At 38.8% G+C, this 72,089-nt stretch overlaps 3 protein-coding genes and 2 pseudogenes across 3 annotated transcripts; all 5 read left to right on the top strand.

The window, feature by feature from the left end:
- Window positions 1-42,270: 42,270 nt before the first annotated feature.
- On the top strand, window positions 42,271-44,000 carry LOC145002713 (7-deoxyloganetin glucosyltransferase-like). Its single transcript, XM_078961927.1, has 2 exons — window positions 42,271-42,828; window positions 42,969-44,000. Exons 1-2 carry the CDS (start codon window positions 42,327-42,329, stop codon window positions 43,904-43,906), a joined length of 1,440 nt encoding a protein of 479 aa, XP_078818053.1. The 5' UTR covers window positions 42,271-42,326; the 3' UTR covers window positions 43,907-44,000.
- Window positions 44,001-46,434: 2,434 nt separating this feature from the next.
- On the top strand, window positions 46,435-46,815 carry LOC145003054 (DEAD-box ATP-dependent RNA helicase 35A pseudogene; annotated as a pseudogene).
- A 2,416-nt stretch (window positions 46,816-49,231) lies between these two features.
- LOC145002714 (7-deoxyloganetin glucosyltransferase-like) lies at window positions 49,232-50,978 on the top strand. The gene is made up of 2 exons (XM_078961928.1): window positions 49,232-49,806; window positions 49,947-50,978. Exons 1-2 carry the CDS (start codon window positions 49,305-49,307, stop codon window positions 50,882-50,884), a joined length of 1,440 nt encoding a protein of 479 aa, XP_078818054.1. The 5' UTR covers window positions 49,232-49,304; the 3' UTR covers window positions 50,885-50,978.
- Window positions 50,979-53,412: 2,434 nt separating this feature from the next.
- Window positions 53,413-53,793, top strand: LOC145003053 (DEAD-box ATP-dependent RNA helicase 35A pseudogene; annotated as a pseudogene).
- Window positions 53,794-56,193: 2,400 nt separating this feature from the next.
- On the top strand, window positions 56,194-58,034 carry LOC145003396 (7-deoxyloganetin glucosyltransferase-like). The gene is made up of 2 exons (XM_078962524.1): window positions 56,194-56,775; window positions 56,916-58,034. The coding sequence occupies exons 1-2, from the start codon at window positions 56,274-56,276 to the stop codon at window positions 57,851-57,853; spliced, it is 1,440 nt and encodes a 479-aa protein (XP_078818650.1). The 5' UTR covers window positions 56,194-56,273; the 3' UTR covers window positions 57,854-58,034.
- The last annotated feature ends 14,055 nt before the right edge of the window (window positions 58,035-72,089 follow it).

Raw genomic sequence — 72,089 nt, 5'->3', positions numbered from 1 at the left:
ATAAGGATTAACCTTAAGAGTTTGAATCATTCTTGAATTCTATCTACAACCTATAAATATATTTCTTGGGGTCAAACACTACATGTTGATGATCTCTCCAAAACCATCCATACTCTTATCCTCTCTACATATCTACAAAAAGGATAAACCTACTATAGGGTTATAGGATTTTCGAAAAAAAGCCTTGAACCAGGTTAATCCTTGTTAGCTTTTGGAGTTTGTAGGTTTGAATAAATTAGAGAGATTCTCCTTTCAGTCCTTCATCCATTGCATGTATTGTCAATCATATGATCTTAAGATCAAGAGGTTGGTAGTTCTTTCTTTTGTTGTTTTTTTTAAAGTATGTTGCTATAAGTAGTAAAACGTAGAATCTAGGATGCATATGCGCTTAGGTAAATCAATTGATTGTTTCTGCTACCTTTTGATAGCATCCTTGATGTTATTAATAGCCAACACTTAGAAAGTTGGAGCTTATTATATGTGTAACAACCGGAAAATCCAACCAATTTAAATTTTTCAAAAACAACCCGATTTCATTAAATTGTTTACAAAAAGGTTTTCAATACAAATCATTTAGAGTATTCCCATAATCACATTGCTACAAAATCATGAGGAGTGGTACGATCACGCCTTCGCCTTGCCACAGTCTCCTGAAGAACCTGAAAAAACATTAAACCACAACTGTAAGCCCAAAAGCTTAGTGAGATACCCCCAAAATACCAACCACGAATACCATGCACATATCACTCTATCTCATAACGAATCACAGAACAACCATGCATATCGGGTCTACTGTGGGACTGGTCCGCCATGCAGGGCCTTCAGTCCACATGGTCCAGCCTCTGTGTCCAATCATGTCCCTCGAGTTTGCAGTGTGGTTGGTCCGCCCGCACTGGGCCTTCAACTCACCTGGTCCACTCTTTGAGTCTACAGTATGATTGGTCCGCCCGCATCGGGACTTCAGTTGGCCTGGTCCACTCTCCGAGCCTCGGCACGTCTGGTCCGCCCTCGTGGGGACTACAGCCTATCCGGTCCGCTCGCTGGTCCTTCGGAATAACCGGTCCGCCTTGGGTATCTTGGCCTACAGCACAAAGCGGGACCCGCCTCAACCCAACTCCAGTCCAAACAACCATGTGCACATAAACATACAATCACATAACAATTCATATTCAGGCAAACCGATCTAGCAAATCACATAACACAACATACTCTAACAGGATACCGACCTAACCGGTCACTAGCATAGCATCATCCTCTCTACTAGGATACAAACATATCAAAACAATAACATAGCAATAGATACCCGGATCTCAATCCGATAAAAGGGTCGGCCTTGGTGCCTTAGACCCTGTTGATATAGTGAGGATAACTCACCTCGAAACTGCCGGCTGAAAGGATAAGATTCCGCTGCTCCGAACTCCGACACGAACTCCTTCACTGAACACCAAAACACTTAACTCAATATATACCCTTATTTACCAAAATAGCCCTGGAAGACAACTGGTCAATCCTTGGATAAGGTCAAACTCAACCCCTGACTGACTCTACTCGCCGAGTCAACCCGATGACTCGCCGAGTCCCCAAGCTCAGAACTTTCCTCAATCCGCTACCTGACTCGCCGAGTCACCTCGAGACTCGCCGACTCCAACCACTCTGAGTCCACCCGCACCCAACTCACCGAGTCATCCCTTGACTCACCGATTCTCGACTCATCCAGAAAATATTGGGACTCTTCGACAAGACTCGCCGAGTCTAAGGCTATCTTCAACCTACTCGCCGAGTTGTTCATCCAACTCGTCGAGTTGCAGCTCATCTTCAAGCAACTCGTCGAGTCCACCCTTCTGACTCGCCAAGTACCACCGGTCTGAATTCATACAGAAGCATTTCAGGCCATGTAATTGATCCAAAACATAGATCTAGCCTCCTACAACCCATCCATCACGTAAAGTGGCAAACTTTACGTGAATCCATGAAGATCTAGGCATTATACACATTAGGGCTAAAGTTTGGGACAAGATAGCTTCTCTACATACTCAATCACAAGGAATTTTAGGCATTCCAACCCTCCTCCATTCCAGATCTAAGGTAGCAACCTCAGATCTAACCTCTAAACTCCAAAACACCAAAAGATGTGATCTCAACACCCCCAAAAATGAAGAATCTAGACAATAGCAGCTCAAGAACGAGATATTACCTTCAAAGAATGCCCCAACAGCAATGAAACTCGAATCCAAGCAAAACCCTTTAATCCAAGACTTTTCTCCTTCAAGATTTCTTCAACTAGCACTTCTCCAAGCTCCAATTTGCCCAACAATGGTGTTCCTCCACGAAATTAGGGTTTCTGGGGCTCAAGGGGAATCAAAGAGGCTGGGGAGGAAACATAATGTTCTTTATATAGAGCTCAACCCCGAGAATTAGGGTTTTCTCCACCCAGCACCTACTCGCCGGGTCCATCTTTGGACTCGCCGAGTAGGCCATTTGACACGCGACCAAAGTCGCGACCCTACTCGCCGAGTCCATCCATGGACTCGCCGAGTTGCCCTCCAAAACTTACACTTTTAGTCCTTCAACTCTACTCTTGTTATTCCGGGATGTTACAATTCTCCCCCACTTCAATTAGGCTTCGTCCTCGAAGCCTATGGCAACTCAACTTCAAAATACTTTCCACGACGCGCCACCTGACCTTAACTAGACCAGGTCCCTCAAGGCATACTCAACGAACCTTAAACTCACTTTCTCTTTCCATACGGTGTCCTGACCACCGTCTTAAACCGGGCATCGGCTGTACCCTCCGATAACCGCACTCAACAACCGAGAATTACTCATAATCCCTTACTGCTCCCAATCACAACCATAACTCGACCCATATGGGCTATAATTAACTTTGCACCACCCGATTCCCGATCCGAGTCCAACTCTACCCATTCCAGGCTTACAGAAAGACACACTCTTCAGAGCAACTCCCATGAGTTCTCTTCTTGCAATCGCATGCACATGCTGAACTAGCCCTAGCACCCTCTGATGGGTTTAATACAAACAATCCTATGTGTGCATGCAACCCTAATATTGGATCTATGTTTTCACTATTAGTTATACAACTTTATGAACACAAAAAGAAACCTGGCATGCTACTATAACTTTCGAAATTCATACTTAAAGCTAGAATACATACCTTTTGTTGTTATATAGCAATAACAACTAGTTCCTTGAATTTCCTTAGCTCTTGAAAGCAAGTACCACAAGTGTAGTACCTCTAATGGAGTCACAAACACCATATGCAACTTGGATGAAGAGGAGAAGAAAAGGAGGTACCAAAAACGGCTGGAAACCCTAATGGAAGTGTTGTACACGTTTTTGGGGCCTAAGGGGTCCTTTATATACTAGTGTGGGCTTCTAGGGTTTCAGTCAAAACCCTAATGGACAGCTTAAACTCTAAGCAGCCCATGGAACCTTCTGGACAAGGCTATGGACGAAAATATGATGGGCTTCCATCATAATTCGTTCACCCCTTATTCCTATAGCATTCCTTAGCCCAATAACTCAATTATCCAATAATTGCAGTCCAGTCCCCTATATTTAATTAATCTCTTTTAGCCACAAAATTAATTCTTAATTAATTCTTGACTAATATTAATTAAACAATATGATTTCTCCTTTAAATATATTATTCTCATAATATATTAATAAATCATATTTAAACCTTAATCTCCTTAAATCATCCTACATATTGCTATGGTGAAGGCAACCCAAAAGGACCATGCTCATAATCGGGTCAAGTACATACCAAAATAGTTATGGACTTAGACACTAATCCAACAGTCTCCCACTTGGATAAGTCTAATAACTATTTTCCGTATGACTTCAAAACCTGATCAGCAATCGTAGCTTTCAAAAGCCGCTGTCAACTCTGATCTTATCAGATAACGTGTCCTCTAGATAAGGGATTATATATTCCTCCATTCTCAAGATATCGTATAGACAAAAGACATGAATTTCAATCATTCTCTCTATACTATTTCCCGACTTCCGATTCATGACGACTGATAACAGACTACAATTGAACACATCAACTTAGTCCCGGCTTGGCCAAGCGCTTAGGTGTCATCACTAAATCATCGAGAGGCCCACATATATCGCTTTTATCCCACTTTGGGTAAAAGGAATGGATAAACTTCGACTCAAATGCTCGCTTGTATTTACTGATCGAATCACACACAACAATAAGTTTTATAACACCAAGTTACTGGTGCGTTTACTTATTATCAATGTGTAACCGATTAACAAATAACAACTCACACGTCTCGGTTTCAAGAATATACAATATTATCGTCTCACTAATCACTCGTGATAAAACCGTGAAGTGATCCAAGTGAGCGTGGGTTTAATCCAATACTTTAATCTTATCAAAGCACTCACGAACTCTGTAGCAAACTTGTGCCATGTCTAAACACTTCAGACAATCTACAGACAGATTCATGACAGTCTTTATTCATACCTACTCCCAACGTATGACCAACTGTGGATGTTTGAATAACCCAGTTATTCTGGAAGTCAAAACATGCAAATCGAAACATGACAACAATACTTAATCCTATATGGCCTCAAACTTGTGAGAGTAAATAAAACCCTTCTATCTATCCACCATATTGATTACTCATTATTTATCATTTAATGTTTCGGATAATCAACTCATTACTTGAATTATACCAACAATTGTCCCATGCTCTAAACATGCACACTTTGTTTCCTATGGTCCATGCTTTGCGAAATAGATCACCTGAAAACTTTTCCAATGATGCTCATTTCACAATTCCTTAATCCTAATTATTAGTGTAAGAACACAAGGTTCTTGCCACTACTAGAATATGCTAGATTCTAACATTTTATGCAACGATCACTTTGCAAAATCATAGCACAAAAGTCACCAAGACGTAGCTAATGAAATTACAAAGTACTTTCTTAGAAATTGTTACAAGACAATTCCATAGATGTGAAGTCTCACATTCAAAGTACATTCCTTTGAACATCCTTCTTGCATAAAAGTTTCTAATCTAGGCATAGACTCTCAATATCCAACTCCCAATATGGAAACATTTCCACATTTGCCATATGACAACTCATTCTTAATAGAATTTTATCTATTCATAATAATGTTGATATGGTCCATCCAATACCATACTTCCAACTACTTACAAGCGATCAATCCTCAGCGAACTTTGGATCGTCCTTTGATAGTTGTTAAATTCTTTCAGTCAAAACCAATTCTATTCCTTTTTCCCTCTTAATGCGCTAGACATTTGGAAAATTTTAGAATGGTAAAATACTATAGCATTTACAATCGATCCTATACCCGAAGCGTATGGGACACGATGCATAATGTCTTACATAAAGATATGATACTTTACCAATCTTTTGCCATAATATTTTATGTGTCATGTTCTTACAATTCGAACTATGAAGAGGGATGCCGTAATCATAATCGAATTTTAAGAACACACAATGTATCCTTTGACTGAAAATATTAAAATTTCTTAATCTAAGCTTTAGATTTTGAAACGGAGTATAATATTCTCTCCCTTAATTATAGCAAAACAACTTTTCAACCCATGCAACTTTGCAAATGGAATCTTTTTTTTTCTATAATTAATATTGCTAACTTGCAATACTCGCCATAACAATCATACAAGCATAACACTTATGCTCCCACTATCAAGATGATTATCATATAAGCATAACATTTATGCTCCCACTAGCTTTGACATGTATTCAGAAAACAAATGAACTTCCAGAAAACAATGCCTATTGAATCTCTGAAATTCATATTTCTAATACCAGATGCTTCGATAAGCCTTTATCTAAGCTTCTTAACCTTATACACCTTTGCCTTAGATAGCTCATATGTGTGCTTAAACAATTCATAACTTATGTTACTAAGTTCCAAATGTTGAAACTAATTGCCAAATCTCACAATTCGAACTATGGAAAGGGATGCCGTAACCATAATCGAATTTGAGAATACAATTTTCACAATTGCTATCTTATTAAAATCTCTCTTAGTGGAAGCATTTCCTCACAGTCATTTTCATGAAGGAGGGAATCTTATGACACTTAGATTTTATGGTGTATGAGTTCCTATCCATGTGAATTTGCCAAAAACAAGGTTTGCGACAAATCCAAACTCATATGGACTGAACTTTCTTAATCTTGCCCTATGGTAACACGAGTGCCCACCATGCCTTCCAAGTGGTTTAGTAACTTGTCCTTACATATCAATTTACTTTCCATCGACTAAGGCTTTAGTGTGTATTCAAATGAGAACTCATAGAACTCATATACACAATTAACTCAATTGGAATGGCACAGAAACAAAACAATATCAGCACGATAGGTTGTAAATCTCAAGTCGTGTGCTAGTGATGATCGATAAGGTTTATTCTTGATTTGTTCTTGAAACTTTTCAAGACCATTAAGACTCCCACTGACTTCTTGACATATAAGATTCTCTTGTCAAGAAACATTTCTTGACAAACAAATATTCAAGAGTTAGTGAAGCATTTATCAAGACAAAACACTTCACACAATTGGTCCTAGTTGGTCTTTGTCTTATCCAAGACAGCACAACTTACCAATTTCAAATGTGCAAGAATAAGAAAACTTTTCCAAATTCCACATTTGATGAGTGTTATAAACCTACTTAAGACTTTTCACTCAATGTCACAATCTTGACTTTAAGACTTGATATTGGAACGAAGTATGATTGACTTCTTGATTTAACCATTTCTACAATACTTGATTCCTCTTCTTAGACATGCAATTGCACTAAGACTCACTTAGAGGATCTATTGAGACATGGTTCTTAATCTTTAAGACTTATCATAAAACACAATAAAAGGTACTCTCCCTTCTTCTTAGAATAGAGAAACTTTTATCTTTCTGCCTACTTGATTCTTCTTTATTCGTTCTACTATTCATTGAAACTTTTTCAATCAACTTAGAATTATACTTAATCTTATAAGTATAATCATATTTACTAAGCTTTAGTAAATCATGACGAATATCTTTGTCACTCTTGTGGTGGACTTGATCAACACACAACCTTGTGTACTTGATCTCCTTGTCCTTCAATTGACACTTTGCCAAAGAATTAGTCTAAGTTTCCCAAATGTTAAGGTTTTTCATTCATCATACAATACACATTGCATGATTCCAAGTTTCTGTCAAATTGAAACTTGGGTGATGAGAAACTCTCCTTACTTGGTAAATTCTTGACACTTCCACAAATAATACAATTAAGAATCAAATCCATTATTGCTAATAATAGAAACATTCAAACATTAATTTTTTTTTATACATGCCATTGCAAGGATAAATAAATAAGATAAAATCAAAATTCATTTTATTGCGGAAAAAATTTGTCCTTACAATGTAATTCAATTGAAAAACTATGTTATTACATATTTCTTAACAATCTATTCTAACTCCAAGTAGTAGCTCAAGAATCCATTCTTCAAGTAATGCGATCGAAATCCATTTCTTCATGATTAGATTCAGCTCACTTCTTTTCTCAAGCTTCCTCTCTTTTCTTCGATCCTACAAAACATCAAAATGTAATCTTATCACATCATGTATTAAGAATCTAGAATAGGAACTCAAAAGAGTTAGTTAATGGATTTTACCTGAAGCAGAGCCATACGTCTTGACTCTCCCATCTCTTAAATCTCTCAGGTAATTAGGGCAGCTTCGTCTCCAATGCCCCTTCTCTTGGCAATAAAAGAAAATAGACTCCTTTGGCACAACACATCGGACAATCACAGACTTAGTTCTTTCTGGACTTCCAATGTTGCCAGTGTCCATTGAAGTTTAGGAGTTTGATTCACTAGACAAATTTGCTTGACCAGCACGCCAAATCATTGCTGATTCAGCAGCTATAAGCAAATAGGTGAGATCAATTAGGGTCACGTCGTGGTCCATCATATAGTACTCTCTAACGAACTCACTATATGATTCAGGAAGTGACTGAAGAACCCAGTCAACAGCCAACTCACTTGAAATCTCGACACCCAACATGTTTAACCTATCAATGTATGACTTCATCTCTAAGACGTGCGCACACACAGGTTTCCCATCTTCGTGTTTACTTGCCAAAAGGGCTTGAGTGAGCTTGAACTTTTCAAGCCTTTGAACTTGTGGGTCAGGGAGAATAATTGGAGGAGGTGGAGGAAGTGAAGCATGACTCTCATTTCCTTGATCGTATCTCGGAACGTCATCTTCATTTGGAAAGCATGTTCCAAAGGATTTGGGAAGACCATTGTAAGATTCAGACATCTATAAAACAGGAGAAAATTCAAGTTAAGTTGATTAGAATTCTTGATGCAACACCCAAATGAAACATCAAGCTAGGATCCAACACAATACTCTACAACCTAGAAGAGGGATGCCGTAATCTAGTTGCAGAATATCTGAAGGTAGGTAAATGACGATTTACCAATTTCCACCATGAAAAACGAAAAAGAAGTTTAAGTTTTAAATGAATTGAAACTCCTAGATCTTTTGAGATTCATTGATCTTTTCAATGGCATGTTTAATCTCGATTATGCCCTACTATTTGTGACTGGGATGCCGAGGATCACAAACAAGGTGTAAATAACCATACGAATCACGTGGTGCACCCAATGTTACTATCACCTAATCAATGTGCCGGTTAGCCACACACGCTCCATTGATCTATGACAAACATCGATTCACCCTTCGCTACCAATGTCATCCCCAAATTAGTGTGCCGGTTAACCACACACGCTCCACTAACGTTTGACAAGGGTACGAAGTGTAATTCCATGGGTTAGCATACAATTTCACATTTTGCCTAAAGTAACTATGATTTGGGAAATTGAAAAAGCATTTAGTTACTTTGTACTTCATTATACTTATAATGGAAGGTTTCTGTCCTATCCTACCCGTTCGGCTAACTACCCTCCACTAGTCAAGAGTGCGGTGGGTAAGAGTGGATACCCATTCAATCGCCATTTTATAGGCAATTTCCTTAAACACCCCTTATAGACTAGCTTTGTGAATGAGGCCTACTAACGGTAAGACTGACTTTTTAGTTATACATATATAATATTAAACTTTTAATGTTATATATAGTATAAGGGTGTATTTTACACTTTTAAAATACCAGGTGGTTTAAATTATACTTTTAATTAACCAAAATCATTATGGATTTATTAAATCTCTTTTAATTATACACTTAATTAATTTAATAAAACCATAAGGGTTTAATTTGAACTTTTCAAAATCAGGGTTTTGGATTTTAGACTTTCAAAATTAACTTTTAATCAACAATTTAAATTCCAAAACTTGAGGGCAAGTTTTGAAACTCTTCAAAACAATTAGGTTTTAATCTCACTTAAAATTTTTTGAATTTAAGACATTTAAATTAAAATTTTAAATATTAAAACTCTTGATTTAATAATTACCATAAATTAAACAATTAATTTAAATTATTAAATCACAAGGGATTATCTAGATCATGAGGATAATTACCAATTATACATCTAAGATATCCTAATCCCTTGAATCCCTCTCTAAATCTCGAAAATAAGGGATGGGATAATTCAAGATCTTTAATTACCATATTTAACAATTAAAAGATAATTACAAGATATGGGATTATCCAAATCCCTAAAATTTAGGATCTAACCTTAGGGAAGGAGGTAATTTCGAAATCCAAGGGTAGGATAACCCTAGATTTCAAAATCTTGGAGGCTAAGGAAAGGATTTGAGAAACCCTAGCAAAAATCGCCATCTAGGGTTTTGCAACCCTAATTGTGAAAATTACCTAGCCTTTAGGGTTCATTAGCCATAAACCCTAATATGTCAAGTTCATAAAATTGAATAAAAGCTAATTGAAAACAAAAACCAATGGCTCTGATACCACTGATGGGTTTAATACAAACAATCCTATGTGTGCATGCAACCCTAATATTGGATCTATGTTTTCACTATTAGTTATACAACTTTATGAACACAAAAAGAAACCTGGCATGCTACTATAATTTTCGAAATTCATATATGAAGCTAGAATACATACCTTTTGTTGTTATATAGCAATAACAACTAGTTCCTTGAATTTCCTTAGCTCTTGAAAGCAAGTACCACAAGTGTAGTACATCTAATGGAGTCACAAACACCATATGCAACTTGGATGAAGAGGAGAAGAAAAGGAGGTACCAAAAACGGTTGGAAACCCTAATGGAAGTGTTGTACACGTTTTTGGGGCCTAAGGGGTCCTTTATATACTAGTGTGGGCTTCTAGGGTTTCAGTCAAAACCCTAATGGACAGCTTAAACTCTAAGCAGCCCATGGAACCTTCTGGACAAGGCTATGGACGAAAATATGATGGGCTTCCATCATAATTCGTACACCCCTTATTCCTATAGCATTCCTTAGCCCAATAACTCAATTATCCAATAATTGCAGTCCAGTCCCCTATATTTAATTAATCTCTTTTAGCCACAAAATTAATTCTTAATTAATTCTTGACTAATATTAATTAAACAATATGATTTCTCCTTTAAATATATTATTCTCATAATATATTAATAAATCATATTTAAACCTTAATCTCCTTAAATCATCCTACATATTGCTATGGTGAAGGCAACCCAAAAGGACCATGCTCATAATCGGGTCAAGTACATACCAAAATAGTTATGGACTTAGACACTAATCCAACACCCTCGGGTCAGGAAGTCCATCACTCTGACGATCCTCAAAACATCCCTCAGGATGAACCGCTGATATACAAATCCTTTCCTGAAATCAAACTAGGAACCGAAAACTCAATATCTGCATCCCTTACGAGCCTCTTGAATTTACAGCCTCGGAAATCCCCTTTGTAACCCCGGTAGGCATCCCCTCATGACGTCATCCCAAACCGCCGCCGCACACGCTGGTTAATGACCACCGTCGGACCACTCCGATCATAACTCTACACTGCCGCTTTCATTTTCGTGAATTTGCACTCCCTTTCGGAATTTCATTCGTCCTTCTTTCCTTACCAAGGGAAACCACTCGACCGCCTTGTCACCACGACAAGTACTATGGTGCTCACCCCACACTACACCACCTCTTTAAAGCGCACCCGATATCCACTCAACACAACTACTCTGACTCTCATCGCAGGGACTTTCAAGCCCATGCACTATCTTTACTGATCAAGATCACTACCCGGGGCCAGACCTTCCAATGCAATCACACTGCAACATATGCAATACATAACCTTGAACCGATCCAACAATACTCGCAGAGTCTTCAGCATGACTGGACCGCCTCACCAGGCCTTCAGCCAATCTGGACCACTCTCAGAACCTTCAACCAATCTGGACCGCTCTCAGTGCCTTCAGTCTGGCTGGACCGTCCTCCGAGCCTTCGGCCTGACTGGTACGCCTACCGGCCTTCAGTCTATCCGGATCGCTCAACTAGCATTCATCATTCCGAGCTATCTCTTTGGGAAGTCCTCCCGTGCATACCGTTCTAGCCCTCTAGGGGTTCCGAACTCTATCTCCATCATACCTACTCGATTTCGGCCTGCTCCCAGGCCTTCCACAATCAAATACTCTAGGTCTTTATTCCGCCCCGCACGCATGTTACTCACCCATACGAGCCTGCTCTCGACTGATAGAAATACCGCTAAATTCCCCAAGCAGCTAAACAACCTCTCAAGCCTAACGACCATCCGGAGAATTTCCAATTCTCCCCCTCTTAAGACACTGACAATTAACCACCGGTCGCCATCACCTATCTCCCAAAACAACCTTGCAGAAAACCAACACTTACACGCAAATTGTTTCTCACCAGCGCTAACAACTTTCATAAAAATCATATTTCCACACTGAACAACCCACTCGAAAGGAACCCAATCTTCAAATACCCATTCCTCAGACTGTAGAGGCTACCCGACATTCAAACCAACCCTGCATCCGCCACTAATCCTCACAAAGATAATCCACGATAGCTCGAAGCACTAATCCATAACCATATCTATCCTTCAGGGAACAAAGGATACCAGCACGAAATCCCGAACACAACTCACTAAACCCTCAAGGAACAACGGATACCACACGAAAACCCGAAACACAATTCCATAACCATCCAACGAGACTAGCAGATAAACGATACACTACAATAATCATAAATAATCAAGACAACAGGGAAGAAACATACCCGCAGCAGCAAGCTGAAAAGCACGACCCTAAGCCCTTAGGGGCTCCGCTCCACCCTGACTTCCACCTGTGATCCTCAACGTGGCCGGTGCTGGAGCCTGCACCGGTCCTTCAGCAAGCTGTGGACAGTTGACCCTCAAGTGTCCAACCTGATGACAATGATAACATATCCTCAAATCCCGAACCGGCACTGACTGCCGACAATCCCTCGCATAGTGTCCCTGCTTTCCGCACTTGCGGCATATTCCACCGGACCGACAAGCTCCGGCGTGACCCCTCCCACACTTTCCATAAACCTGGCTGCCCTTACCTCCCATCCTGGAATCAACAGTCTTAGACCGTTTCGTCGATGGCTCCGACTGAACCGGAGCTCGCCTCAGCTCACGCAACTGCAACTCAATCTCTAACTCACGTCGTCTGGCGGCCTCCTGTAACTCCAACAATGTTCCGCACCTCTGCGCGGACACAAACTGTCTGATGTCTCTCTTTAGCATACTCAGATATCGGGACATCTGAGCCTGCTCCGAAGCGAACTCAAGGCAAAACATCCCCCTCTCAGTAAACATCCTGGTGATTTCCGTCACCGACTCCGAATCCTGCTTCAGCTCGAGGAACTCCTGAGCCAACCTCTCCCTCTCGACCTGCAGAACATAACGAGTACTGAACATCTCTCTGAACTGATCCCATGAAATCGCAGCCCTCTGTGCATCCGAGTAAGACCCCGTGGTCAATCTCCACCAATCCTTTGCCCCGAGCCTTAACAGGTTCAGAGCGCACCTCACCCTCTGATCAGCAGGGCATGAACACGTGAAGAAACATCCCTCCACATCTGATAACCATCTCAGTGCAACGATCGGATCCTGAACTCCATCAAAGGTGGGAGGCTTCGTATTATCGAAGTCCTGATACTAAAAACCTCTACTAGCTCCTCCTCCTGCCGCTGCTACAGCCGCTGTAGCTGCTGCGGCAGCCATCTCCGTGAGAGCCGCACAGCGCTCATCAAAATACTCCACCAAGGTGGTCTTAATCGACCCAAACAACTCTAGAAGCTCATCCCGAAACAATGCAGCAACCTCATCATGCTGGATCTCACGAATCCTCGCATCCAACTCGCGCGTACTCATCTGACTGACAACCTCGGGCTATACGGACACACCCGGAACTCCCTCTCCTGCTCCTGATCCTGACCCGGATCCACTCCCAGCATGCCCTAAAATCTCCATACTTAAAATAAACCACCAAAAATCTCAGACACTCCCCACTATCCTGGGAACCAACTCTCAGACCAACCCTAGAGGTCATGGTTTCCCTGATACACGTATGGGTCCTGTGCTTTCAGTAGTACGGGCCCATACTACCTTCCACACCTACCCATATTTGTATGAAGTACTTCCACAACACCCTAGCAAAACATACATAACAACGCTCTATCCTCACAACTAGAGGAACACTAGAAATCTCACACAAGAAAACCCTAGGCTAGCAGGCATCATAAATCAGGCAACACATCAAGAAATCCTGAAGATCCCTAGCCTAACTCTAGCATGTTGTTCTATCAAAGCTCAATAAAACAAATATCATGTATGGTACTTGGGGGGTTACTTACTGGCTCCGGCTGATCGTACCTCCGCGTCCTCCTTTACTTATTTTGAAAACCATTTTAAATTCTCTTTTGAAAACCCTCCTCGATTTGAGACTGGAGTTACACAAGTGTTCCTCCAATTCGCTCAAACCAAGGCTCTGATACCAACTTGTAACAACCGAAAAATCCAACCAATTTAAAATTTTCAAAAACAACCCGATTTCATTAAATTGTTTAAAAAAAGGTTTTCAATACAAATCATTTAGAGTATTCCCAGAATCACATTGCTACAAAATCATGAGGAGCGGTACGATCACGCCTTCGCCTGCCACAGTCTCCTGAAGAACCTGAAAAAACATTAAACCACAACTGTAAGCCCGAAAGCTTAGTGAGATACCCCCAAAATACCAACCACGAATACCATGCACATATCACTCTATCTCATAACGAATCACAGAACAGCCATGCATATCGGGTCTACTGTGGGACTGGTCCGCCTTGCAGGGCCTTCAGTCCACCTGGTCCAGCCTCCGTGTCCAATCATGTCCCTCGAGTCTGCAGTGTGGTTGGTCCGCCCGCACTGGGCCTTCAACTCACCTGGTCCACTCTCTGAGTCTACAATATGACTGGTCCGCCCACATCGGGCCTTCAGTCGGCCTGGTCCACTCTCCGAGCCTCGGCACGTCTGGTCTGCCCTCGTGGGGCCCACAGCCTATCCGGTCCGCTCGCTGGGCCTTCGGAATAACCGGTCCGCCCTGGGTATCTTGGCCTACAGCACAAAGCAGGACCCGCCTCAACCCAACTCCAGTCCAAACAACCATGTGCACATAAACATACAATCACATAACAATTCATATTCAGGCAAACCGATCTAGTAAATCACATAACACAACATACTCTAACAGGATACCGACCTAACCGGTCACTAGCATAGCATCATCCTCTCTACCAAGATACAAACATATCAAAACAATAACATAGTAATAGATACCCGGATCTCAATCCAATAAAAGGGCCGGCCTTAGTGCCTTAGACCCTGTTGATATAGTGAGGATAACTCACCTCAAAACTGCCGGCTGAAAGGATAAGATTCCGCTGCTCCGAACTCCGACACGAACTCCTTCACTGAACACCAAAACACTTAACTCAATATATACCCTTATTTACCAAAATACCCCTGGAAGACAACTGGTCAACCCTTGGATAAGGTCAAACTCAACCCCTGACTGACTCTACTCGCCGAGTCCCCAAGCTCAGAACTTTCCTCAATCCGCTACCTGACTCGCCGAGTCACCCAGAGACTCGCCGAGTCCAACCACTCTGAGTCCACCCGCACCCAACTCACCAAGTCATCCTTTGACTCACCGATTCTCAACTCATCCAGAAAATATTGGGACTCTTCGACAAGACTCGTCGAGTCCAAGAACAGACTCGCCGAGTCTAAGGCTATCTTCAACTTACTCGCCGAGTTGTTCATCCAACTCGTCGAGTTGCAGCTCATCTTCAAGCAACTCGTCGAGTCCACCCTTGTGACTCGCCGAGTACCACCGGTCTGAATCCATACAGAAGCATTTCAGGCCATGCAATTGATCCAAAACATAGATCTAGCCTCCTACAACCCATCCATCACGTAAAGTGGCAAACTTTACGTGAATCCATGAAGATCTAGGCATTATACACATTAGGGCTAAAGTTTGGGACAAGATAGCTTCTCTACATACTCAATCACAGGGACTTTTAGGCATTCCAACCCTCCTCCATTCCAGATATAAGGTAGCAACCTCAGATCTAACCTCTAAACTCCAAAACACCAAAAGATGTGATTTCAACACCGCCAAAAATGAAGAATCTAGACAATAACAGCTCAAGAACGAGATATTACCTTCAAAGAATGCCCCAACAGCAATGAAACTCGAATCCAAGCAAAACCCTTTGATCCAAGACTTTTCTCCTTCAAGATTTCTTCAACTAGCACTTCTCCAAGCTCCAGTTTGCCCAACAATGGTGTTCTTCCACGAAATTAGGGTTTCTGGGGCTCAAGGGGAATCAAAGAGGCTGGGGAGGAAACATAATGTTCTTTATATAGAGCTCAACCCCGAGAATTAGGGTTTTCTCCACCCAGCACCTACTCGCCGAGTCCATCTTTGGACTCGCCGAGTAGGCCATTTGACACGCGACCAAAGTCGCGACCCTACTCGCCGAGTCCATCCATGGGCTCGCCGAGTTGCCCTCCAAAACTTACACTTTTAGTCCTTCAACTCTACTCTTGCTATTCCGGGATGTTACAATATGTTAACTAGCTTTGTTGATTTTTAGCTTACTATCATTTCAACTGATAACTATAACAAGCAGTTGAGAGAAAACTCTTTTTCAGTTATTGTTTGGGAAACTTACTGATTATACATTTTTTTTTAAAAGTTCTTTCATGGATTCATAGCGTGTACATGTGTTAACAAAAAGGAAGTATTGCCATTAATGCCCTGTTGTCATACATATTTCCATCTCAATATTGTTGGGATTGGGTGCTTTTAATGATTATGAGTTAGAATAAAATAATGTTAATTATAGATTTTTTAAATGGTGAGCTTGAGGAAGAGTTTTTTTTTTTTTTTTTTTTGCATCAACCCAAGGGGTTTGTAGTTTTTAGCAAGGAGATCTACTATGTGTAAATTGAATTAATTATTTTTTGGCCTCAAGTATTGTCCTAGATAATGGTATATGAGATTGTATTCATTTAGGACTAGTCACGAATTCAATCGGTGTATGGACGATAACTGTGTTTACTATAAGATCATAACTAAATTGGTATATACTTGAATCGAAAGCAAAGTCCTTTTGAGTTTCCCTTATAACTAGTAATTGTGTAGAATGACATTTGGAGTGAGAGGTTGATTTAATGATTTGTTAATATATTATATGATTAATATATTAATTAGAATGGTATAAATTAATTAAGAATTAATCAAAAGTTAATTGGATTTAGTTTTGGGATTAATTTGATTAATTAAAAGTGTGATGAATTAAGATGTAATTGTTCAATAGTTGAACAAGATGGATTCCAAAACCTTATGTAGGATATCGATGGTTTTTATTGGATCCAAAGTGTATCTAGAATATTCCCAATAGACAATTAAGGGATTGGATAATTACCAAATTTGAAATATTAACATTATATTCAAATTAAGGTTTCTAGGGTTCATTATATCAACTACAAATAGGACCCCTGGCCTATGGTTTTCGTCCACTCCTTCCCAAGAGAGTAGCCGATTTTCCCCCTCCTCCTCTGTTCTCATGTTTTCTAATTGCTACAGTTTGGGTACAAACCATTAGAGGCACTATGATTTTGGTGCTTGCTTTCCAAGGCTTTCAAGTAAGAATTTTTTTTGTTATTCGCTAAAATAATGAAAAGGTATGTAAATGCTAATCTTATGTATAATTTGATTACTATAGGGTTCCTTTAGGGTTCTTAATATTCAGTAGTTATTGTTATAAATTAGAGAAAACATAGATCTGTTATATGTTGAATATGAACTTAAGAGTTAAGCTTTTTCGGTACACATGTTTTGTTGTAACCTATAACACCCATCATATATATGGATGACATGTCGACCGAAATGAAAGAGATGTATGATATTCAAATATTAAGACCAGTTGAAAGCTAATTTTGCAATAAAGGAATAAGAAGTTGCCATGTATGAAAATTGTTTTTGACAGGAAGACTTGGTTCGTGCATTTTTTTCATATATATATATATATATATATATATATATATATATATATATATATATATATATGTATATATATATATATATATATATATATATATGTATACACACACACACACACACACACACATATATATATATATATATATATATATATATATATATATATATATATATATATATATAGCATCATGTTTTGAAACTTTCCTATTTTAAATTGGTGATCAATGGAGTAAGTGCTATCAAGTTACGGATACCTAAGAGGTTGGGTTTCAGACCTATTTGGATTTGGATGATGTCCCTTGGATTTCTCAGGTATTCAATTTGAGTTTATTGATCAAAGGGTATTTCAGTGAATTTCCAGCTCGGGTTTTTATGGGAAGTGGATTTTAGTTCGGGATATTTGATGGCAGCCAGGAACCGATAATAATGTTTAGTGTCTCAATACCTTTCTATGGATATATGAATGGTTGGAATCAGAGTTGTATTGAGAGAGTTAGGGTTGTTGGAAGAATTAGGGTTTTGGAAAAAACACTAGTACGTGGGGTGTACCAATGTGGTACGCAGGGCGTACCGAAGAGAAAGGAACTACATGAGGCATAGCTAGGAACACATAGCATATATGTGAGGATTGGATCGGATAGCGCGACCTCGTACATAGGGCATACGAGAAGGTACGTTGGACTTACGAGGGTCAGACTAAAAACCATAAAATTTGGACTTGATACCTATTTAAACATCCTTAAGTCATTAGGACTAAACCCTAATCAGTCTCTAGAGACTCATTTCGTCCCTTTACCTCAGTTTTCATTTGAGAGTGCGGTCTGGAGCATAGAACTATGTTGATGGCCATTTTGGAGCTTATTCAAGAGAAGAAGTTAGTAAGCAGGCTAGGGGTGGTATTGGGCTCCAAGATCCTACATCTAGTTCACCTTGAGGAACTTTTGGTGGTATAAAGTCTTAATCTTGTTATCATATGCATTAGATTGAGTTCGGGTTTGCTATATTGTCCCCTTTTGTGTTCATGAATCATTTATTTGGAGTTTGAGCAAATCCAGAGCTTACGAAGTGTAGATCTGAGGTCCCTTGGTTTATTAGTACCATATAAATGTAGTCTTGACGGGTGTTTTGACATCATGCATGAGTTACGACCCTCGGAAAGGTCTTAATGGGTTGTAAAGGGTTGTTGGGAGCATATGGAGCATGCAAAGGCATAAAGTTGCAGAATTTATGCCTTAGGACGTCTTAATGGACTCATATCTAAATTTGGATGTTGAAATCCCATGTACTAAGCACTTAATGGTCAAATGTGCACAATATGCTTGTATTCCATGCGTAAATTCGCATACGCAACACGTACTGCTTGAAGGGATAGTTCGATGAGCGTACTAGAGGGGTACGCATAGCGTAAGCACTCTAGTTGGGTTTTGGCCTTCGTTTGGGCTTGTAAGCCCTTTAAGCCTTATTCAGTTTTAGGCCTGTTCATACTTTAAGTTAGGGGTCCGATTCATATGTTTTGGGCCATGCTTGTTTTTGTTGGGCCTTATTGGGCCAAGAGGCCCATTAATAGACTTATTGGTGAACCCGTGCCAACACCCGACCACCTGCAACCCATACCCATATTATAACCCCTTTTAGTCGTAACCCATGCCCAACATCTGTACATAACCTAATATTGGTCAACCCGTACCAACACCCAACCACCTACAACCCATACCCATATTATAACCCCTTCTGGTCGTAACCCATGCCCAACACCCGTACATGACCTAATATTGGTTAACACGTCCCAACACCCGACCAACAGCAACCCATACCCATATTATAACCCATATTAGTCCAAATCCATGCCTAACAGCCACACATGATCTAACATTGGTCAACCCGTGCCAACACCCGACCACTTGCAATCCATACCCAAATTATAACCCCTTTTGGTCCTAATCCATGCCTAACACCCGTATATGACCTAATATTGGTAAACCCGTGCCAACACCCGACCACCTACAACCCATACCCATATTATAACAACTTTTGGTCCTAACCCATGCCCAACACCCGTACATGACCTAATATTGGTCAACCCGTGCCAACACCCGACAACCTGCAACCAATACCCATATTATAACCCCTTTTGGTTCTAACCCATGCCCAACACCCGTACATGACCTAATATTGGTCAACACGTGCCAACACCCGACCACCTGTAACCCATACCTATATTATAACCCCTTTTAGTCCTAACCAATGCCCAACACCGGTACATGACCTAATATAGGTCAACCCGTGCCAACACCTGCGCACCTACAACCCATACCCATATTATAACACCTTTTGGTCCTAACCCATGCCCAACAACCGTACATGACCTAATATTGGTCAACCCGTGTCAACACCCGACCACGTACAACCCATACCCATATTATAACCCATTGTGGTGCAAACCCATGCCCAAAACCAGTACATGACCAAATAATGGTCAACCCGTGCCAACACCCAACCACTTGCAACCCGTACCCATATAATAACCCCTTTTGGTCCTAACCCATGCCCGACACCCGTACATGACCTAATATTGGTCAGCATGTGCCAACACTCGACCACCTGCACACCATACTCATATTACAACCCCTTTTGGTCCTAACCAATTCCTAACACCCGTACATGACCTAATATTCGTCAACCCGTGCCAACACACAACCACCTGTAACCCATACTTATATTATAACTCCTTTTGATCCTAACCTATGCCCAAAACCCATACATGACCTAATATTGGTCAACCCGTGCCAACACCTGAGCACCTGCAACCCATATTATAACTCCTTGTGGTCCTAATCCATGCCCAACACCCATACATGACCTAATATTGGTTAACGCGTGGCAACACCCAACCACCTGCAACCCATACCCATAATATAACCCCTTTTGGTCCTAACACATGCCCAACACCCGTACATGACCTAATATTCGTCAACCGGTGCCAACACCCGACCACCTGCATCCCATACCCATATTATAACCCCTTTTGGTCGTACCCCATGCCCAACACCCGTACATCACCTAATATTTGTCAACGCGTCCCAACACCCGACCACCAGCAACCCATACCCATATTATAACCCCTTTTGGTCCTAATCGATGCCCAACAATATTTGAATACTAAGGGTATTTGTGTTAAAACACATATTCAAGTATTATAACCTTTTATAGCTAGGTAACATTGGACTTTTGATTGTTGAAATGAAAAAGAAGTAAATAATGTATATATCATAATCCATAATGTAATATATTTATATTAACATTTCACCAAATTACTAGTATATATTCATGTACTAATATACATACTAAAAGTGGATAAAGATTTTAACAGTAAACTTATTTACTTTAGATTTTAGACACAATAATTTTCTTTTGTTTCCACTGTATTCCCTATGATTATAGTAAGTATTTTTACCTTGATTTTAGCCATAATACTTTTTTGTTGTTGCCACTTTTAGTCCCTATCTTTATTCCTTTACAATTTTATCCTATGCAAAGCATGGGTTCTCCACTAGTTGATATTAAACCAAATTACCAAGTCCAAAATAAAATACATGTTTGTTTATGCTTTTACAATTGTATTTTATATGTATTTAATACTAAGAAAGAACAAACATTTGCTACATATAACTATAATCATAATACAATATAAACACTAAGATTAAAAGTTCAAAATACATTATTCAAACATCATTTAAATCATTCCAAACTTTAACTCTTTTAGTCCCTTATTAATAACACAACATATTTACTATTCAAGTAACAACATCAAATAATTACTTATCAAGTAAATTACTATATATTTGTATATTAAACCAAAAGAATCTACAAAGCATTAATTGTCATAATACGAAAGCACATATCAACAAACTACTCATAAATTATACCAAACTCCCTAGAAAACCTAACGAAACAAGCATCCCATAAACAAATTTCACACATAAACACCCATTTGTATCCATTCACAAAAGCGTCTGACACACTAACTACAGACTTATGCAATGCACAAGATCTATGGAAGCCATGGAAGTGTACATGTTTCCTCCCCTCCCTATTTAAGTGGAGATTAACCTTAGACAAAGTTGCTCTAAGATGCCACTTACCATTTGCTTTGCAGTAACCATTGTTCAACATGTCCAAAGCTTCCTGCTTCCTATGTCTCCCTTCAGCCATCAGCATCATTCCCAGAACAAATGTTGAACCCAAATGTCCCAATGCAAATGCTTCTTCAAGCATCGTTTTCCATTCATGTTTAGCTTCTAAGAAAAATAACTTCATCTGAAAAAAACATTAAACACATAACTTCTAGTTAAAGTTATGCAAAACAAGTAACAAATTAATTACCACTATGCATATATATAACAACGTGCCAATCCATTCCTGAATAGAATATTTTTGGGTTTCTCATCTCTATACATTTATTGACAACTTCATGTTTTTGGTAGACGAAACACGAAATCGTAATCCATATAACTCCATATTTTTATATACTTCATCCGTTTTTCTTGCCTCGTTGAAGAATCTGCAACTGCAAACGAAACACAATATTCACTCCATAATGTAAAGACAACTCAAATTCACTTGTGAAATAGAATGATCAAAGGCAAAACTTACACACTTTTCATCATGAAAGCCTCGACTACTAAATTTTTTGCCAACTCGACTATTATTTTCTCCATCACTTCAAATTGCATGTCTGTTAGCAAATTCGTTTGATTTCTTGATTGAATCTTAGAAGAAGTATTGGCCTCCATAATAATAAACATGCACTAAGATAACGATTCTGCGAAAATGATTTTAGGGTTTTTTGATTGTCAGAGTTTTGAGATTGGGGTTGTTTGCATGTGACTAAAATAAGTGTGAAGAACTGAAACAACGTGTTTCGTCAGAAAACATTATGGCACCTAGAAGATGCTCCATTATAAAATGACCAATTGTCCTTATACATACAATGAGTCATATTTAATTAGTAAGGGTAGTTTTTTAAAAAGTCATATTTAAAAGAAAAATCAATTTCTATTTTAATCAAGGTTGTAAAAATCGCTCGTCGGTCGCTCGGCGGTCGACTGGCGATAAACCATTAATCAGACTCAGAGGGGATTAATCGGGGAACCTAAATTATTAATAAAATGTTTTAAAAAATTAATATTTCCTAAAAAATTAAGAATTTGAAAATTTTAAGTTTTAATACACAACCGCCACAAATGATATATGTTGACCAATGACCCATATGTCATCCATATGTCAACCATGGACACCATAAGCAACCACCATGGTTACCAATGATGCGTATTTCATCCATGGGTGATATCAGCACATCATAAGTAACTACCATGTTGACCAATGACCCATATGTCCTCCATTTACACCACAATCGACTAACAGGTCGACCAATGACCCGTATTTCATCCATGGACACCATAAGAAACTACTATGTTGACTAATGGCCCATATGTCATCCATGGACACCATAATCAACTACCATGTTGACCAATGACCCGTATTACATCCATGGATACCATAAGCAACTACCATGTTAACCAATGGACCATATGTCATCCACATTTCATCCATGGACACCATAATCAACTACCATGTTGACCAATGACCCGTATTTCATCCATATATGATACCATCACACCATAAGCAACTACCATGTTGACCAATGACCCATATGTCCTCCATGGACACCATAATTGACTACCATGCTGACCAATGACCAATATTTCAACCATGGACACCATAAGCAACTACCATGTTGACCAATGGCCCATATGTCATCCATGGACACCATAATCAACTACCATGTTGACCAATGATCCGTATTTCATCCATGGACAACATAAGCAACTACCATGTCGACCAATGGCCCATATGTCATCCATATATCATCCATGGACACCATAATCAACTAACATGTTGACCAATGACCCGTATTTCATCCATATGTGATACCATCACGCCATAAACAACTACCATGTTGACCAATGACCCATATGTCCTCCATGGACACCATAATCGACTACCATGTTGACGAATGATGTGTATTTCATCCATGGACACCATAAGCAACTACCATGTTGACCAATGGCCCATATCTCATCCACATGTCATCCATGGACACCATAATCAACTGCCATATTGGCCAATGATCTGTATTTTATCCATGGACACCATATGCAACTACCATTTTGACCAATGGACCATATGTCATCCATCTATCATCCGTGGACACCATAATCAATTACCATGTTTGACCAATGACATGTATTTCATCCATGGGTGATACCATCGCACCATAAGCAACTATCATGGTGACCAATGACCCATATGTCCTCCATAAACACCATAATCGACTACTATGTTGACCAATGGCCCGTATTTCATCCATGGACACCATAAGAAACTACCATGTTGACCAATGATCCGTATTTGATCGATGGTACACCATAAGCAACTACCATGTTAACCAATGGCCCATATGTCATCCATGGACACCATAATCAACTACCACGTTAATCAATGACTCGTATTTCATCCATGGACACCATAAGAAACTACCATGTTGACCAATGGCCTATATGTCATCCGTATGTCAACCATGGACACCATAATCAACTACGATGTTGACCAATGACCCGTATTTCATCCATGGTACACCATAAGCAACTACTATGTGGACCAATGGCCCATATATCATCCATGGCCCTCGCTACGACGTTTTTAGGGACGGAAATAGGTCGTTGCAAATTCTGTCGCTATTCGTCTTTTGCAACGAAATTTTAGATTTTCGCAACGGATTCCTTCCGTAGCAAAAATGAGTTTTTCTTGTAGTGTATCCACAGAAATCCTTTGGATATCTCTTCTATAGACTGAGTGATAGTTTTTTCTTCATTGCATAGAGACGGGTTTTTTGCGAAAGAGAACTCACATGTTAAGAGGATAGTGGGAGGCAAATTGACCCTGAAGAGCTTCAAGAGTTAAGTGATGAAGGAACCTAAAACACTAGAACTCAACCCTAGGAGGAAACTCCTATGGAACCAGTTGACGAGTCCATACCTCTGAGACGTTCTACTAGAGTTACTGTTCCACTTATGTTGTATGGTTTTCATATAACAACAGAAGGTGATACATTTTCAGTGATAGTACATTGATAAATTTAGATGAACCTAACAACTACAAGGAAGCCATGGCACGACCCCAGTCTGCCAAATGGAAAGAGGTAATGGACAACAAGATTCAGTCCATGTATGACAATCAAGGTTGGAACTTGGTTGACAATGTACCAGGTCGTAAGACGGTCGAGTGCAAGTGGTTCTTCAAGAAGAAGACCGACATTGATGGGAAAGTACACACGTATAAGGTACGATTGGTTGTGAAGGGCTTTACTCAAACTCCTGGAGTTGACTATGACTGTACCTTCTCACCAGTGGCCAAAATGAGGTCTATAAGGGTTATGCTAGCCATAGATGCATTTCATGATTATGAAAGTTGGCAAATGGATATCAAAATCGCTTTCCGAATTGGGAAGTAAGCTGAAGATGTTTACATGAGTCAGCTAGAGGCGAAGTACCCTAATAGAGTGTGTAAGCTTGAGAAATCTATTTATGGATTGAAACAAGCATATCACAGATGGAATCTTTCTCTCGATGAGAAAGTCAAAGCGTTTTGTATTTTAAGAAGTTAGGATGAGTCATGTGTGTATGTCAAGACTAGTGGGAGTATAGTTAGCTTTCTGTTATTGTATATGGATGAGATACTACTCATAGGAAACGACGTCCCAACCTTACAGGAGGTTAAGTCCTAGCTTGGGAAGTGTTTCACTATGAAGGACCTCAGGGAAGCTGCTTACATTCTAGGGATAAGGATATTAGAGATGTCAACGGGGGCAAATGGGGCGGGGAGTGCATCTCCCGCCCCCGCCCCCGAAATTTTCCCATTCCCCCACCCCCGCCCTCGCCTCCGGAATGTTCAACCTTCCTACCCCCGCCCCCACCCCCGAATCCCCTTTAATACCCCCGCCCCCGCCCCCGTTCCCCCACTCCCGATTGATTTTGGACTACTTTTTTTTATGCTAAAAGAAATTGTTATTTATGATAAAGGAGACTATTTTTTAGGTAACAAATAATTACTTATAACATAATTTTATATGTTAAAAATAAAAAAAAGTTATGGCATTTTAAAATATTATACTAACTTAAAAACATGTTTTTTTGATGAATTTTGGAAGCTCAAAATCATGTTATTGTTTCTTATATTTATATAATTAATATATGTAAATATATGTATAATTTATTAACGGGGTCCCCATGGGGATTCGGGACGGGATTGCCTACCCCCGCCCCCGCCCCCGCCCTCGAAATTAAAACGGGGGTTAATCTTGCCCCCGCCCCCGTCCTCGCCCCCGATTTTTCTTAAAAAAATCCCCCAAACGAGACAGGGCCCCCACGGGAACGGGATCTCACGGGACTTTTTGACATCCCTAAAGGATATTGAGAAATAGAAGTAAAAGACTAATAGGACTTAGTCAAAGTACCTACTTGGACAAGGTGTTGAAACGTTTCAGCATGGAGAATTCAAAGAAAGGTGAATTACCCATTATGGGTAATACCAATCTAAGTAAGACTCAGAGTTCGAGTATTGATGCTGAGATAGCAGAGATGAGTCGAGTACCATATGCTTCCATAGTTGGCTCGATCATGTATGCAATGACATGTACTCGCCCTGAAGTGGATTTTGCTTTGAGCATGGTTAGCAGATATTAGGGGAATCCTGGTAGAGCTTACTGGACTGCGGTAAAAAACATTCTTAAGTACCTGTAGAGGGATGAGGATTGGGTCCTTACCCTCTGTGGGAGTGATGACTTGAGAGTGACAAGGTATAGTGACGCCAACTTTTAGACCGACATAGATAATTTCTGCTCTCAGTCGGGCTGGGTATTTACCCTAAATGGAGGAGCAGTAACATGGAAATGTTCCAAACAAGAGATTGTTGTTGATTCAATGTGTGAATTAGAGTACATGGTCGCAAGCGAAGCGTCAAAGGAGGAGATATGGCTAAATAACTTCATTGGAGACCTTGGAGTTGTACCAGCTGTAAAGGAGCCTATGAAGATTTTCTATGATAACTAAGGAACCAAGAGATCATGGCAGATCCAGGCACATCGACATAAAATATCACTTCATAAGACATCGGACAGAAGAAGGACTCCTCGTAGTAAAAGGGTATCATCAGAGGAGAATCCAGTAGATCCACTTACGAAGGGACTGAGTAGGGTTAGGCACTTACAGCATGCTAGGAGTATTGGGCTAAAGGATGATATTCGTTTAATGATTAGATAGCTATTTAGAAACTTGTAATAGATAAAATATAAGTGACGTTTGATGATTGAATAAAAGGAGTTTTATTTATGAGTAAAGTTACTATCTTGTGTCAATCATTTACGATTGTTTTATTTTGCATATTTTTCCTTCCATAATAATAAGATTATTCAAACAATCAACAGTTGATCATACTTTGGAAGTAGGTATTGAGACAAGACTATCATGAATTGGCTTGTAGATTGTCTAAAGTGTTTAGACATAGCAAAAGTTTTCTACAACATTCATGAGTGCTCTTGAAATAAGATCTGAGTATTGGATTAAACCCACGATCACATGAATCACTTCATGGAATTTATCACGAGTGATTGTGAGATGATAATATCGTATAGTCTTTAAACCAAGATATATGAGTTGTTGATTATGAGTTGGTTGTGCATTGATAGTATGAAAATGCATCAGTAAGTTGATGTTATAAAACGTGCTGTTGTGTATAATTTAACAAGTAATAAGTACAAGCATATAAGTCGACGTTTATCTATTCCTTTTATCATAGGAGAATTAAAAACTATATCTTGGGCCCCTCGATGATTTTGTTTTGACTTATGTGTTGGGCCCGGTCAGGACTCAATTGATGTATTCAATTAAGTTCTATGTCAAACAAATTAGAAATTGTGAAACAATCTGTTGGACAATAAGTATGACTATGTTTCATGTATATGTCCGCATGATATCTTGAAGAACAGAGGATTATATGATCCCTTATCTAAAGGACGCGTCAGAATTCAGCAACGGTTTTTGAGAGCTACGATTGCTAATAAGATTTTAAAGTTGCATTTGCAGTTATAATTATTATACTTATCTAATTGGGAGACTGTTGGATTAGGTGTCTAAGCCCATAACTATAATTGGTATGTACTTGAGCCGATAGTAGCATGTTCCATTTTGGGTTGCATTCACCAGAACAATTTGATAGGATGGATATTTGAGAAAGAGGTTATTTGTGTTTTATTAATATATTATAAGTATAATATATTATCTGAGAAATCATATTATTTAATTAGTATTGATCAATAATTATTTGGAATTAATTTAGTGATCAAAAGAGAGTGATTAAATTTATGGGGACTAATTATGTAAATCAGTGATACATATGGTTTGGTCTAATGATCTATGATTGATTTGTGATGGACTAAGCTTATGAGATAGTCCATGAAGTGTTAGTCCAAAATCAATTGTTGGATCATAAGACTAAGTGTAAGAATTAGGGTTTACAAGTGACTCTCGGAATTCTACAATATATATGTAACCTTTAAGCCCATAAAATCGACACCAAGAGTATTCAAAGACGTACAACCAATTTTTGGTGCTCCAAGCTCTCTATCATTATCATCCAATTGTTGGTGATGTTTAGTGAAACATTTGATGCATCACACTTGAGGTGTTAAGCTCTTGAAAGTCAAAGTTCTACAAGATACAACAAGAGGTAATCATTTAACTAGTTTTATATGATTTAAATATCAAATTTGTATGCAATTTAGGCTTCATGATTTGGAAAAATGAAATTGCATGCATAAGTAGAGAAAACATAGATCCAAAACCTTAGGGTTGTGTGTGCACCATAGGGATGCTATAGTGCTCAACACACATCAAAAATTTCATTTTTCATTATAGTCAAACACAAATGTTCATCCAATCATTCAAAAACGTTTCTTAATTAAAACATTTATTAGAGTTACATCCCAAAATCACATAATGCAGAAAACACGAGTATGAGCGTTGCAATCAAGCTGGGCCCTTCTTTTTCAAATAGATGATACCTAAAACCATAAAAAAAACTGTAAGCACGAAGCTTAGTGAGTTCCCTAGATCATACCCCACATAATCCACATAATCACATAAAGCATATCAATCACACACATATAAACATATAAGGATGCCTTGGGCTTCCCCCAGGGTCTTACTCCAGGATGCCATCGGCTCCCCCAGGGTCTTACACTTATGTGCCATAGGTTTCCCCCATGGTCTTCACATGGAATGTTATGGGCTCCCCCACATGGTCTTATATCTAAGTGTCATGGGCTCCCCCATGGTTTTACCTGTAATGCCATGGACTCCCCTATATGGTCTGATATCCAAGTGTCATGGGCTCCCCCCATGGTCTTTACATGGAATACCATGGGCTCCCCCACATTGTCTGTTACTCAAGTGTCATTGGCTCCCCCCGGGGTCTTCCATGCAAGTACCATAGAGACAACTAGCATACCACATATCACATAATGGCTAGCATACCACATAACACATAATTAACTAGCATACCACATATTACATTATTGCTAGCATACCAAATAACACATAATGTGTTGGCCTTGGTGCTTTTGACCCATTGGTATGGTTAGGAGACTCACACCGAATGCTGAAACTCCCTATAAGAAATCCTTAGCTACCGCCCTAACAATTCCTCGAGTTGTCAATACCAAAATATTGCCTAATTAGCAATTGGGTCCCAAACCATGATCTGTAATCCATACTTGGGGGGTAAATTGACCATTTTACCCCTGGCCCAACACAATTCACAACTAAGGCCCTAGGCGCCATTATACCTCTGACGTCACACCGGTGTTCCAGTTCTTCAACCATTCAGAACATCTTAAGTTTTATGGACAATAAATCTGCATACAAACACTAAAACCCCCAAATCCTCGAAGGATAATCATTCTAAAAATGATTTTCTCTGATAATAGAGACTCATGTACTCCTCTCGACCAGATCAGCATAAAGTAAGTTTTTTTCCATACCCTGTTACACTGTCTTTCATAGTTACGCTTAATTTTAAAAAAATCGAAATTAACTACTCCAGTGTGTATTTTTTAAGTAGAATGTCAAATACTAGAAGTTTTCGTTCGTTAGATGATCTCCCACCAGAGCTTTTGAGTCGGATATTTAGAGTATTAGGGTCAGAATCTACAAAAGACATCATATCTGCAAGACTTTGGTACTTCTCAATAAACATCAACTAATGAATGTATATTTGATGAAATAAAACATTATATGTTTGTTATTTAGTGTGTATTTAAAATTTTGAAGTTTAGAGAAGATGTATGATGCAGGGGGTGATCCTCAAGTGTACAGAACATCATGCATTGACATGTTTGAAGGAATAGGTCCTAAAAATCTGAAAGCTGATTTATTTATATGCACATGTGCATTGCATAATAACATTGAAGCCATGTTCAGACAAGGAATTGTATGTGTAGTTTCAGTAATTATATGTAATCTATACCATTTTATTAATATTCAGTGTCATTGATGTTATATATTGATATTGTTATTCTATCAACATGATGAGTGCTTTTATTATGGCAATTTTGATTTAGGAATGACTTTGTTGAGACAGGTAGCAAATGAAGATCATCTTGAGGCAATTTATTTGCTTGGAATGATCTACATTTCAATAGGTCCCTCATCAATGTGATGAAGTTATATATATATGGTATATATTCAAATTAAATTATATATAGTTAATTAAGGCATGTTTGTAGTTTACAACCTGGAAAGGCATTTGTGTGGTATGTGGTATTTTGGGGAACTCACTAAGCATTTATGCTTCCAGTTGTTATGATATGTGTTTCAGGTACTAGCGATGATCGCGGGAAGGCGCCGTCATGATCCATACACACTTATGGAGTTTATGTTGTTGAGATTCTGAGACATGTTTTGTTATGACACAGTGAATACATTATGTTTTGTGATTATGATGTGATTAAAAGTATGTCTTAAAAATGAAAAATTGTTTGAAAGTTTACATTGTTACATACTCCAAGGCACTTCACCAAAGATTTCACGATACATCTCATCCATAATCCATGTGAAAATATAGATGCTTAAAGTCAAACCTTGGTGGAGTCTGACTACAACTGGAAATGACTTTGTGTCACCAGCAGGGACTGAACACATGTCATACACAGGAAATACATATCTTTAATAGTCACACACACACACACACACATATATATATATATATATATATATATATATATATATATATATATATATATATATATATATATTCTTAGGACTCCTCTTGCTTCTAAGGATCTCCCTATCGCCTGACAGTTGAAACTATCATAAACCTTTTTAAGATTGATAAACACCATATAATGATCTCTTTTTCTCCATAATCTTTCTAAAGAGATGGATTTCCTCGGTAGTCAGCCTCCTAGGCATGAACCTAAATTTGTTTTATTTAATAAGTATGAGGCTACAGAACCTAGTCTCCATAACTCTCTCCCATTATATCATGATACGACTAAGGAATTAAATACCTCTATAGTATCTGCAGTTTTAAGCATCACCTTTGTTATTATATATTGGGATCAAAGTACTTGATCTCCACTCTTCTAGCATCTTGGTAGTCTTTAAAATAATGTTGAATAAGTTCTTCAATAACTTAAATCCTTCTTCTCCAAGACATTTCCAAAACCTAATGGGAATTTGGTTTGGACCAACAACATTTTTCCTTCCCATCTTCCCTAAATCTCTTTTTACTTCCTCACTACTATTACCCTGGATAGAAACTTCAACATCAATTAGAATCCTCCATGGATTGCCTTCTACATTCATATACCTCTCGAAGAACGAACTAACATTATGTTAAATAGTGAAATAGCTACCCTAATTCCTCTTAATATCCTCATATTTTACTAGAAGTTGACCAATTTATCCTTAATATACCAAATGTTCCCTAGGTCCCTACGTATTCTTGCTCTAGATTTAACTACCTTGTAGATTATGTGCTCCAGTAATTTGTATCGTATCTCTTATATATTTCCTTATAAGATATGGACTTTGATATAAATCCAACTTTTCTATGGCTTAAGATTGGACTCATTATACATTATTTTGCCATGTCTCTTTCTTCATTCCTACTAGACCATAAAAGCTCCATACAATGAGCATGTTTTGTCCTATCCTTTACTTGTACCACCTCTCTCTACCACAAGGATCACCCGAAATCACCTTGTAATCCTTGCATGTCCTTAGATCTCCTCTTCATAAGGAAAAGGTAGTAGATTTGGGTGTTATACCCGCCTATTATAAAATGTAATCAATAGGTTATTTAGAGTGTATTTCGCAGCAAACTTTTTGGGAGCTTTTAGCCTTTAACAAGAAGCTCGATATAAACAAATGCTTTTGATTGGGATTACGTGCTTCTAGCTTTTAGTTTACACAAAAAACTTTAGATCTAAAAGTTACTACATGTAACATTTGATAAAAAGCTATTGAGTTTTTTAAATCAACTTCTAGAATTTCCCTAAAAAATATATTTATATATTTATCTTTTTGAGTAAATTACTGAAATCGTACCTATAGTTTGGTAAAAATTACACGTTTAGTCTCTAACCTTTTTTGCACTCGGCTAGTCCCTATGGGTTGATTTTATTGCGTTTTCCTTCCTTTATATACATAAAGTTAGGTACCAAACATTCAATTTTTATCAAATCATAGGGACGAAAAATGCAACAAAATCAAACCACATGGACGATTCGAGTGCAAAAAAAAGTTAGGGACTAAACGTGCAATTTTGACCAAACCGTAATGACAATTTCAGTAATTTACTCTATCTTTTTTAAACAATTGTATTTTTGTGTAGTTTTACACATTTAAAAAGTTTTCAACTATTTTTATCACACTCATATAACAAATAAAAACTACATCCTCCATCTTCATGAATTTTAATTTATGAAAAAGCTATAAAAAAAAGCCTTCCTATTATGTATGTATTTTGAGATTTTTATTTTGTTGATGTCGCATGGTCTTTTGTTGAGACAGCATGAAAAAACTTAGGAAAATTATGTCATTATTGTGGATGCTCTAAAAACAATAAAAAGATTCTTTTCGACTCTTCTATGTTGCAACCAAGGATGTAATGTGATTCTTGAGCATAAGCCACAAAAGTGCTATTTGAGATAATAATGAAAAAAGTAGCTAATAATTAATAAAAAAAATCGCATTTGATATAACTAGATGATTAGGTAGCCGGAAAATGTAAAACGCCATATAAAGGTATGTGAAAAAATATGAAAAAATTCTAAAAAACCTCTATAACCTAATTGAAAAGTTACTTGATCTAGAATTTTAGAAAGTTACAAAATATCAAAAGATAAGTAGTTTATAAGGTAGCTAACCTTATACAAACCTAGCTAACCTTATACATAAAGACGATGTCATATATAGTAGCGAAAAGCATCACCTTTGTTATTTTCACCACAAGAAATATACTCTTTTAGCGGCGACACTATTACCGGCAACAAGAGGCTTTACCGGCGACTTTAGATAAAGTCGCCGATAAAGCCCCTTGTCGCTGGTAATAGTGTCGCCGCTAAAGGGTTGTCACCCGAATCGGCACTTTCCCCCTCTATTGCATCTCAATCGTTCGATGAGATATCCAATCCAACGGGTGAGGTGCCTTATCCTGTCTAACCTAATACCGACAACACAGATGTCGCCGCTAAAGGTTAAAAAAAGTCACCGCTAATAGTCCGCTAAAAATGACGCGGTACCCTTCCCTCCAGTTTATCGCCACTATTACTCATTCTCGCCGGTAAAGCCCTGTTGTCGCCGCTATTGCCTATCGCAGATAAAAAAAAACGCACACATATAACCTCCCTTCTTCATTTTCCTTTCTGTTTGCTTCCAATTTCCTTCACCATCTCACCGATTTCCTCTTCAATCTGCTTCTTCCAAGCAAATTTCTCCCCACATTGTTCCAAGCAAGTGTCTCTAGGTGTGGTTAAAGCTTTGGGATCAATTTCTACCTCCATTTCTTGAAGAAATGTAAGTTTTTTTTGATGATTTCATTTTTATTTTGTATGAATTTCGATTTGTAGCTTTATGTAGGATTGAATGATAATAAATTGTTCATATTCTTGTTTTTGGTGGTGTTGTTTTGGATTAGAAGCAACTTATTTAGTTTTTTGTTCGTGGTTATTGAATTGCAATTAGTTCTATAACTTCAAGTTGTATTTATATGTGAAATTATGTGAAAATTGTAATATGTGAAAATTAGATTTGTATATTCCGTATTTGTTTGAATATATGTGAATTTGGTATATATATTCCAATGTATGTGTGTTTGATGTATATGTGGTATATTAGTATTTGGTAGAAATTATATGTATTTGTTATAAGTAGAATGTTATTGTGTGTATGTGAATGTATGTATGTTTGTTGTAAATGTGATATATGATTGTGAAACTTTTGTATTTGGTATAAATAGGATGTTATTATGTATATATGTGAAATTATGTGTATTTGGTTTAAGTAGGATGTTATTTTGTGTGTATTTGTATTTGGTGTATATGTGGTATATGCATGTAAAAGTATGTGACTTTCACCTTCTTATGTATTATGTAAAACTATGTGGTTTTGGTATAAGTAGGATGCTATAATTGAAAAAAAAAATACATTATTTTTTTAATTTGAAAAAAAAAAAAAACACAAAAAAACTATAAAATTGTTTAAAAACTTATATACAAAAACTAGAAAGCTTCTAGTTTTTACCCAAGCTAACTCCAAATTAATTAACCAATAATTTATATAGTTAACTTATAATTGGAAAAAAAACACAAAAAAAATTATAAAATTGTTTAAAAACTTATATATATTTTAATCTCGATGGTAAAAAAAACAACACAACAACATAATATGTATGTAAAAGTATGTGAATTTCACATTCTTATATATTATGTAAAATTATGTGGTTTTCTTATAAGTAGGATGGTATAATTGAAAAAAAAAATAAAAATACATTATTTTTATAATTTGAAAAAAAAAACACAAAAAAACTATAAAATTGTTTAAAAACTTATATACAAAAACTAGAAAGCTTCTAGTTTTTACCCAAGCTAACTCCAAATTAATTAACCAATAAGTTATATAGTTAACTTATAATTGGAAAAAAACACAAAAAAAATTATAAAATTGTTTAAAAACTTATATATATATATATATATATATATATATATATATATATATATATATATATATATATATATATATATATATATATATATATATATATATATATATATATATTTTAATCTCGACGGTAAAAAAAACAATACAACAACATAATATGTATGTAAATGTATGTGAATTTCACCTTCTTATGTATAATGTAAAATTATGTGGTTTTCTTATAAGTAGGATGGTATAATTGAAAAAAAAAAAAAAAAATACATTATTTTTATAATTTGAAAAAAAAAACACAAAAAAACTATAAAATTGTTTAAAAACTTATATACAAAAACTAGAAAGCTTCTAGTTTTTACCCAAGCTAACTCCAAATTAATTAACCAATAAGTTATATAGTTAACTTATAATTGGAAAAAAACACAAAAAAAATTATAAAATTGTTTAAAAACTTATATATATATATTTTAATCTCGACGGTAAAAAAAACAATACAACAACATAATATGTATGTAAATGTATGTGAATTTCACCTTCTTATGTATTATGTAAAATTATGTGGTTTTCTTATAAGTAGGATGCTATAATTGAAAAAAAAATACATTATTTTTATAATTTGAAAAAAAAACACAAAAAAAAACTATAAAATTGTTTAAAAACTTATATAAAAAAACTAGAAAGCTTCTAGTTTTTACCCAAGCTAACTCCAAATTAATTAACCAATAAGTTATATAGTTAACCTATAATTGGAAAAAAACACAAAAAAATTATAAAATTATTTAAAAACTTATATATATATATATATATATATATATATATATATATATATATATATATATATATATTTTAATCTCAACGGTAAAAAAACAACACAACAACATAATATGTATGTATATAAAAAAAGTAATTTTAATTAAAATTAATTAAAAAAATGCATAAATAAAAAATTTTAATTTATTTTTTTTTCATTTCTTTATTACTTACTTTTTGTATTATTTTAGATGTAAAAAAAATGTGGATTGGAAAAAAAAAACAATGCTAATTTTGTATACTAAACTCTAAACCCAAAATTATGTTTCAGCAACATCATGTCTATTGATAAAAGCTGGACTACTAATCCATATCGAAACCATCCCGAGTTTCAAGTAGGACTCAAAGCTTTTATTGAGAAGTCCAAGTCCCACCTTGATAGTAATGGTAAAATCAGATGTGCGTGTGAAAAATGTGATAACCGTTACTTCAACTACCCGACTGCAGTTGAAAGCCATATATTTATAAATGGTTTCAGTAAGGCGTACAAAATTTGGATCTATCATGGTTAATATTTTATTCCTCCAGTCGTCTTGCCAAGTAATGAAATGGCCGATTTAATCAACAATGTGATGTGGGAGTCGAGAGAAAATGATACCAACCTCGATGAAGGAACCTCGAATACAAGGGGTAGCGGTGTGCATGATGATTTTGCACAGTTGTTGGAAGAAATGGAAACTCAATTGTATACTGGTTGCATCTTTTCTTCCCTTGAGTTTCTAGCAAAGTTAATGCATATCAAGGTGAACAACAAATGGACTGATAGTTCATTTGATCAACTCCTTGAGCTTTTGCAATTAGCATTTCCCAAAGGCAACAAGGTTCCCCTTTCACATTATCTAGCCAAAAAGAAACTAAAGTCTATTGGCCTGGGGTATGAGTCGATACATGTGTGCAAAAATGATTGTTGTCTCTTTTGGAAAGAACATAATTCATTGCAAGTTTGTCCCGTTTGTAAAGAGAGCCGATGGATCGATAAAAAGACCAAGGGTAAGAAAGTACCTCATAAGGTGTTACGGTACTTTCCTGTGACCCCTAGACTATGACGTTTATATTGTTCGAGGAACACTGCCAAAAATATGATTTGGCATAGTACCAGACGTTCAGAAGATGGTGTGATGATTCATCCTGTTGATGGGGAACATTAGCAAGATTTTGATAAAAAATACCCTGATTTCTCGAGTGAACCTCGTAACGTACGCCTAGGTCTTTCAACTGACGGTTTCAATCCATTTGGAAACATGTGTAATCTACATAGCACATGGCCGGTCATACTCACCACATACAATCTGCCACCCTGGCTTTGTATGAAAGAGTTATCATTCATGTTGACTTTGTTGATTCTAGGACCGAAAGCTCCAGGTAAGGATATGGATGTTTTCCTTAGACCGTTGGTGGAAGAGCTTAAACATTTGTGGAACTCAGGCGTACGTATTAAAGATGCGGCGACAAACACATTCTTCACGATGAGAGTTATGTTTTTATGGACAATAAACGATTGGCCAGCTTGTAGTAGTTTATCAGGTTAGAGTGGGCAAGGGTATAGAGCATGTGCTACTTGCAATGAAGACACTCCTTCGTACAGTGCAACAAACAAAGTCGTATATATCGCTTATCGTCGTTTCCTAGATGCTAATGATCCGTTAAGAAAGAGGTTGGACTTTAACGGGATGGAAGAGACAAGACCCGCTCCGAGACACTTTAGTAATGATGACATACAAGAGCAACTAGGTCGTCTACTAACTCGTAAACCGGGTAAACATCCTGAGCATGGAGGCGGGGAGCCAAAGCGGCAAGATTATGAGTTGAACCGGTCGAAACGAAGCATTTTCTTCGAACTCGAGTATTGGTCTTCTCTACAGTTGAAACACAACATAGATGTCATGCATGTCCAGAAAAATGTGGACGAGAGTTTGTTAGGTACTCTCCTAATGAATGATAAAAGCAAAGACACGTCAAATGCACGAGAGGACTTGAGAATTCTAAACATTCGGAGAAATGAATGGTTGCAAAAAAATGGTGACAAGTTTCATAGACCCCAGGCAAGATACTCTTTCACGAAATCTAGTCGACAACTCTTTTGTCAATTTATAAAAGAGGTTAAACTGCCGGATGGGTTTGGTTCTAACATTAGTAAGAAAGTGAACGATACCAATACAAACATTATTGGGTTGAAATCGCATGACCACCACATTCTTATGCAACGTTTGATACCGATTGGAGTAAGAGGGTTGTTAGACAAAGATACTTCTACACCTATTGTAGACCTTTGTACGTTTTTTAAGCAACTTTGTTCCAGAACATTGAAGGTGGAGGATATGAGGAAAGCAAAAGTAGACATTATTGCAATCTTGTGCAAGTTAGAATTGATTTATCCTCCGGCGTTTTTTGACATTATGGTTCATTTACTTTTGCATTTACCTGATGAAGCAATTGCTGGAGGCCCGGTTTGTATGAGATGGATGTTTCCATTCGAGAGATATATGAAAAAACTAAAAAACTATGTCAGAAACAAGGCGAAGCCAGAAGGTTCTATAGCTGAGGGTTATGTTGTTGAAGAAGCTTTATCATTTTGTTCAATGTACCTTCGAGATGTAAAGAATCGTCCGGAAAGAAATGTAGATGTTGTCATTGAAAAAACAAAGTTTTGGATGTTTGAGTCTAAATGTCGACCGACCAGCACAACTCAAATCAAAACTCTTAATTTAACGGAAATGCATAACATGGAATGGTTTGTATTGAATAGCTGTGAAGAAGTCAGACAGTATATCAAGTAATTAATCTTATCTCTAACTTTCATTCTTAATTTTTTATTTTATCTTTTTAAATCTATATCTTTTGGTCATCAACATAGGAAATTCAAATCTGAGCATCCCCAAAGTGATGAAAAGAGAGAATTTCATAATTAGTTTCGTGAAAAGGTAATATAAATTAATAAACAAATTTGTTTCATTGATCTAACGAATACATAATACATATTAATTTATAATTGTTAGGTTCATCAAATGAAAATAGAAAAATCTCCAGAATTCCACAAAGAGTTGTCGGTTCTTGCAATGGGCCTGCAAATGAATGCCTATTCTTACACCGCATGCATAGTCAATGGTGTTAGGTTTATGGTACTTAGTCGTGACACACAACGTACAACACAAAACTCTGGGGTTTTAGCGGTGGGTGAGAAAGGCGAGAAATATTATAGCCAGTTAGAAGAGATTATAGAGTTGAGGTATACACATGATTATTCAACTGTACTATTTCGTTGCAAGTGGTTTGATACTTGAACAGGAGTTATTTATAGTGATTGTTTCACCAGTATCGACACACGACACGAAGCATACAAATATGATCAACTCATATATGCATCACAAGCCAAACAAGTGTTCTACATCAGAAAGCCAAACACCAACCATCAGTGTGTTGTCGAGCATGTTAATCATCGAAGTATTTGGGATCTACCATCGAACGATGACCTTGTTCAAAATGTTGACAATGTCTCACACGAAAATGTAGACGATGTCGATGTACTTCAAAATATCTCTTCATCCGATGCTCCACTTTTTATCGATTTCAGCATGTACTTTCAAAACATTCCTAGAGTTATTGTTGATGTAGAAAGTGCATCTGAAGTTCCTCCGCCAACTAGTAGAGTCAATGATGTTTCTGATTACGATACTAATTACGATGACACCGATTCTGACTATGATACCGAAGAAGACACTAAAGGATATGAGGAAGATTCTGATTAGAATAGTTCTTATGTAATGTGTATTTGTAATATGTGTTTGTAATATGAACTTTATTTGGATTTCTAGTTTAAATAATATGTTTATCCCTATCTAAATGTATATTCCTATCTAAATATTTATTTCTATGTAATGTGTATTTATAATAAAAATTGTATTTGTATATCTTATAATTTTTCAGGAAATGATGAGAGTGTGGTTGTTGTTTATGTTTACCATGGCTGTTGTCATGGGTCGTGGACATGGGGGAGACGGAGCTGAGGACCCACCTTTCCCAGGTGGTAGAGGTCCTGCCCAGCACAAGCAGGACGATAAGTCTTATCATGAATTTTTATTTACTATTTGGCTTCTCAGACGTTTCTAATAATTTTTAGTTACATTTGTAGTTGAGGAACGTGCGCGAAGGAAAGTTCGAGGAAAAGCAAAAAATATAAATCTTGAAAAAGCAATCTTGCAGAACCAGGGGAAACCAATAGGCATGCAATATGATAGGGATATCACGTTTAATCCTGTAGGAGAGGCAAGAGACATGTTTTCCCGAGATGTTGGGAAAACAATGTGGCAGATGGTCCCTTTCGAAAAAAGGAGTTGGAAAAGAGTTTCCCCTGATACAAAGGACACTGTATTACAACATTTAGCGGTAATTATTTATTTAAATATATTTTATAGGTTTAACTATAATTGTTTTTTACTTGGTTAACTTTTTTTTATTGTAGATAAAGTTTGATCTCAATCAAATGTACCAGGATGCACAAGCTACTCTATTGACAAAGAGTTTTCAAGCAGCCTTGTTAAAAGGTTTTCGAGAGCGTAAAGCCGATGCAAAAGAATATTTCAAGATGGTCGGAGGGTATGAAGATATCCCGAGAGCATTGACAAATCCTCTGGATGTTATGCTTGTTGATAACTCGGAGAAGACAGTTGTGTATTTTCAAACTGACGAATACAAAATTGCTTCAGAAAGGAACAAAAAAATCCGTGAAAAGCAAACAACTGTGAATCGTGGGGGTTCGAGCTCGTATAACAGTACTTGCTATAAGAAGGTACCGTAGGATACATGTAATTATTTATTTAAAATATAATCTAATTTTTAAACTTAAACAGAACCTTAAGAGAGTGGAAACATTTCGCAAAGCTCATACCGATAAGAATGGTGTATTTGTTACTGCTGAATCGGAACAACAATATGTAAGTATTTAATTATAATTTTATCATATATTTAAATGTTTATTTATACTTAATTGTTACTCACTTTTGGGAGTTACATAATCGGTTAGTTGAAGAGCTGCTAGAACAAACTCAAGGTGAAAGTGAGTTAACGCCAACTCAAGAAAGAGCTACGTTCGAGAAAGTATTAAGAGAGCGACGTGGCCACATTAGAGGCATTGGCCGCAAACCTTCTGGTCTCCCGACGATTCCACAGCCTTCGCAACCATCACAACCACCATCACAACCGTCACAGGTAAAATAGCAATCTACTTTAGCATCGTAAAATGCATGTTGATTTGGTAGTTTTGGTTTTGTGGTGGTTATTTGCTAAAAAGTTTGGTAATTTGGTTTTTATCCCAAGTGCAAAATATAGCAATGTACTTTGGTTTTCTATCTTACTTTAAAAATAACAATGTAATTTAATAGTTTTTGTTTATGTTTGACGATCTAACTTATAAGTTTATATATATTGTTATTAATTATGTAGTTGGAAAATCTTCGTGCAATGCTCGCTGACCCGGCATGTAGGGATGAGCTTTATTTGTTTTTTGAATCCCAAAATAATCAAGGAAACGATGAGAACGACGATGAGGGTATGTAAGAATGGGTTTTATTTGCATATGTTGTCTCGTTTTGCTACTTGGTGGATTGTAAAATTTTTGTTGTTTTGCTACTTGGATATTATGACTTTTGATATTTCATTGTATTTTGGATGTTTGTTTGTAATTTGCATCGACACTATTATGTTTGATATTTAATAAAATGTTTGTTTTGTAATTAGCGTCGATACTATTGGTTTTGATACTTAATCGAATATTGTTATTACCGGCGACACTTTTACCTGCGATATTATCACCGGCAACGAAAATCATTATTTAAAAAAAAAATTGAAAAAAAATTACCGGTGACGCTTTTACTCGCGACAAAACTCATTACCGGCGACACTTTTGTCGGCGACCCTTTTACCGGCGACACTTTTGCCGGCGACCCTTTTACCGGCGACATCTGTCATTACTGGCGACAACATTATTAACGGTGACAATAGTCATTAGCGGCGACATACTAATAGCGGCGACAAACTGATCAATAGCGACGAAGCAGTAGCGGCGATTCAGTACCGTTGATGCATCGCCGCTGTTAGTATTACCGGCGACTTTTGGGACTTTTACCTGCAACTTTTGTCGCCGGTAATGGCCTTTTTCCTTGTAGTGTTTGATGAAAACGCGTTTTAAGTAATTCTCATTTAATTTTGAAGATGATAAATTGCAATATTAGAAAAAACATAAACACGTGCATGGTTTATTTTTATATTAGTTTTACTGGTCCCATTTTGTGATAAATTATACGTAATATATATGAAAATAACGTGTATATGAGATCCAGACATTCAAAGGAACGGACAAAAAGAGTATAGTTGTTATTTACTAATTACTAATCTATAATAGTGTCATTTAGAGTACGGTTGAAATCGAAAACAATGAACAAATAGACAAATTATGTACCACAAACCTGCTCCAAGTTTTAAATTAATATTCCAAATAATAATTGATGATGCCATCTAGAATTTGAATAACCAGACAAGCACATTTACATTTGCGTCTTCATAATTTGCTTATAAAATAGCCACACGTTATATATGTACTTGCTATCTTGAATTCAGAAAAAAAAAAAAAAAAAAAAAAAGGAAGAAGGCTTCCATGGGTTCTTTACAAAAGAAACCACATGCCTTGTGCTTACCAGCCCCAGCACAAGGCCATATTAACCCCATGCTAAAAGTTGCTAAGATCCTCCACTCCAAAGGCTTTCATATAACCTTCGTTAACACCGAGTTCAACCATCAACGACTCGTCAAATCTCAGGGCTCCGACGCCCTAAATGGCCTCCCTTCCTTCTGCTTCGAGACCATTCCTGATGGCCTTCCGCCGCCACAGAACCCAGATGAAACCCAAGTTTTCCCAACCTTATGGAAGTCCATGGATGAAACTTGTCTGGGTCCGTTTAAAAGTCTGCTTACGAAATTGAATGCTTCATCTTCACCGGTGACTTGCATAGTTGCAGACTTATTCATGGGCTTCACCCTCGATGCAGCCAAAGAACTTGATATCCCCGAGATAGTCCTATGGACCAGCGGTGTTAGTGCTCTAATGTGTGTTCATGAGCAGAACAATCTATTGGAGAGAGGTTTGGTGCCACGTGAAGGTAATATATATACTTAATTTCACTAATTTGTTAAGGATATGAAATACTTATATGTATACGTGTATACATACATACATTCATGTACGTATACACTGTATTTGCTTATTTGAAAGTAAGTTCTTTATGTTTTCTTTCCACAGCGTCCAGTGTATTAGCAAATGATCATTTAGATACCATGATTGATTGTGTACCAACCATGTCTGGTATGCGTCTAAAACACTTGCCTTCATTCGTTAGAAAGACCAGCCCTGGTGATGAATACATGCTTGAAGGTTTGTGTTTACAAGCAGAGAGAGCAAAAAGAGCTTCTGCCATCATCTTCAACACCTTTTATGAACTAGAAAGCGACCTTTTGGATGCGCTTTCTTCAGTCTTTCCTCCATGCTACGGTGTTGGTCCGTTTAAGTTACTAGAGAAGGAAAGTGATGAATCTGTAGAGTTCATCAAATCAAATCTTTGGAAAGAAGAGAACACCTGTTTGAAATGGCTAGAATCTAAACCAAAATCATCGGTTATTTATGTGAATTTTGGTAGCACAACAGTGATGTCACATCAATATCTGCTTGAGTTCTGTTGGGGACTTGCAAAGAGCAATTGTCCGTTCTTATGGATAATACGTCCAGATCTTGTGGATGGCAAATCTGCCGTGCTTCCACCAGAGTTTTTGGAAGAGACAAGCAGCAGAGGGATGTTGGCTAGTTGGTGCCCACAAGAACAAGTTCTATATCACCCATCAATTGGAGGATTTCTAACGCACAGTGGATGGAATTCGACAATTGAAAGTATTTCCAGTGGAGTCCCAATGATTTGTTGGCCGTTTTTTGCTGACCAACTAACCAACTGCTGGTGGTGTTGCAACAAGTGGGAGATTGGCATGGAGCTTGACACTGATGTAAAGAGAGAAGAAGTTTCCAAGCTAGTCATTGAATTGATGAATGGAGACAAAGGGAAAGAAATGAGGACAAATGCAATCGACTTGAAGTACAAGGCCCAAAAAGCATGTACCTCTCCTTTTGGTTCATCCATTGTTAACTTGGGGAAAGTAATTCATCTCCTACAAGGATCTCCAAGTAATTAATTATTTTCTTAACATGCATGTGAGTTTATGATTATATTATCCTATGTACCATTTGTTTGCTCAAAAAAAGATCGGTGGTTTGTTGTTGATGTAATTTCATTCACATACCGTATTTAATCTTCAAGATGAAAAAAATGAGAGTTCTTGCTATTGATGTGAGGTTTATGTAATATCATTCTTTTGCGTTCAGAATCCATTGAAATTTTGACTTGTGTGGATTGTCATATCATCAATTAAATATCTATACAACTTTCTATAAGATATTAAACATCTATTCAATCATAATAATCACTTTATTGTGTGTATTTTGAACATTGAAGAATCATTCAAATCTTAACTCCACTTCATGTCATCACTCATTAAATAGTTATTTAATCCTAGTCAACATCTTTAACTTGCAATCACTACAAGAAATGGGACCTATAGGGACGAAAAATGTCGTCTCTATAGGTTAAAAAGGTCGTTCCTATAGGTGTCGGGAGCAACATGTCGTCCCTATAGCTTTTGTCTACATAGCCCCGTCGCAATAGATCCTTTTGGTCGTCGCGATAAATATCATCGCTATAGGTATCCTTTAAAGACAACATGTCGTCTTGTTCTGGTTCGTCGCTATACGGTGCTGGTCTCCATAGACGAAACTATAGAGACGACGTGTCGTCTCTATAGGTGTATCTATAAAGACAACATGTTGTCTCCATAGATAGAGATGTAGAGTTGACACATCATACCCTTTAGTAACAAGTGTTCGTTGTGGTAGATGCTCTATTAGAGATGCTATGTCGTCTCTATAGATGCACCTATACAGATGACATGTAGTCTATAGAGATGACATGTCGTCTCTATAGACGATGTACCTTTCCTATATACTGTAAATCAACCTTTTCCACCTTCCCATTCATAAATGTTAATCCACCCACACTAACTGCAAACCTTACAAGGTTCCCTATATTCAGTCCTGTCAAAAAAACACAAAATCCAAATGAATAAAAAAACTTTATTAACTGAAATATTTTTAAACAATAATTACACAAACCTCTTGTGTAAAACCTGCATTCAAGCAACCAAGTACAACCGGAGGATCATCAGATGTAACCAGTTCCCCATTTTATTATATCTCCAAAACCACCTTCTCATTTATAAGCATTAAAAAAAATCAATGAAGGGTAAATTATGAAAATAGCAACATATTGAAATGAAGCATATTGTTATAATGGGTAAGAAATTGTAACTACTTGCTGTTAATTTGGAATATGTCCTTTGTTATCTGTATCAATGACATACTCACTACAAGTCTTATCCTTCCAGACAAGTGCTAATGGTGTATTTCCTATTTCATAGTGTGCATGTCTATATATAATAAACAAAAAAAAAACCCATCAAAAATATTAATGAAATATCTTTAATGAATTAACAAAGAAGCTTACGTGTCATAATTGCATATTTCCTTGTTTAAATTTGTATGCTTTGTTTTGTATTCACATATTTTAAGACTTGCTCGTGGGCTTGGAGATTTTTTGCTTATTGGGATTCATACAGACCAAACTGTGAGGTAGAAGAGTCTCTTAAATACTTTGTTGCAGCCACTAAAATTTAAGCAAATGCCTAAAATACCCCTGCACCAATAACAAATAAGATTATGTATATTTTTTTGATTTCCCATTTCTATAATGCTTGATTGCAGTGGATGCATAGTGGAAGACTTAATCATTTGACATTTTGAGAAATCCATTATAAGATTATTAAGCCTTTTGCAAATAAAATATCCATAAGGGACTTGCCTTGTATAAGCTGTTTGGAGGCTAAATCTATATCTATGGTAAGTAGATGGATCCTCACAAGCTCCTCACTTAACAAGCTTGTTGTTCATCCAAAAAAGAAAAAAAAGAGAAAAACCAACCTCCAAAAACAACAAGGTCATATTTGACATCCAAGGAGTCGAAAATTTCCCAAGATGCCACCTGAAAATTTCCCACCAAGCTGCCACCTGTTGTTTAGTAAAACCGCTTAGTAATTTAAAATATGACAACTTGTATGTAACACCCAAAGTTTCGAAGGCCAAGAAAGGAAAGAAAAGCCCTAATTTAAGGGTAGACTCGGCGAGTTCAAGGAGGGACTCGGCGAGTCCGAGCGGGATCCGGGTTGAGGAGTAAGCGACCGACTCGGCGAGTCGGCCAAGGTGACTCGGTGAGTCTGGTTTGAACGAGGGAAAACCCTAATCCCGGGAGTTGTATCCTATTTAAAGGGTGTTATGTCCCTCCCTCATCCCCCATACAACCCTAGAGAGCCAGTGCACCCTTGATTTCGTGAGAGCTTCCATCATTTTGAGAGTTAAAGCTTGGAGGAAGGAACTTTGGGGAAAGGAACTTGAAGGGCAAGTAGGTTGCTTTAAGGAGGAGGTGTAGAAGAATGTCTCAAAACGCATGTGATGGTGTCAGAAAACAATGGCATATCATTGTTGATGGTGATGAAATCCCTCCACCAATCAAAAACTTTAAAGACATGAGATTCCTGGATCCTGTTTTGAAAAAATGAAAGAAAAAGGAATAGTACAACCAACACCTATTCAAGTTCAAGGATTACCCATGATTCTATCTAGAAGGGACATGAATGGAATAGCATTTACAGGGTCTGGAAAAACATTGGTGTTTGTATTTCCATTGATTATGATGGCATTACAGGAGGAGATTATGATGCCAATTGCAGCAGGGGAAGGACCTTTTGGGTTGATTATTTTCCCTTCTAGAAAGCCGGCTAGACCGACATTTGAGGTTGTGGAAGAGTTTTTGGTACCCTTGAGGGAATTTGGATTTCCAGAAATTAGACCCTTGCTTTGTATTGGAGCTGTCGATATGAGATCGCAATTGGATATTGTTAAGAGAGGTGTTCATATTGTCGTTTTTCTCCATTAGGATTTACAAGAATCCCTGCACTCCCCATAATGTTCCATGTTATGGATTGTCAATACTATTCTTGGTTTCTATAATGTTCAAATTTCAATATTATGAGTTAATGAATACTTTTAAAGATCTTAACAAAAGAAATATCCATAAACTAAGATCATGCCTGAAGTGAAAGATGATGATAAATGACCCAATAGAGGAGCAGAAGTACACCTGTCTGCCATTCATGGACATGTATGACATCAGGTTGTGTTCCAGTTACCTGCATTTTGGTCAATGGATTCTTAAAAAATAATCATATAAGATAGTTTGATGATGGAAAACATGGAAATAAAAAAAGGTTTAACAAATTATCTTCTTAAGCACAATATAAATAGGTTGATGAAGAGTAAGCTACAAACCTGCATCCATTGAAGGCAAGCACGACTGAAAAATAAATAAGCCTCCAATTCATTGTAAGAGCCTCCATATACATCTTCCCCTTTAAAGAATTGCTTCATTGGTTCCAAAAGTATAACTGGAATGCCAGATACCATTCTAGAGTATGCATTAGTTTCAATCCAGTTTCGTCATAATATGAGTTATAAGTAGACATTAATGACAATTCTTGTAAATTCAATGATAAAAAATAAAAAATGCTCAAAATTATTACCTCTATCAGGATCTGTTTCCTTACCTGGACATTATCACAGTAAGAAAATAAAAATAAGAAAATAAAAAAGTAAAAAGTAGGAAAATTTAATACCAAACACTGTTATAGCATTTGTATAGAATGATTTTGTAAAACAATTTGGTGTAATTACCCTGCTAATGCTACCACAACAAGATAGAACAACATGCTAATAATAATAAATCCCCTGCAAACAAACATAAGAAGATTGTTATGTTCATGTAACAAGTGACATTCATAAGAAATCACAAGTATTAAACACTTGCTAAGTAGTTTATGGGGTTTTTTTTTAAATAAAATGAATTGAAGTGTAACCTGTGATGTAGCAGTTCTAAGAAGAGAAGGCTTATGGTCACCATATAGTCCTCCAAGACCTTCACTTCTTATAACCTGTTGTGAAAAGATAAGGGATTGAAGCTAATATGTTAATAAGTTTGAATGTAGAGAACATGATCCAGTACTACATAATCAATACAACTTATCTCTGAATTCAAGGATATACAGTTGGTCTTGTATAAAGTTCATGCAATTGCTTAAGTAAACAACACTTCATAATAACAAAGAGGATCCTTTCATATATCGCTCAAACATCTTATGGAATTTGGTATTCAAGGCAAGAAAAAATTGAATTTCTAGGCTACTTTGATGGTAATTGGGGAGGTGCATAAGGAGATATAAAGATTACAAATGAAAATTATTTCATTATTGGATTGTGATCATAGAAAGCAAAACAGTTTTATGATGAAAAGAAGACAAACATGTAGCATTTAAATAAGCGTATCACCAGACGAATAGGAAGCAGACAAAGAGAGTAAAAGGGAAAGAATAAGTGATTCTTGGGTGTAAGACATAAAAGTACTGTTATTTGATCATATTTTATAACGTATTTTATAACGTATGCTCTAAATTTGATATAATCATTATTTTTCACTCTTGTATGCTGCAATGAAGGACGTAATATGATTCTTGGGTGTAAGACATAAAAGTACTGTTTGAAGGAGTAGTGAAAAAGTAGCTAATATATATTCGATAAAAAAACTTACATTTTATAAAAATTAATTGGTAAGCTAGGTCGAAAATATAAATTGACATATAAAAGTATATGAAAAATTATGTTTATTATAGTTAATATAAGAGAGAATTTTAAAAAAAGCTCTTTAACCTAATTGAAAAGTTACTCCAAAAAGCTAAAAAAATATGAAAAATAAGTAGTTTATAAGGAAGGCAGTTAGTGTGCCAAACCTAGCTAAAGTTACAAAATGAGGATGTGATATATATATATATATATATATATATATATATATATATATATATATATATATATATATATATATAGTAGCGAAAAGCATGAACACTGTTATTTTGATGAAAACGCTGAAAACATTGGCCTTATGTAATTCCCATTTAATTTTGAAGATGATAAATTGCAATATTAGAAAAAACATAAACACGTGCATGGTTTATTTTTATATTAGTTTTATTGGTCCCAATTTGCGATAAATTATAGGTAACATGAAAGTAGCGTTTACAGGAGATCCAGACGTTCAAAGAAACAGTCAAAAAGAGTACACTTGTTGTTTGCTAATCTATAATATAATTTAGAGTACGGTAGAAATTAACGACAATGAACAAATAGACAAATTAAGTTCCATAAACCAGCTCCTAGTTTTAAATTAATATTCCAAATAATAATTGAAGATGCCATCTAAAATATGAATAACCAAACAAGCACATTTACATTTGCCTCTTCATTGTTAACATATAAAATAGCCAGATGTTATTTATGTAGTTGCTATCTTGAACTCAGAAAAAATAGGAAGAAGGCTTCATGGGTTCCATACAAAAGAAACCACATGCCTTGTGCTTACCAGCCCCAGCACAAGGCCATATTAACCCCATGCTAAAAGTTGCTAAGATACTCCACTCCAAAGGCTTTCATATAACCTTCGTTAACACCGAGTTCAACCATCAACGACTCGTCAAATCTCAGGGCTCCGACGCCCTAAATGGCCTCCCTTCCTTCTGCTTCGAGACCATTCCTGATGGCCTTCCGCCGCCACAGAACCCGGATGAAACCCAAGTTTTCCCAACCTTATGGAAATCCATGGATGAAACTTGTCTGGCTCCGTTTAAAAGTCTGCTTACGAAATTGAATGCTTCATCTTCACCGGTGACTTGCATAGTTGCAGACTTATTCATGGGCTTCACCCTCGATGCAGCCAAAGAACTTGATATCCCCGAGATAGTCCTATGGACCAGCGGTGTTAGTGCTCTAATGTGTGTTCATGAGCAGAACAATCTATTGGAGAGAGGTTTGGTGCCACGTGAAGGTAATATATATACTTAATTTCACTAATTTGTTAAGGATATGAAATACTTATATGTATACGTGTATACATACATACATTCATGTACGTATACACTGTATTTGCTTATTTGAAAGTAAGTTCTTTATGTTTTCTTTCCACAGCGTCCAGTGTATTAGCAAATGATCATTTAGATACCATGATTGATTGTGTACCAACCATGTCTGGTATGCGTCTAAAACACTTGCCTTCATTCGTTAGAAAGACCAGCCCTGGTGATGAATACATGCTTGAAGGTTTATGTTTACAAGCAGAGAGAGCAAAAAGAGCTTCTGCCATCATCTTCAACACCTTTTATGAACTAGAAAGCGACCTTTTGGATGCGCTTTCTTCAGTCTTTCCTCCATGCTACGGTGTTGGTCCGTTTAAGTTACTAGAGAAGGAAAGTGATGAATCTGTAGAGTTCATCAAATCAAATCTTTGGAAAGAAGAGAACACCTGTTTGAAATGGCTAGAATCTAAACCAAAATCATCGGTTATTTATGTGAATTTTGGTAGCACAACAGTGATGTCACATCAATATCTGCTTGAGTTCTGTTGGGGACTTGCAAAGAGCAATTGTCCGTTCTTATGGATAATACGTCCAGATCTTGTGGATGGCAAATCTGCCGTGCTTCCACCAGAGTTTTTGGAAGAGACAAGCAGCAGAGGGATGTTGGCTAGTTGGTGCCCACAAGAACAAGTTCTATATCACCCATCAATTGGAGGATTTCTAACGCACAGTGGATGGAATTCGACAATTGAAAGTATTTCCAGTGGAGTCCCAATGATTTGTTGGCCGTTTTTTGCTGACCAACTAACCAACTGCTGGTGGTGTTGCAACAAGTGGGAGATTGGCATGGAGCTTGACACTGATGTAAAGAGAGAAGAAGTTTCCAAGCTAGTCATTGAATTGATGAATGGAGACAAAGGGAAAGAAATGAGGACAAATGCAATCGACTTGAAGTACAAGGCCCAAAAAGCATGTACCTCTCCTTTTGGTTCATCCATTGTTAACTTGGGGAAAGTAATTCATCTCCTACAAGGATCTCCAAGTAATTAATTATTTTCTTAACATGCATGTGAGTTTATGATTATATTATCCTATGTACCATTTGTTTGCTCAAAAAAAGATCGGTGGTTTGTTGTTGATGTAATTTCATTCACATACCGTATTTAATCTTCAAGATGAAAAAAATGAGAGTTCTTGCTATTGATGTGAGGTTTATGTAATATCATTCTTTTGCGTTCAGAATCCATTGAAATTTTGACTTGTGTGGATTGTCATATCATCAATTAAATATCTATACAACTTTCTATAAGATATTAAACATCTATTCAATCATAATAATCACTTTATTGTGTGTATTTTGAACATTGAAGAATCATTCAAATCTTAACTCCACTTCATGTCATCACTCATTAAATAGTTATTTAATCCTAGTCAACATCTTTAACTTGCAATCACTACAAGAAATGGGACCTATAGGGACGAAAAATGTCGTCTCTATAGGTTAAAAAGGTCGTTCCTATAGGTGTCGGGAGCAACATGTCGTCCCTATAGCTTTTGTCTACATAGCCCCGTCGCAATAGATCCTTTTGGTCGTCGCGATAAATATCATCGCTATAGGTATCCTTTAAAGACAACATGTCGTCTTGTTCTGGTTCGTCGCTATACGGTGCTGGTCTCCATAGACGAAACTATAGAGACGACGTGTCGTCTCTATAGGTGTATCTATAAAGACAACATGTTGTCTCCATAGATAGAGATGTAGAGTTGACACATCATACCCTTTAGTAACAAGTGTTCGTTGTGGTAGATGCTCTATTAGAGATGCTATGTCGTCTCTATAGATGCACCTATACAGATGACATGTAGTCTATAGAGATGACATGTCGTCTCTATAGACGATGTACCTTTCCTATATACTGTAAATCAACCTTTTCCACCTTCCCATTCATAAATGTTAATCCACCCACACTAACTGCAAACCTTACAAGGTTCCCTATATTCAGTCCTGTCAAAAAAACACAAAATCCAAATGAATAAAAAAACTTTATTAACTGAAATATTTTTAAACAATAATTACACAAACCTCTTGTGTAAAACCTGCATTCAAGCAACCAAGTACAACCGGAGGATCATCAGATGTAACCAGTTCCCCATTTTATTATATCTCCAAAACCACCTTCTCATTTATAAGCATTAAAAAAAATCAATGAAGGGTAAATTATGAAAATAGCAACATATTGAAATGAAGCATATTGTTATAATGGGTAAGAAATTGTAACTACTTGCTGTTAATTTGGAATATGTCCTTTGTTATCTGTATCAATGACATACTCACTACAAGTCTTATCCTTCCAAACAAGTGCTAATGGTGTATTTCCTATTTCATAGTGTGCATGTCTATATATAATAAACAAAAAAAAACCCCATCAAAAATATTAATGAAATATCTTTAATGAATTAACAAAGAAGCTTACGTGTCATAATTGCATATTTCCTTGTTTAAATTTGTATGCTTTGTTTTGTATTCACATATTTTAAGACTTGCTCGTGGGCTTGGAGATTTTTTGCTTATTGGGATTCATACAGACCAAACTGTGAGGTAGAAGAGTCTCTTAAATACTTTGTTGCAGCCACTAAAATTTAAGCAAATGCCTAAAATACCCCTGCACCAATAACAAATAAGATTATGTATATTTTTTTGATTTCCCATTTCTATAATGCTTGATTGCAGTGGATGCATAGTGGAAGACTTAATCATTTGACATTTTGAGAAATCCATTATAAGATTATTAAGCCTTTTGCAAATAAAATATCCATAAGGGACTTGCCTTGTATAAGCTGTTTGGAGGCTAAATCTATATCTATGGTAAGTAGATGGATCCTCACAAGCTCCTCACTTAACAAGCTTGTTGTTCATCCAAAAAAGAAAAAAAAGAGAAAAACCAACCTCCAAAAACAACAAGGTCATATTTGACATCCAAGGAGTCGAAAATTTCCCAAGATGCCACCTGAAAATTTCCCACCAAGCTGCCACCTGTTGTTTAGTAAAACCGCTTAGTAATTTAAAATATGAAAACTTGTATGTAACACCCAAAGTTTCGAAGGCCAAGAAAGGAAAGAAAAGCCCTAATTTAAGGGTAGACTCGGCGAGTTCAAGGAGGGACTCGGCGAGTCCGAGCGGGATCCGGGTTGAGGAGTAAGCGACCGACTCGGCGAGTCGGCCAAGGTGACTCGGTGAGTCTGGTTTGAACGAGGGAAAACCCTAATCCCGGGAGTTGTATCCTATTTAAAGGGTGTTATGTCCCTCCCTCATCCCCCATACAACCCTAGAGAGCCAGTGCACCCTTGATTTCGTGAGAGCTTCCATCATTTTGAGAGTTAAAGCTTGGAGGAAGGAACTTTGGGGAAAGGAACTTGAAGGGCAAGTAGGTTGCTTTAAGGAGGAGGTGTAGAAGAATGTCTCAAAACGCATGTGATGGTGTCAGAAAACAATGGCATATCATTGTTGATGGTGATGAAATCCCTCCACCAATCAAAAACTTTAAAGACATGAGATTCCTGGATCCTGTTTTGAAAAAATGAAAGAAAAAGGAATAGTACAACCAACACCTATTCAAGTTCAAGGATTACCCATGATTCTATCTAGAAGGGACATGAATGGAATAGCATTTACAGGGTCTGGAAAAACATTGGTGTTTGTATTTCCATTGATTATGATGGCATTACAGGAGGAGATTATGATGCCAATTGCAGCAGGGGAAGGACCTTTTGGGTTGATTATTTTCCCTTCTAGAAAGCCGGCTAGACCGACATTTGAGGTTGTGGAAGAGTTTTTGGTACCCTTGAGGGAATTTGGATTTCCAGAAATTAGACCCTTGCTTTGTATTGGAGCTGTCGATATGAGATCGCAATTGGATATTGTTAAGAGAGGTGTTCATATTGTCGTTTTTCTCCATTAGGATTTACAAGAATCCCTGCACTCCCCATAATGTTCCATGTTATGGATTGTCAATACTATTCTTGGTTTCTATAATGTTCAAATTTCAATATTATGAGTTAATGAATACTTTTAAAGATCTTAACAAAAGAAATATCCATAAACTAAGATCATGCCTGAAGTGAAAGATGATGATAAATGACCCAATAGAGGAGCAGAAGTACACCTGTCTGCCATTCATGGACATGTATGACATCAGGTTGTGTTCCAGTTACCTGCATTTTGGTCAATGGATTCTTAAAAAATAATCATATAAGATAGTTTGATGATGGAAAACATGGAAATAAAAAAAGGTTTAACAAATTATCTTCTTAAGCACAATATAAATAGGTTGATGAAGAGTAAGCTACAAACCTGCATCCATTGAAGGCAAGCACGACTGAAAAATAAATAAGCCTCCAATTCATTGTAAGAGCCTCCATATACATCTTCCCCTTTAAAGAATTGCTTCATTGGTTCCAAAAGTATAACTGGAATGCCAGATACCATTCTAGAGTATGCATTAGTTTCAATCCAGTTTCGTCATAATATGAGTTATAAGTAGACATTAATGACAATTCTTGTAAATTCAATGATAAAAAATAAAAAATGCTCAAAATTATTACCTCTATCAGGATCTGTTTCCTTACCTGGACATTATCACAGTAAGAAAATAAAAATAAGAAAATAAAAAAGTAAAAAGTAGGAAAATTTAATACCAAACACTGTTATAGTATTTGTATAGAATGATTTTGTAAAACAATTTGGTGTAATTACCCTGCTAATGCTACCACAACAAGATAGAACAACATGCTAATAATAATAAATCCCCTGCAAACAAACATAAGAAGATTGTTATGTTCATGTAACAAGTGACATTCATAAGAAATCACAAGTATTAAACACTTGCTAAGTAGTTTATGGGGTTTTTTTTAAATAAAATGAATTGAAGTGTAACCTGTGATGTAGCAGTTCTAAGAAGAGAAGGCTTATGGTCACCATATAGTCCTCCAAGACCTTCACTTCTTATAACCTGTTGTGAAAAGATAAGGGATTGAAGCTAATATGTTAATAAGTTTGAATGTAGAGAACATGATCCAGTACTACATAATCAATACAACTTATCTCTGAATTCAAGGATATACAGTTGGTCTTGTATAAAGTTCATGCAATTGCTTAAGTAAACAACACTTCATAATAACAAAGAGGATCCTTTCATATATCGCTCAAACATCTTATGGAATTTGGTATTCAAGGCAAGAAAAAATTGAATTTCTAGGCTACTTTGATGGTAATTGGGGAGGTGCATAAGGAGATATAAAGATTACAAATGAAAATTATTTCATTATTGGATTGTGATCATAGAAAGCAAAACAGTTTTATGATGAAAAGAAGACAAACATGTAGCATTTAAATAAGCGTATCACCAGACGAATAGGAAGCAGACAAAGAGAGTAAAAGGGAAAGAATAAGTGATTCTTGGGTGTAAGACATAAAAGTACTGTTATTTGATCATATTTTATAACGTATTTTATAACGTATGCTCTAAATTTGATATAATCATTATTTTTCACTCTTGTATGCTGCAATGAAGGACGTAATATGATTCTTGGGTGTAAGACATAAAAGTACTGTTTGAAGGAGTAGTGAAAAAGTAGCTAATATATATTCGATAAAAAAACTTACATTTTATAAAAATTAATTGGTAAGCTAGGTCGAAAATATAAATTGACATATAAAAGTATATGAAAAATTATGTTTATTATAGTTAATATAAGAGAGAATTTTAAAAAAAGCTCTTTAACCTAATTGAAAAGTTACTCCAAAAAGCTAAAAAAATATGAAAAATAAGTAGTTTATAAGGAAGGCAGTTAGTGTGCCAAACCTAGCTAAAGTTACAAAATGAGGATGTGATATATATATATATATATATATATATATATATATATATATATATATATATATATATAGTAGCGAAAAGCATGAACACTGTTATTTTGATGAAAACGCTGAAAACATTGGCCTTATGTAATTCCCATTTAATTTTGAAGATGATAAATTGCAATATTAGAAAAAACATAAACACGTGCATGGTTTATTTTTATATTAGTTTTATTGGTCCCAATTTGCGATAAATTATAGGTAACATGAAAGTAGCGTTTACAGGAGATCCAGACGTTCAAAGAAACAGTCAAAAAGAGTACACTTGTTGTTTGCTAATCTATAATATAATTTAGAGTACGGTAGAAATTAACGACAATGAACAAATAGACAAATTAAGTTCCATAAACCAGCTCCTAGTTTTAAATTAATATTCCAAATAATAATTGAAGATGCCATCTAAAATATGAATAACCAAACAAGCACATTTACATTTGCCTCTTCATTGTTAACATATAAAATAGCCAGATGTTATTTATGTAGTTGCTATCTTGAACTCAGAAAAAATAGGAAGAAGGCTTCATGGGTTCCATACAAAAGAAACCACATGCCTTGTGCTTACCAGCCCCAGCACAAGGCCATATTAACCCCATGCTAAAAGTTGCTAAGATACTCCACTCCAAAGGCTTTCATATAACCTTCGTTAACACCGAGTTCAACCATCAACGACTCGTCAAATCTCAGGGCTCCGACGCCCTAAATGGCCTCCCTTCCTTCTGCTTCGAGACCATTCCTGATGGCCTTCCGCCGCCACAGAACCCGGATGAAACCCAAGTTTTCCCAACCTTATGGAAATCCATGGATGAAACTTGTCTGGCTCCGTTTAAAAGTCTGCTTACGAAATTGAATGCTTCATCTTCACCGGTGACTTGCATAGTTGCAGACTTATTCATGGGCTTCACCCTCGATGCAGCCAAAGAACTTGATATCCCCGAGATAGTCCTATGGACCAGCGGTGTTAGTGCTCTAATGTGTGTTCATGAGCAGAACAATCTATTGGAGAGAGGTTTGGTGCCACGTGAAGGTAATATATATACTTAATTTCACTAATTTGTTAAGGATATGAAATACTTATATGTATACGTGTATACATACATACATTCATGTACGTATACACTGTATTTGCTTATTTGAAAGTAAGTTCTTTATGTTTTCTTTCCACAGCGTCCAGTGTATTAGCAAATGATCATTTAGATACCATGATTGATTGTGTACCAACCATGTCTGGTATGCGTCTAAAACACTTGCCTTCATTCGTTAGAAAGACCAGCCCTGGTGATGAATACATGCTTGAAGGTTTATGTTTACAAGCAGAGAGAGCAAAAAGAGCTTCTGCCATCATCTTCAACACCTTTTATGAACTAGAAAGCGACCTTTTGGATGCGCTTTCTTCAGTCTTTCCTCCATGCTACGGTGTTGGTCCGTTTAAGTTACTAGAGAAGGAAAGTGATGAATCTGTAGAGTTCATCAAATCAAATCTTTGGAAAGAAGAGAACACCTGTTTGAAATGGCTAGAATCTAAACCAAAATCATCGGTTATTTATGTGAATTTTGGTAGCACAACAGTGATGTCACATCAATATCTGCTTGAGTTCTGTTGGGGACTTGCAAAGAGCAATTGTCCGTTCTTATGGATAATACGTCCAGATCTTGTGGATGGCAAATCTGCCGTGCTTCCACCAGAGTTTTTGGAAGAGACAAGCAGCAGAGGGATGTTGGCTAGTTGGTGCCCACAAGAACAAGTTCTATATCACCCATCAATTGGAGGATTTCTAACGCACAGTGGATGGAATTCGACAATTGAAAGTATTTCCAGTGGAGTCCCAATGATTTGTTGGCCGTTTTTTGCTGACCAAATAACCAACTGCTGGTGGTGTTGCAACAAGTGGGAGATTGGCATGGAGCTTGACACTGATGTAAAGAGAGAAGAAGTTTCCAAGCTAGTCATTGAATTGATGAATGGAGACAAAGGGAAAGAGATGAGGACAAATGCAATCGACTTGAAGTACAAGGCCCAAAAAGCATGTACCTCTCCTTTTGGTTCATCCATTGTTAACTTGGGGAAAGTAATTCATCTCCTACAAGGATCTCCAAGTAATTAATTATTTTCTTAACATGCATGTGAGTTTATGATTATATTATCCTATGTACCATTTGTTTGCTCAAAATAAGATCGGTGGTTTGTTGTTGATGTAATTTCATTCTCATACCGTATTTAATCTTCAAGATGAAAAAAATGAGAGTTCTTGCTATTGATGTGAGGTTTATGTAATATCATTCTTTTGCGTTCAGAATCCATTGAAATTTTGACTTGTGTGGATTGTCATATCATCAATTAAATATCTATACAACTTTCTATAACATATTAAACATCTATTCAATCATAATAATCACTTTATTGTGTGTATTTTGAACATTGAAGAATCATTCAAATCTTAACTCCACTTCATGTCATCACTCATTAAATAGTTATTTAATCCTAGTCAACATCTTTAACTTGCAATCACTACAAGAAATGGGACCTATAGGGACGAAAAATGTCGTCTCTATAGGCTAAAAAGGTCGTTCCTATAGGTTTCGGGAGCAACATGTCGTCCCTATAGCTTTTGTCTACATAGCCCCGTCGCAATAGATCCTTTTGGTCGTCGCGATAAATATCATCGCTATAGGTATCCTTTAAAGACAACATGTCGTCTTGTTCTGGTTCGTCGCTATACGGTGCTGGTCTCCATAGACGAAACTATAGAGACGACGTGTCGTCTCTATAGGTGTATCTATAAAGACAACATGTTGTCTCCATAGATAGAGATGTAGAGTTGACACATCATACCCTTTAGTAACAAGTGTTCGTTGTGGTAGATGCTCTATTAGAGATGATATGTCGTCTCTATAGATGCACCTATACAGATGACATGTAGTCTATAGAGATGACATGTCGTCTCTATAGACGATGTACCTTTCCTATATAGTGTAAATCAACCTTTTCCACCTTCCCATTCATAAATGTTAATCCACCCACACTAACTGCAAACCTTACAAGGTTCCCTATATTCAATCCTGTCAAAAAAACAGAAAATCCAAATGAATAAAAAAACTTTATTAACTGAAATATTTTTAAACAATAATTACACAAACCTCTTGTGTAAAACCTGCATCAAGCAACCAAGTACAACAGGAGGATCATTAGATGTAACCAGTTCCCCATTTTCTTATATCTCAAAAACCACCTTCTCATTTATAAACATTAAAAAAAATCAATGAAGGGTAAATTATGAAAAATAGCAACATATTGAAATGAAGCATGTTGTTATAATGGGTAAGAAATTGTAACTACTTGTTGTTGATTTGGAATCTGTCCTTTGTTATCTGTATCAATGACATACTCACTACAAGTCTTATCCTTCCAGACAAGTGCTAATGGTGTATTTCCTATTTCATAGTGTGCATGTCTATATATAATAAACAAAAAAAACCCCATCAAAAATATTAATGAAATATCTTTAATGAATTAACAAAGAAGCTTACGTGTCATAATTGCATATTTCCTTGTTTAAATTTGTATGCTTTGTTTTGTATTCACAGATTTTAAGACTTGCTCGTGGGCTTGGAGATTTTTTGCTTGTTGGGATTCATACAGACCAAACTGTGAGGTAGAAGAGTCTCTTAAATACTCTGTTGCAGCCACTAAAATTTAAGCAAATGCCTAAAATACCCATGCACCAATAAGTAATAAGATTCTGTATATTTTTTTGATTTGCCATTTCTATAATGCTTGATTGCAGTGGATGCATAGTGGAAGACTTAATCATTTGACATTTTGAGTAATCCATTATAAGATTATTAAGCCTTTTGCAAATAAAATATCCATAAGGGACTTGCTTATAAGCTGTTTGGAGGCTAAATCTATATCTATGGTAAGTAGATGGATCCTCACAAGCTCCTGACTTAACAAGCTTGCTGTTCATCTAAAAAAGAAAAAAAAAAAGAAGGAAAACCAACCTCCAAAAACAACAAGGTCATATTTGATATCCAAGGAGTTGAAAATTTCCCAAGATGCCACCTGAAAATTTCCCACCAAGCTGCCACCTGTTGTTTAGTAAAATCGCTTAGTAATTTAAAATATGACAACTTGTATGTAACACCCAAAGTTTCGAAGGCCAAGAAAGGAAAGAAAAGCCCTAATTTAAGGGTAGACTCGGCGAGTCCAAGGAGGGACTCGGCGAGTCCGAGCGGGATCCAGGTCGAGGAGTAAGCGACCGACTCGGCGAGTCGGCCAAGGTGACTCGGCGAGTCTGGTCTGAACGAGGGAAAACCCTAATCCCGGGAGTTGTATCCTACTTAAAGTGTGTTATGTCCCTCCCTCAGCCCCCATACCACCCTAGAGAGCCAGTGCACCCTTGATTTCGTGAGAGCTTCCATCATTTTGAGAGTTAAAGCTAGGAGGAAGGAGCTTTGGGGAAAGGAACTTGAAGGGGAAGTAGGTTGCTTCAAGGAGGAGGTGTAGATCCGAGATCTACTTCAGTGGTGTTCATCTTGGAGGTAACAAGCTGTTATCTCCCCTCATTTGCACCTAGATCTTTGTGTGTGTTTTGGGCATTCTTGGCTTAAGAGTAACCTTTGAGCTAGAGGTTCAGATATGAGGTTGCTACTTCAGATCCATGCTTATTTTGGTCTAGAATTTCTGTAAAGTATCATCCCTTGAGTGGATCATGGAGCCTATTTGCCTTAAGCCCTAGTTTATAGCATATTTTGCCTAGATCTCCTTCTTTACACGTAAAGTTTGCAACTTTACGTGGGGAAAAGGCTTGGGAAGGGTGGATCTACAGTTTGGAATTCATGCATGACTCAAATGTCCTCTGCATGTAAGGAGATCTAAAGGGACTCGGCGAGTCCTTTGAGTGGACTCGGCGAGTAGCATGAAGTTGTGGAGAAACTCGACGAGTGGGATGAACAACCCGTCGAGTCGTATGAAGATTGCCTTGTACTCGGCGAGTCTGTTCTTGGACCCGGCGAGTCAGGTCGCGAAACCCCAAACCCTTCGAGTTGAGACTCGAATCAGTGAGTCGGGTGGAGACTCAGTGAGTTGGACAAGTCAGGACTCATAAATCGGTAGACTCGGCGATTCATGGATTGACTCGGCGAGTCGAGTCGCGAATGGAAGGAATCTGAACATTATGAACTCGGCGAGTCAGTAGGGTGACTCGGCGAGTAGGGTTGACCTGGAAGGTTGACCTTGACCAGGACTTTGACTTGGACCAGGGTTGACTTGGTTGTCTTTCGGGGGTCAGTTAGACTCAGTGTTGCATTGATATTGGTAGTTCGGGGAGTAAGGGGAGCAGGAGTTCCGTGAGTTGTCGGGCAGCAACTAGTGAGATCATCAGCATGTTCAGCCAGTGCAGGTGAGTTTCCCTTTGTGTGAATGGGTCTAAGGCTACAATATCGGCCCATGTAGTTATGAGTAGAAGACCCGGGGGTTAGCCCTAGGCACAGTATGCTAGTATGATTTTCAGGACGAGGTCCAGTAATAGCGGGCGGGTGCCCAAAGTATTGTTTATATGATAGTTTATACTTGTTGTCTATGTGATACATGTATGTGCCTAGTAGGGAGGTGAGTGTGGGCGAGGTCCCGTATGTCACCAATAACAGAGTGTGGATGGGGTTCCATATCTCATTAGTAGCAGAATAGGGCGAGGCCCAAACTAGAACAGGAGTGAGAGTGGGCTAGGCTCGTACCTCACTACCATTAGGAGCGTGGACGGGGTCCCATGACTCATCAGTAGCGGGACATGGGCGAGACCCAGGATAGGCGAGGCCTTAGGACAAAACCAGTTTCATGTGTTAGTTATGTGTTGTGAAATGTTTATGTGTTATTATTTGTTGGCGGGCGAGGCCCTGTGGCAGGCGAGGCCTAAGTAAAACAGATTTGTATCCGAGCGGGGCTCGAAGCCAGGCGGGGCCTGGAGCGGCGGGGCCGTTGTAGCGAGCGAGGCCCAAGGTAAGGGGCGAGGCCCAAGATAGCGGGCATGGCCCAGTATGTGCGATATGTGGTTTTGCATGGTATGTGGTAGGGTGGGGACTCACTAACCTTCGTGCTTACGGTTTTCAGTTTTGGTTTCAGGTCCTTCCGGTAGCGGAGGGAAGAGCTCGGGGTGATCGCATGGCACACACCATAGATTAGACAGCCTGGGAATGTTTACTCTGATAATAAACATGTGTTTTGAAAACTTATACTCATATTATGTTTTGGAAATGATGACTTTACTTTAATAAATGATTTATTAAAAGAAATTTTTGGTCTTAAATTTTGGGTCGTTACAAGTTGGTATCAGAGCCTTGGTTTGAGGGATTCGGACATGCCCTCGGGGGTGTCTGAACTCAAACTGAGGAGTTGGTAAAGAAGTTTTCAAAATGAAAAGACAGTTTTGTAAAAAGGGAGTTCTGAGAAAGAAAATAGTTTTAGAAAAGCAAAAAGAATTCAGAAAGATGAAAACTTTGTAAAGAGAAAAGAGGTGTGGTGCATGTAATCAACCAAGCTCAAGTAAGTACCCCAAAATACCCATACAAGTCTATGTTTTGATTATCAGTTAATAGAACAGCATGCTAGATTAGGACTAAGGATCTAGGGAGGATGCCTTATGTGCCTGTTATATGTGCTTTTGATCTGCATGATAGTGCTGAATAGTCAGTAGTAGGATAGCCTGATTTGGTTATGCCTGAGTTTATGAGTTGTGTTGGATGCTAGTTCAGATTCTTGCTATATGGATATGATTGCTTAAGTATGTTATGGTTAGATTTTCCCTTGTCTGAATGCTGCTTGCTTTGTGCATTGTGGGATTCTAAGTGATGGGAGTTAGCCATTAGGTGGATACGTCACGTCACATGTGATCAGGGTTGAATAATCTCAGAGTGTTGGATTTAGTCCTATTGCGCAGCTCTTGTTTGAGTCCAATCGTTGTAGGAACGAGTCTTTTACTTGAAGGATTATCTGAGCCTCGTCACATGTGATGGTATCCAAGTGATGGCTAATTGGCAATGCAAGGAGGCCTTCAGCAGCTGAGGACTGGTTTGAGTTGAGTCAGAGGTTTCCCTAGGGTAAGCCTAGGATGAGGTAGTGCTGGGAGCAGTAGAAGTAGAAAAGGGACCTGGTGGAGTCAAAGCAGTTCCTGAGGAAAGTACGGATAGATGTGGAAGGTAGTATGGTCCCATACTACTGAAAGCAGATGATCCGTACTCTATTCGGGAAAGGCCGAGACAAGACCGGGAACCTGGTAGTGTGTATGTTTGGTCTCTTAGCAGTGAGGAGTATTCTGATAATGGTTATGTTATATGTTTCAGTATGGTGACATTGCGAGAGGGACCAGCGGGCAGATCAGGCGCTGGAGAGGGATTGGGCTCAGGTTTAGGGGCCGAGCAGCTTGAGGAGCGGATGAGAGAGTTGATATCAGCCGAGGTTACATGCAGTATTCTAACTCAGACTCCTGTGATCTTTGGCACGGTCAAGGAGGGTATATTGGAGATTTTGGATGAGAGGCTGGGAGCCTTCCGTACTGAGATGATGGCTTTGTTGGGAGCGCGTACCTTGACATTTCGGGAGTTCAGGGCTTGCGGGGAACCAGATTATCATGGGGCTAGGGACCCCATCGCTAGCAGCAGATGGTTGGCTGATATTGCCAACGCATTCCGTACGAGCCGGTGTCCTGAGGAGGACAAGGTCAGACTCGCTTCCTGTCTTCTGAAGGACAGAGTGAGGGATTGGTGGGAGGATTTTGGTCATGCTTTGGGTGATGATGTCGTGTTGGACGCGATGACTTGGAGTGATTTCTCAGCTAGGTTCAGAGCGGAGTTTTCGCCGATTATTGAGGTGCAGCAGTTAGCCCGGGAGTTTCGGGATTGAACGCAGACTACTGAGACTGTGGCGGAGATCACCGCCAAGTTCAGGGAGAGATCCCTTCTTGTTCCGCAGTATGTCGCGGATGAGGAGATGAAGAAGGCACAATATCACGAGATGCTGAGGGATGACATCAGGGAGTTCGTGAACAGGTCCGGTTGTAAGACGCTGGAAGATATGATTTCTCGGGCCAGGGAGAGGGAAATTGATTTGGAGCAGATCCGGAAGAGGAAGCCAGATGAGGTTCAGGTAGCCGCAAGTTCGGGCAAAAGGCCCAAGGGATCGGAGTCGAGATCAAGGGATTATTAGGACCGCAGTCGATGCGGAAGGTGTGGTAGGACGCACGGGGGCGCGTGCAGGAGTGGTAGTGGTGGTGAGTCTCGCTGTTTCAGGTGCGGTCGGACTGGTCATTTTAGCAGAGATTGTACTGTTACCATCACTAAGGGATCAGACTTGATATGTTTTCACTGCAATCAGCGGGGCCACAAGAAGGCCCAGTGCCCCAGTTTGCTTTCAGCAGGACGGGTGACGGCACCTGCCCCTGCAACCTTGAGGATCACAGACGGCTATCAGGGCCGTGCGGAGGCGCCTGCAGTTGGAGGCAGGGCTTTTCAGATGACTACTTTGGAGACGCGAGCAGCGCCGGACGTTGCAGGTATGCGACTTCCGTTTTCAGTTCTTTTATTTTGTGCATGATTATATTGTCATGGTTCTGCATCATTATCTGTATGAGTATTTTATTTTTGAGCGGATTGACTATGATCGAGTTATATGCCATCTGCATACCTTGGATATTGGTTGGTAATTAAGGGATGGGTTGTATCGAAGAAGGTTACTTAGGGTGCAGTATCTGTAGCATGCCTTGGAGAGACTCGGTATGTCTCGCTAGTTCGGAGCCGTATAAGTTTTAGAATGGTCAGGTTAGACCCGTAGCTATGGTAAGCTTGGGATTCCTCAGCGGATTGATTATGGTAGCAAGGATTGGGATTTCTCTTCATCGAGCATCAAGGTGTAAGCAGGATCAAAGTGGGGGAGAATCCTCCGAGTGTATAAGGGTAAGGGCACGGAATTCCAGATCGAGTTTATGATTTCTGAGAAGGAAAGGAGGTAGTTCAGCATTTGACGGATTGAGTAGTTCAGGGTTGGGAGTTTGAGAACTTCCCATCAGTGCGTGCGTGTAAAGGGTAATGGTGGGTATGTGGTTTAGATTCAGGTTAAAGGGTCGCATGTAGGAATCATGTGAGTCGGAATGGAGATCTTGAGGTCAAATAGCAGGAGATGTTTTCGTGTTAGCATTCAGTGGTGGAAAGTGATGTAAGACTACGGGGCGGCCATAGCATTCACTAGCAGTGAGTGGTGGAAGTGTTGTCAGACTACGGGGCAGCCGTAGCATTCTGTAGTAGCTTCGTTGGCGGAGTCGGGGCGAGGCCCTTATCTCCTAGCATTCAGATAGGAATTGGGAATGGATGAGAATGGTATGGATTTGCCTGTATAGCCATTGAGAGATGAGACCTTGGAAGAGGCCACTCTAGGATATAGTTGGGTGACGCCCGTGGGCAAGGCCCGTATGAGGATAGCAGTATAGGTGAGACCTGAGAGCAGGGTTGCTCAGTAGTATGGTTGGGTGAGACCCATGGGCGAGGCTCGTGAGTTTTAGCAGTGCAGGTGGGACCTGGTAATGATCTTAGTGTCTAGATAGGGGGCTGAGGATCCCAGAATATTGTAGTGCCAGCCTGGTAGAATAGATTGAGAAGTATAGGTGGCGGGAGTTTCTTCGAATGTCGCTGGGAGCGACTAGTGGTTGTGTTGGGTCAGCAATCGGTGAGAGTTGGTAATCCAGATATTGATAGGTTGGTAGGGACCAGGATGGTCTCAGTTCATCCGGAAGCCAGATAAGGAATAGTAGAATTTCTAGTCAGTAGTGCTTTGGGGATCCAGAGTATGGTGGAATTCAGTTAGTCGGTCGAGGGTTGCTCAACACCGAACGGTAGTAGAAAGAACGCCAAGTGGATACTGGCAATGATGACCCGTACTGAGTAGTGGGAGTAATAGATTGGGTGAAGACAGGGTCTTCACGGTGGCAGAGGAGATAGATGGTTATGGAGCGTTGCCTTAGGAAGGCAAGGAAATCACGCAAGGAAAGAAGGGGTGAACCCTTATGTTGCAGCACCCGGAGAGTACCAGAAAGATTGCCGGTTGAGTAAGTCATGTTTCAAGGATGTTCAGGGTCAGGGTGCACCCGGGATCATTATCGGTAAGGATTGACGTTAGTCTGAATGACTGAGTGGAGGGCCAGCAAAGTTAGGTAGCTGGTGTTAGAACGAATAGTGAGGTATTGGAGGCAGATCGCAGGCAGTGGAGTATAGTAAACTTCGAGGATGAAGTTTAGTTTAAGTGGGGGAGAGTTGTAACACCCAAAGTTTCAAAGGCCAAGAAAGGAAAGAAAAGCCATAATTTAAGGGTAGACTCGGCGAGTCCAAGGAGGGACTCGGCGAGTCCGAGCGGGATCCGGGTCGAGGAGTAAGCGACCGACTCGGAGAGTCGGCCAAGGTGACTCGGCGAGTCTGGTCTGAACGAGGAAAACCCTAATCCCGGGAGTTGTATCCTATTTAAAGGGTGTTATGTCCCTCCCTCAGCCCACATACCACCCTAGAGAGCCAGTGCACCCTTGATTTCGTGAGAGCTTCCATCATTTTGAGAGTTAAAGCTAGGAGGAAGGAGCTTTGGGGAAAGGAACTTGAAGGGGAAGTAGGTTGCTTCAAGGAGGAGGTGTAGATCCGAGATCTACTTCAGTGGTGTTCATCTTGGAGGTAACAAGCTGCTATCTCTCCTCATTTGCACCTAGATCTTTGTGTGTGTTTTGGGCATTCTTGGCTTAAGAGTAACCTTTGAGCTAGAGGTTCAGATATGAGGTTGCTACTTCAGATCCATGCTTATTTTGGTCTAGAATTTCTGTAAAGTATCATCCCTTGAGTGGATCATGGAGCCTATTTTCCTTAAGCCCTAGTTTATAGCATATTTTGCCTAGATCTCCTTCTTTACACGTAAAGTTTGCAACTTTACGTGGGGAAAAGGCTTGGGAAGGATGGATCTACAGTTTTGAGTTCATGCATGACTCAAATGTCCTCTGCATGTAAGGAGATCTGAAGGGACTCGGCGAGTCCTTTGAGTGGACTTGGCGAGTAGCATGAAGTTGTGGAGAAACTCGACGAGTGGGATGAACAACCCGTCGAGTCGTATGAAGATTGCCTTGTAGTCGGCGAGTCTGTTCTTGGACCCGGCGAGTCAGGTCGCGAAACCCCAAACCCTTCGAGTTGAGACTCGAATCAGTGAGTCGGGTGGAGACTCAGTGAGTTGGACAAGTCTGGACTAAGAAATCGGTAGACTCGGCGATTCATGGACTGACTTGGCGAGTCGAGTCGCAAATGGAAGGAATCTGAACATTATGAACTCGGTGAGTCAGTAGGGTGACTCGACGAGTAGGGTTGACCTGGAAGGTTGACCTTGACCAGGACTTTGACTTGGACCAGGGTTGACTTGGTTGTCTTTTGGGGGTCAGTTAGACTCAGTGTTGCATTGATATTGGTAGTTCGGAGAGCAAGGGGAGCAGGAGTTCCGTGAGTTGTCGGGCAGCAACTAGTGAGATCATCAGCATGTTCAGCCAGTGCAGGTGAGTTTCCCTTTGTGTGAATGGGTCTAAGGCCACAATGCCGGCCCATGTAGTTATGAGTAGAAGATCCGGGGGTTAGCCCTAGGCACAGTATGCTAGTATGATTTTCACGACGAGGTCCAGTAATAGCGAGCGGGTGCCCAAAGAATTGTTTATATGATAGTTTATACTTGTTGTCTGTGTGATACATGTATGTGCCTGGTAGGGAGGTGAGTGTGGGCGAGGTCCCGTATCTCACCAATAGCAGAATGTGGATGGGGTTCAATATCTCATTAGTAGCATAATAGGGGCGAGGCCCAAACTAGAACATGAGTGAGAGTGGGTTAGGCCCATACCTCACTACCATTAGGAGCGTGGACGGGGTCCCATGACTCATCAGTAGCGGGACATGGGCGAGACCCAGGATAGGCGAGGCCTTAGGACAAAACCAGTTTCATGTGTTAGTTATGTGTTGTGAAATGTTTATGTGTTATTATTTGTTGGCGGGCGAGGCCCTGTGGCTGGCGAGGCCTAAGTAAAACAGATTTGTATCCGAGCGGGACTCGAAGCCAGGCGGGGCCTGGAGCGGCGGGGCCGTTGTATCGGGCGAGGCCCAAGGTAAGGGGCGAGGCCCAAGATAGCGGGCATGGCCCAGTATGTGCGATATGTGGTTTTGCATGGTATGTGGTAGGGTGGGGAACTCACTAACCTTCGTGCTTACGGTTTTCAGTTTTGGTTTCAGGTCCTTCCGGTAGCGGAGGGAAGAGCTCGGGGTGATCGCATGGCACACACCATAGATTAGACAGCCTGGGAATGTTTACTCTGATAATAAATATGTGTTTTGAAAACTTATACTCATATTATGTTTTGGAAATGATGACTTTACTTTAATAAATGATTTATTAAAAGAAATTTTTGGTCTTAAATTTCGGGTCGTTACAAGTTGGTATCAGAGCCTTGGTTTGAGGGATTCGGACATGCCCTCGGGGGTGTCTGAACTCAAACTGAGGAGTTGGTAAAGAAGTTTTCAAAATGAAAAGACAGTTTTGTAAAAAGGGAGTTCTGAGAAAGAAAATAGTTTTAGAAAAGCAAAAAGAATTCAGAAAGATGAAAACTTTGTAAAGAGAAAAGAGGTGTGGTGCATGTAATCAACCGAGCTCAAGTAAGTACCCCAAAATACCCATACAAGTCTATGTTTTGATTATCAGTTAATAGAACAGCATGCTAGATTAGGACTAAGGATCTAGGGAGGATGCCTTATGTGCCTGTTATATGTGCTTTTGATCTGCATGATAGTGCTGAATAGTCAGTAGTAGGATAGCCTGATTTGGTTATGCCTAAGTTTATGAGTTGTGTTGCATACTAGTTCAGATTCTTGCTATGTGGATATGATTGCTTAAGTATGTTATGGTTAGATTTTCCCTTGTCTGAATGCTGCTTGCTTTATGCATTGTGGGATTCTAAGTGATGGGAGTTAGCCATTAGGTGGATACGTCACGTCACATGTGATCAGGGTTGAATAATCTCAGAGTGTTGGATTTAGTCCTATTGCGCAGCTCTTGTTTGAGTCCAATCGTTGTAGGAACGAGTCTTTTACTTGAAGGATTATCTGAGCCTCGTCACATGTGATGGTATCCAAGTGATGGCTAATTGGCAATGCAAGGAGGCCTTCAGCAGCTGAGGACTGGTTTGAGTTGAGTCAGAGGTTTCCCTAGGGTAAGCCTAGGATGAGGTAGTGCTGGGAGCAGTAGAAGTAGAAAAGGGACCTGGTGGAGTCAAAGCAGTTCCTGAGGAAAGTACGGATAGATGTGGAAGGTAGTATGGTCCCATACTACTGAAAGCAGATGATCCGTACTCTATTCGGGAAAGGCCGAGACAAGACCGGGAACCTGGTAGTGTGTATGTTTGGTCTCTTAGTAGTGAGGAGTATTCTGATAATGGTTATGTTATATGTTTCAGTATGGTGACATTGCGAGAGGGACCAGCGGGCAGATCAGGCGCTGGAGAGGGATTGGGCTCAGGTTTAGGGGCCGAGCAGCTTGAGGAGCGGATGAGAGAGTTGATATCAGCCGAGGTTACGTGCAGTATTCTAACTCAGACTCCTGTGATCTTTGGCACGGTCAAGGAGGGTATATTGGAGATTTTGGATGAGAGGCTGGGAGCCTTCCGTACTGAGATGATGGCTTTGTTGGGAGCGCGTACCTTGACATTTCGGGAGTTCAGGGCTTGCGGGGAACCAGATTATCATGGGGCTAGGGACCCCATCGCTAGCAGCAGATGGTTGGCTGATATTGCCAACGCATTCCGTACGAGCCGGTGTCCTGAGGAGGACAAGGTCAGACTCGCTTCCTGTCTTCTGAAGGACAGAGTGAGGGATTGGTGGGAGGATTTTGGTCATGCTTTGGGTGATGATGTCGTGTTCGACGCGATGACTTGGAGTGATTTCTCAGCTAGGTTCAAAGCGGAGTTTTCGCCGATTATTGAGGTGCAGCAGTTAGCCCGGGAGTTTCGGGATTTAACGCAGACTACTGAGACTGTGGCGGAGATCACCGCCAAGTTCAGGGAGAGATCCCTTCTTGTTCCGCAGTATGTCGCGGATGAGGAGATGAAGAAGGCACAATATCACGAGATGCTGAGGGATGACATCAGGGAGTTCGTGAGCAGGTCCGGTTGTAAGACGCTGGAAGATATGATTTCTCGGGCCAGGGAGAGGGAAATTGATTTGGAGCAGATCCGGAAGAGGAAGCCAGATGAGGTTCAGGTAGCCGCAAGTTCGGGCAAAAGGCCCAAGGGATCGGAGTCGAGATCAAGGGATTATTAGGACCGCAGTCGATGCGGAAGGTGTGGCAGGACGCACGGGGGCGCGTGCAGGAGTGGTAGTGGTGGTGAGTCTCGCTGTTTCAGGTGCGGTCGGACTGGTCATTTTAGCAGAGATTGTACTGTTACCATCACTAAGGGATCAGACTTGATATGTTTTCACTGCAATCAGCGGGGCCACAAGAAGGCCCAGTGCCCCAGTTTGCTTTTAGCAGGACGGGTGACGGCACCTGCCCCTGCAACCTTGAGGATCACAGACGGCCATCAGGGCCGTGCGGAGGCGCCTGCAATTGGAGGCAGGGCTTTTCAGATGACTACTCTCGAGACGCGAGCAGCGCCGGACGTTGCAGGTATGCGACTTCCGTTTTCAGTTCTTTTATTTTGTGCATGATTATATTGTCATGGTTCTGCATCATTATCTGTATGAGTATTTTATTTTTGAGCGGATTGACTATGATCGAGTTATATGCCATCTGCATACCTTGGATATTGGTTGGTAATTAAGGGATGGGTTGTATCGAAGAAGGTTACTTAGGGTGCAGTATCTGTAGCATGCCTTGGAGAGACTCGGTATGTCTCGCTAGTTCGGAGCCGTATAAGTTTTAGAATGGTCAGGTTAGACCCGTAGCTATGGTAAGCTTGGGATTCCTCAGCGGATTGATTATGGTAGCAAGGATTGGGATTTCTCTTCATCGAGCATCAAGGTGTAAGCAGGATCAAAGTGGGGGAGAATCCTCCGAGTGTATAAGGGTAAGGGCACGGAATTCCAGATCGAGTTTATGATTTCTGAGAAGGAAAGGAGGTAGTTCAGCATTTGACGGATTGAGTAGTTCAGGGTTGGGAGTTTGAGAACTTCCCATCAGTGCGTGCGTGTAAAGGGTAATGGTGGGTATGTGGTTCAGATTCAGGTTAAAGGGTCGCATGTAGGACTCATGTGAGTCGGAATGGAGATCTTGAGGTCAAATAGCAGGAGATGTTTTCGTGTTAGCATTCAGTGGTGGAAAGTGATGTAAGACTACGGGGCGGCCATAGCATTCACTAGCAGTGAGTGGTGGAAGTGTTGTCAGACTACGGGGCAGCCGTAGCATTCTGTAGTAGCTTCGTTGGCGGAGTCGGGGTGAGGCCCTTATCTCCTAGCATTCAGACAGGAATTGGGAATGGATGAGAATGGTATGGAGTTGCCTGTATAGCCATTGAGAGATGATACCTTGGAAGAGGCCACTCTAGGATATAGTTGGGTGACGCCCGTGGGCAAGGCCCGTATGAGGATAGCAGTATAGGTGAGACCTGAGAGCAGGGTTGCTCAGTAGTATGGTTGGGTGAGACCCATGGGCGAGGATCGTGAGTTTTAGCAGTGCAGGTGGGACCTGGTAATGATCTTAGTGTCTAGATAGGGGGCTGAGGATCCCAAAATATTGTAGTGCCAGCCTGGTAGAATAGATTGAGAAGTATAAGTGGCGGGAGTTTCTTGGAATGTCGCTGGGAGCGACTAGTGGTTGTGTTGGGTCAGCAATCGGTGAGAGTTGGTAATCCAGATATTGATAGGTTGGTAGGGACCAGGATGGTCTCAGTTCATCCGGAAGCCAGATAAGGAATAGTAGAATTTCTAGTCAGTAGTGCTTCGGGGATCCAGAGTATGGTGGAATTCAGTTAGTCGGTCGAGGGTTGCTCAACACCGAACGGTAGTAGAAAGAACGCCAAGTGGATACTGGCAATGATGACCCGTACTGAGTAGCGGGAGTAATAGATTGGGTGAAGACAGGGTCTTCACGGTGGCAGAGGAGATAGATGGTTATGGAGCGTTGCCTTAGGAAGGCAAGGAAATCACGCAAGGAAAGAAGGGGTGAACCCTTATGTTGCAGCACCCGGAGAGTACCAGAAAGATTGTCGGTTGAGTAAGTCATGTTTCAAGGATGTTCAGGGTCAGGGTGCACCCGAGATCATTATCGGTAAGGATTGACGTTAGTCTGAATGACTGAGTGGA

The sequence above is a fragment of the Lactuca saligna genome, chromosome 6 (assembly GCF_052625555.1).
Source record: "Lactuca saligna cultivar CGN05327 chromosome 6, ASM5262555v1, whole genome shotgun sequence".
Lineage (NCBI taxonomy): Eukaryota > Viridiplantae > Streptophyta > Magnoliopsida > Asterales > Asteraceae > Lactuca > Lactuca saligna.
Note: the sequence above shows the minus strand (reverse complement) of the source record. Positions and strands in the feature narration are given on the sequence as shown.

Bases quoted from the DNA above. Each gene is read 5' to 3' on its own strand.
- LOC145002714 (XM_078961928.1), top strand. From the start codon at position 49,305: ATGGGTTCCATACAAAAGAAACCACATGCCTTGTGCTTACCAGCCCCA. The intron at 49,807-49,946 runs GTAATATATATA...TTCTTTCCACAG, and splicing joins AGGTTTGGTGCCACGTGAAG to CGTCCAGTGTATTAGCAAAT.
- LOC145003396 (XM_078962524.1), top strand. From the start codon at position 56,274: ATGGGTTCCATACAAAAGAAACCACATGCCTTGTGCTTACCAGCCCCA. The intron at 56,776-56,915 runs GTAATATATATA...TTCTTTCCACAG, and splicing joins AGGTTTGGTGCCACGTGAAG to CGTCCAGTGTATTAGCAAAT.
- LOC145002713 (XM_078961927.1), top strand. From the start codon at position 42,327: ATGGGTTCTTTACAAAAGAAACCACATGCCTTGTGCTTACCAGCCCCA. The intron at 42,829-42,968 runs GTAATATATATA...TTCTTTCCACAG, and splicing joins AGGTTTGGTGCCACGTGAAG to CGTCCAGTGTATTAGCAAAT.